The 50,685-nt window shown below is 48.1% G+C and overlaps 1 protein-coding gene and 1 pseudogene across 1 annotated transcript; one reads left to right on the forward strand and one right to left on the reverse strand.

Annotated features, from left to right (window-relative positions):
* Positions 1–8,100: 8,100 nt before the first annotated feature.
* On the reverse strand, positions 8,101–28,495 carry LOC139229705 (nuclear factor 7, ovary-like; annotated as a pseudogene).
* On the forward strand, positions 23,721–26,472 carry LOC139230571 (zinc finger protein 79-like). Its single transcript, XM_070862398.1, has 3 exons — positions 23,721–23,757; positions 24,453–25,086; positions 26,430–26,472. Exons 1-3 carry the CDS (start codon positions 23,721–23,723, stop codon positions 26,470–26,472), a joined length of 714 nt encoding a protein of 237 aa, XP_070718499.1.
* Positions 28,496–50,685: the final 22,190 nt, after the last annotated feature.

A 50,685-nucleotide genomic window follows, 5' to 3' on the forward strand; every position in this document is an offset into this window, starting at 1 on the left:
ATTCCCTACCACAGAGAGTTGTTGATGCCAGTTCATTGGATATATTCAAGCGGGAGTTAGATATGGCCCTTATGGCTAAAGGGATCAAGGGGTATGGAGAGAAAACAGGAAAGGGGTACTGAGGGAATGTTCAGCCATGATCTTATTGAATGGTGGTGCATTCGAAGGGCCGAATGGCCTACTCCTGCACCTACGTTCTATGTTTCTATGTTTAGCGAGCTGGCTATCCTAGACTGGGTGTTGTGTAATGAGAGAGGATTAATTGGCAAACTTGATGTGCGAGGCCCCTTGGGGAAGAGTGACCATAATAAGGTAAAACTCTTCATTAAGATGGAGAGTGACACAGTTAATTCAGAGACTAGGGTCCTGAACTTAAAGAAAGGTAACTTCGATGGTATGAGACGTTAATTCTCTAGGATAGACTGACGAATGATACATAAAGGGTTGACGGTGGATAGGCAATGGCAGACATTTAAAAATCACATGGTAAATTACAACAATTGTACATCCCTTCTGGCATAAAAATAAAAAAGGGAAGGTGGCTCAACCGTGGCTAACAAGAGAAATTAGGAATAGTGTTAAATCCAAGGAAGAGGCATATAAATTGGCCAGAAAAAGCAGCAAACCTGAGGACTGGGAGAAATTTAGAATTAGCAGAGGAGGACAAAGGCTTTAATTAGGAGGGGGAAAATAGAGTATGAGGTTAAGCTTGCAGGGAACATAAAAACTAACTGCAAAAGCTTCTATAGATATGTGAAGAGAAAAAGATTAGTGAAGACAAATGTAGGTCCCTTGCAGTCAGAATCAGGTGAATTTATAATGGGGAACAAAGAAATGGCAGACCAATTGAACAAATACTTTGGTTCTGTCTTCACTAAGGAAGACACAAATAACCTTCCGGAAATGCTAGGGGACCGAGGGTCTAGCGCGAAGGAGGAACTGATTAAATCCTTATTAGTCAGGAAATTGTGTTAGGGAAATTGATGGGATTGAAGGCCGATAAATCCCCAAGGCCTGATATTCTGCATCCCAGAGTACTTAAGGAAGTAGCCCTAGAAATAGTGGATGCATTGGTAATCATTTTCCAACATTCTATAGACTCTGGGTCAGTTCCTGTGGATTGGTGGGTAGCTAATGTAACCCCACTTTTACAAAAAGGAGGGAGAGAGAAAACAGAGAATTATAGACCAGTTAGCCTGACATCGGTAGTGGGGAAAATGCCAGAATCAATTAATATGTAATAGCAGCGAATTTGGAAAGCAGTTGCAGGATCGGTCCAAGTCAGCATGGATTTATGAAAGGGAAATCATGCTTGACAAATGTTCTGGAATTTTTTGAGGATGTAGCTAGTAGAGTGGACAAGGGAGAACCAGTGGATGTGGTGTATTTGGACTTTCAAAAGGCTTTTGACAAGGTCCTACACAAGAAATTGGTGTGCAAAGTTAAAGCACATGGTATTGGGGGTAATGTATTGACGTGGATAGAGAACTCGTTGGCAGACAGGAAGCAAAGAGTAAGAATAAACAGGTCCTTTTCAGAATGGCAGGCAGTGACTAGTGGGGTGCTGCAGGGTTCAGTGCTGGGACCCCAGCTATTTACAATATACATTAATGATTTAGACGAAGGAATTGAATGTAATATCTTCAAGTTTGCATTTGACACTAAGCTGGGTGGCAGTGTGAGCTGTGAGGAGGATGCTAAGAGGCTGCAGGATGACTTGGACTGGTTAGGTGAGTGGCAAATGCATGGCAGATGCACTATAATGTAGATAAATGTGAGGTTATCCACTTTGGTGGCAAAAACAGGAAGGCAGAATATTATCTGAATGGTGACAGATTAGTAAAAGGTGAGGTGCAATGAGACCTGGGTGTCATGGTACATCAGTCATTGAAAGTTGGCATGCAGGTACAGCAGGCAGTGAAGAAGGCAAATGGCATGTTGGCCTTCATAGCTAGAGGATTTGCGTATAGGAGCAGGGAGGTCTTACTGCAATTGTACAGAGCCTTGGTAAGGCCAGACCTGGAATATTGTGTTCAGTTTTGGTCTCCTAATCTGAGGAAGGACTTTCTTGCTATTGAGGGAGTACAGCGAAGGTTCACCAGATTGATTCCCGGGATGGCAGGACTGACATATGAGGAGCGACCGGATCAACCGGCTTGTATCCACTGAAGTTTAGAAGAATGAGAGGGGATCTCAGAAACATATAACATTCTGATGGGATTGGACAGGTTAGAGACAGGAAGAATGTTCCTGTTGCTGGGGAGTTCCAGAACCAGGGATCACAGTCAAAGAATAAGGGGTAAACCATTTAGGACCGAGATGAGGAGAAACTTCCTCACTCAGAGAGTGATTAACCTGTGGAATTCTCTACCGCAGAAAGTTGTTGAGGCTAGTTCATTAGATATATTCAAAAGGGAGTTAGATATGGCCCTTACGGCCAAAGGGATCAAGTGGTATGGAGAGAAAGCAGGAAAGGGGTATTGAGGTTGAATGACCAGCCATGATCTTATTGAATGGTGCTGCAGGCTCAAGGGGCTGAATGGCCTGCTCCTGCAACTAATTTATATTTTTCTATGTTTCTATACCCATCATTGGCAGTGCAGCAGTGAAGGTATTGTATGATGGTGCTGTGCATGATTTACCACTATGGATTGTATCAGGCGATGGCCCAACGCTGTTCGGCAGAAGCTGGCTAGGAAAGATCCGATGGAACTGGGACGACATCAAAGCACTGTCTTCGGTGGATGGCGCCTCGTGCGCTCAAGTGCTAAACAAATTTCTGTCGCTATTTGAACCAGGCATCGCAACTTCACAGGCGCCAAAGTGCAGATCCATCTCGTCCCTGATGTACGGCCCGTTCATCAAAAGGCCCGAGCGGTTCCATATATGATGTGGTAGAGAGTCAAGATCGAACTGGGCAGACTTCAACGAGAGGGAATAATTTCGCCAGTTGAATTCAACGAGTGGGTCAGTCCAATCGTTCTGGTGTTGAAAAGCGATGGCACGGTCAGAACCCACAAACGTGCTTCTTGTAATGGATGTTTTTGAGAGCGAGGGGTCACCTATCACGGCTTGCCAGATCAGGAGCTGAACTAGCCAGGACCCTGTGCTATCACTAGTAAAAAAAACTGCGTCCTTAATGGGAGCTGGTTGGCTGTTCCTGGGGAAATGCAAGACAACATTAAACCGTTTTACCAACGCAAGTATGAAATGTCCATCCAAACGGACTGTCTCCTATGGGGGAATTGTGTGGTTTTGCCAAAAAAAGGCAGGGAAACATTTATACATGATCTACACAGTACCCACCCAGGCATAGTCATGATGAAAGCTATTGCCAGGTTGCACGTTTGGTGGCCCGGCATTGACTCAGAATTGAAGTCATGCATGCACCAATGTAACCCTTGCTCACAGTTGAGCAATGCACCAAGGGAGGCCCCTCTGAATCTGTGGTCATGGCTCTCCAAACCGTGGTCCAGGGTTCACGTAGATTTTGCTGGCCCCTTTCTAGGAAAGATGTTCTTAGTAGCAGTGGAAGCTTACTCTAAATGGATTGAATGTGTAATAATGTCATCATGTACGTCGACTGCCACCATTGAAAGCCTCTGGGCCATGTTCGCCATCCATGGTTTGCCCGGCGTCCTTGTTAGTGACAATGGACCATGTTTCACCAGCTCAGAATTCAATGAGTTCATGACCCGCAATGGATTCAAGCATGTCAGGTCTGCCCCGTTTAAGCCCGCATCCAATGGTCAAGCAGAACGGGCAGTCCAAACTATCAAGCAGAGCTTGAAAGGCATGATGGACGGTTCCCTACAGACCCGTTTATCTCAGGTTCTGCTCAGCTACCGGACGTGACCCCATTTGCTTACCGGGGTTCTCCCGGCAGAATTGTTAATGAAGAGAGCACTCAAAACCAGGCTCTCCTTAGTCCACTCGGATCTCAATGATCATGTAGAAACCCGGTGTCACTGGCATAACATGTACCATGATCGCGCGGCTGTATTGTGTGACATTGAGGTTAATGACCCTGTGTTTGTTCTTAACTACGGTCATGGTCCGAAATGGGTTGCTGGCACTGTCTTAGCCAAGGAGCGGAATGGAGTGTTTGTTGTCAAACTTTTGAATGGACAAATGTGCAGAAAGCATTTGGATCAGATCAAACTGCGATTCACTGACAACCAAGAACAGTTTGAAGAGGACATTATCGTCATTGATCCACCAACACATATCCAACCAGCAATCGACCTTGCTGTTAATCACGAGGATGAGCCCATCATGCCTGACAGTCCGAACAGACCAGCCGCACTGCAGTGCAACAATGATCCGACTAACTCACCCATGCCAGGACTTCAACTCAGGCGATCGACCCGGGAGTGAAGGGCCCTGGATCGCCTCAACTTGTAAATAACTTGTATCAAAGACTTTGGGGAGGAATGATGTTATGTAGATAAACTTTATAATTGTGTAAGACTTGCCACCAGAGGGCACACCTGTCAGAGTCCCAAGGGTCACCTGCATACCTCGTGCAAGCGAGTATAAAAGGTTGTCTGCCATGCTGCTTTGGAACTCTGGAGTTTTATTAAAGAGACCAAGGTCACATCAGTTTGAACTTACAGTATACAGTCTTGTGGAGTTATTCTGAACATAACACTAACTTTTCATGTTTCATGCACAAGAACCCCAGATCCCTCTGTACTGCAGCAGTTTACAATTTTTCTCCATTTAAATTATAATTTGCGTGTCTATTTTTGCTGCCAAAGTGGATAATCTCACATTTTCCCACATTATTCTCCATTTGCCAAATTTTTGCTCACTTACTTAGCCTGTCTATATCCCTTTGCAGATTTCTTGTGCACTGTTCACAATTTGCTCTCCCACCCATCTTTGTATCATCAGCAAATTTGGCTACATTACATTCGATCCAAGTCATTAATATAGATTGTAAATAGTTGAGGCCCCAGCACCGATCCCTGTGGCACCCCACTAGTTACTGTTTGCCAACAGGAAAATTAGCCATTTATCCCGACTCTCTGTTTTCTGTTAGTTAGCCAATCCTCTATCCGTGCTAATATATTACCCCAACCCCGTGAACTTTTATCTTGTGTAGCAACCTTTTATGTGGCATCTTATTGACCTGGAATATTACGAACCTGGAATATGTATCTGCAAATCATGACCAGCTTGTAGCCATATCTCTGTAATTGACACCATTTCATATCCACTAATCTGTTTATGAGCCCGCAATTTACTCAATTTATTTCTTGTACTCTGTGCGTTAGTTTATTAAACTTTAAACTGGGCAAGAGACCCTAACCTGTCCTTCTGCCCCGACGCTGTCTATCTCACACCCTTCCCTTAACTAGGTTCCTATTGGTTACTCCTGCTGCAACTACTTTAGTTACGGAGTTGGAGCTGAGGGTGGATTCACTCTGGAGCATCCACGATGCTGAGAATGACGTGAGTATCACGTGTAGCGAGTTGGTCGTACCGCAGGGAAAGGGTCCACAGCCAGATAGGGAATGGAAGACCAACAGGAAGAGCAGTGCAAGGAAGGTAGTGCAGGAGTCCCATGTGGTCATCCCCCTGCAAAACAGATACACTGCTTTGGGTACTGTTGAGGGGGATGACTCATCAGGGGAGGGCAGCAGCAGCCAAGTTCATGGCACCATGGCTGGCTCTGCTGCACAGGAGGGCAGGAAAAAGAGTGAGAGAGCAATAGTGATTGGGGATTCAATGGTGAGGGGAATAAATAGGCGTTTCTGCGGCCGCAACCGAGACTCCAGGATGGTATGTTGCCTCCCTGGTGCAAGGGTCAAGGATGTCTCGGAGCGGGTGCAGGACATTCGAAAAAGGGAGGGAGAACAGCCAGTTGTCGTGGTGCACATTGGTACCAACGACATAGGTAAAAAAAGGGATGAGGTCCTACGAAACGAATTTAAGGAGCTAGGAGCTAAATTAAAAAGTAGGACCTCAAAAGTAGTAATCTCGGGATTGCTACCAGTGCCACGTGATAGTCAGAGTAGAAATCGCAGGATAGCGCAGATGAATACGTGGCTTGAGCAGTGGTGCAGCAGGGAGGGATTCAAATTCCTGGGGCATTGGAAACGGTTCTGCACCTGGGCAGGACCGGAACCAATGTCCTAGGGGGAGTGTTTGCTAGTGCTGTTGGGGAGGATTTAAACTAATATGGCAGGGGGATGGGAACCAATGCAGGGAGACAGAGGGAAACAAAAAGGAGGCAAAAGCAAAAGACAGAAAGGAGATGTGGAAAAGTGGAGGGCAGAGAAACCCAAGGCAAAGAACCTTGTAGATTCCAACAGCTTCTATAATGGGCATGAAGTGGTGCTCTCTTCAGTTTCTTGTCAGTTTCACAAAACAGCTTCAGTTCTTCCTGATGTTCCTCACAGTGATGTTTACTTTCCTTCTCCTTTGGATTCAGGTTTAATTTTCAAAGTTTTTCAGCCAGACTCGCCAAGGCCCGACTGGTTCTGAGGTTTATTTCCGGAAACTCCTGTCTACATTCTGTGAGGGTGTTTGTCTGCTTCCTTTCCCAAAACTGTGATACAGGAGCGGCAGAAGTCGTGCCCACACTCCAATGAAACCAGATCGGTGAAAAAAACCAAGACAAATGGGACAAATTGCCTCCTCTGTCCAAGTTTCGGCCTGTCTGGAAGCCGTGTTCACACTCAGCACTTCCCGATTCAAACCACTTTCAGGTTCAGTGTTTACTGCACTGCCGAATACCCTCAGTTCAACGATGTGCCGACTGAATTCATTGCATCACACAGTGAATTATTATTATGCAACAGTCTACGTCCAATCGACGATTATACTGGGAGACAAAACCTAGAGCAGTATAAAGGACAAACAGGGTTAGAGGACGGAGGGGCATAATTGAACCCAGGAGGGTGGAGGATTGACAGTGAGGGTGGGTGGAGAGGGAAAGGCGGAGATGGGTGGGGATCGAGAGTAATCCTGTGAGTGACAGGAACCTGATGCTCTCACGGTGGGGATCGAGAGTAATCCTGTGAGTGACAGGCATCCTGATGCTCTCACTGGAATTTAGAAGAATGAGAGGGGATCTCATAGAAGCATATAAATTCTGACGGAATTGGACAGGTTAGATGCAGGAAGAATGTTCCCGATGTTGGCGAAGTCCAGAACCAGGGGTCACAGTCTAAGGATAAGGGGTAAGTCATCTAGGACAGAGATGAGGAGAAACTTTTTCACCCAGAGAATTGTGAACCTATGGAATTCTCTACCACAGAAAGTTGTTGAGTCCAGTTCGTTGGATATATTCAAAAAGGAGTTACTTGTGGCCCTTACGGCTAAAGGGATCAGGGGGTATGGAGAGAAGGCAGGAGTGGGGTACTGAAGATGCATGATCAGCCACGATCATAATGAATGGTGGTACAGGCTCGAAGGGCCGAATGGCCTGCTCCTGCACCTATTTTCTATGTTTCTACATATACTTGCCTCAAAGCAGCTATGACCACCTCCTCAGGAATGGATGTTGAAGTTGTGCTTATCTTTGTGGAACACACGAGCTGAAACATGTTACACAGCCCTTCCTGACCTGCCACAGTAAAAATGTCCATTTAAATCCCCGATGCTGATCCTCTCAATGGCCTTTGGTGAAGGCATGTGCCTCTGTAGCACTCCCCCGACACCATTCATGTAACTTGTAGTGGGGCTATTATTCGGATTACCCACAAACTGTCCATTGACATAATTTGCTTCCTTTCAGAGTGCAGGGTGACTGTAGATTGACAACTTTCAATTCATTCCACATTGACATGCAGGAACCTTTGCATGTTGTCACACACAATCTGATCATTCAGCGAATGGAAACCCTTTCTGTTGAGGGGTAAAATGTAGGAGTTTACCCAGCAATATGGGCACCATCTGTGTACCTGGGAAAGCCAGTAACCTCAAAACAGGGTGGCTATCCAGCTTTTGCCTTGCTGTGAAGTTAACATGAATTCATCTGTCTTTTAAAATGATACAACTCTGATCTAATGGCTTCCTCGTTCCTTTTAAAATTCTTGTTACCTCAACCAACCATCAGACAACGCCAGAGGGAGATTACAACAAGCTCTTTATTGATGTACAGGGTGATTACAATTATCGAAGTCAGTTAATAATTTATATAATAATGTTTATAATTTACATCAATTATAAACCGCGACATTCAGTAAATGGGCGAAAACAAAGTGTGATCCGATAGTGGGAGCAGGGTTTGAAATGCTTACCATTTACCTGTCTAAAGAGAGCAAAGCAAATAAAAAATACCAGAGAGCTGGCCTGTATAATCACACAGTTTCCTGATAATATTTTCATTACTAACTCCTCGGTGAATCAGGAAATGTAGTTTCTAAAACTGCCAGAGAACAACACTTTGTAAAAATGAATAGTGACCCAGCAGAAATATTGCATGCACGGTGAGATCATTGCAGACACTTGCCCACAGGAGCTGGATGGGAGAAGCATCATGTGCATTTGGGCTGCTCGACTGTATTTAGTAACAGCCTGAGGCTAAGGACTGGAGCATGTCTCCCATCCACCATCTCAATCAGCGACTGGTGTTGATGCAATCGGAATCGAAGAATCAGAATCTATTGAGGGAGCGCAGCGAAGGTTCACCAGACTAATTCCAGGGATGGCTGAACTGTCATATGAGGAGAGACTGGATCAACTGGGCCTTTATTCACTGGAGTTTAGAAGGATGAGAGGGGATCTCATAGAAACGTATAAGATTCTGACAGATTAGATGCAGGAAGAATGTTCCCGATGTTGGGGAAGTCCAGAACCAGGGGTCATAGTCTTAGGATAAGGGGTAGGCCATTTAGGACTGAGATGAGGAGAAACTTCTTCACTCAGAGAGTTGTTAACTTGTGGAATTCCCTGCCGCTGAGAGTGGTCAATGCCAGTTCATTGGATATATTCAAGAGGGAGTTAGATATGGCCCTTACGGCTAAGGGGATCAAGGGGTATGGAGAGAAAGCAGGAAAGGGGTACTGAAGTGAATGATCAGCCATGATCTTATTGAATGGCGGTGCAGGCTCAAAGGGTCGAATGGCCCACTCCTGCACCTATTTTCTATGTTTCTATGGCTTGCTTCCACTCTTAAAATCAGTACTTAGGTGGCTGTACAGTCCAATACGAGAGCTGCAGTCTCTGTCACAGGTGGGACAGACAGTTGTTGTTGAAGGGAAGGGTGGGTGGGGAGTCTGGTTTGTTGCACGCTCCTTCCACTGCCTGCGCTTGACTTCTGCATGCTCTCGGCGATGAGACTTGAGGTGCTCAGCGCCCTCCCGGATGCACTTACTCCACTTAGCGTGGTCTTTGGCCAGGGACTCCCAGGTGTCAGTGGAGATGTCGCACTTTATCAGGGAGGCTTTGAGGGTGTCCTTGTAACGTTTCCTCTGCCCACCTTTGGCTCGTTTGTCGTGAATGAGTTCAGAGTAGAGCGCTTGCTTTGGGAGTCTCGTGCCCTGCATGTGAACAGTGTGGCCTGCCCAGCGGAGCTGATCGAATGTGGTCAGTGCTTCAATGCCGGGGATGTTGGCCTGGTTGAGGACACTAATGCTGGTGCATCTGTCCTCCCAGGGGATTTGTAGGGTCTTGCAGAGACATCGTTGGTGGTATTTCTCCAAAGTGTCTAATGTACATGGTCCATGTCTCTGAGCCATGCAGGAGGGCAGGTATTACGACAGCCCTGTTGACCATGAGCTTGGTGGCAGATTTGAGGGCTTTGTCTTCGAACACTCTTTTGCTCAGACGGCCGAAGGCTGCACTGGAGGTGGTGTTGAATCTTGTTGTCAATGTCTGCTCTTGTTGATAAGAGGCTCCCGAGGTATGGGAAATGGTCCACGTTGTCCAGGGCCGCGCCGTGGAGCTTGATGACTGGAGGGCAGTGCTGTGCGGCGAGGACAGGCTGGTGGAGGACCTTTGTCTTACAGATGATTAGCTAAGGCCATGCTTTCGTACGCCTCAGTAAATATGTCGACTATGTCCTGGAGTTCAGCCTCTGAATGTGCGCAGACGCAGGCGTTGTCCGCGTACTGTAGCTCAACGACAGAGGTTGGGGTGGTCTTGGACCTGGCCTGGAGACGACGAAGGTTGAACAGGTTCCCACTGGTTCTGTAGATTAGTTCGACTTCAGCGGGGAGCTTGTTGACTGTGAGGTGGAACATGGCACCGAGGAAGATTGAGAAGAGGGTTGGGGCGATGATGCAGCCCTGTTTGACCGCGGGCCAGACTTGGATTGGGTCTGTAATGGATCCGTTGGTAAGGATCACGGCCTGCAGGTCATCGTGGAGCAGGTGGAGGATGGTGACGAACTTTTGGGTGCATCCAAAATGACCCTCTGTCGATTAGTTCCTCGCGGTTGACAGCTGTATTTACAGTCTCGGTTGTATTTACAGTCTCATTGGGATTTTACAATACATCATTTGAAAATTACATTTTCTAACTCCCAACCCGACCTCTGCTCCTGACCCTATCCGCGCGGGGTCAAGTAATTGTGAGGTCATGGATGATGTGTGCCGGCCCGAGGTCCGCCCCTTTTATCGACCCAGATCGGAACCGGAACAGATTCTCAGATACTTGTTCCGATCCACAGTATAGAAGAAAGGATAAAGTTTCTCCGTGAATTTATTCCCAGTGAAGGTGTGGAGATGGGACTTGGTGTCTGCGCTGTAAAATGTAACTGTCCCGGACTCATAACTGAGATAAACTCCCACCTTCCCGGGGATCTGACCGGCAGGGAGAGGGGATGGAGGGGAGGAGTTTACCTTAAACTGATCATTGTACCGCTCGATGGTCCACAATCCATTCTCCGGGCTCAGACCAACCCAGCCCTTCCTCCCCACAGACTCTGCGGCTACTCCCAGACTCCAGTACTGATTCCCCACCACCTCCACCTCCCAGTAATGTCTCCCCGATGTGAATCCCTCCGATCCCAGCACACAGGCCCAGTCTGTAAACCTCTGCTCGGTGTCAGGGAGATTCCTCCAGGTCCTGGTCCATCTCACACTCTTCAGATCCTCAGACACCTCGAGCTCTGGATTCACTGTTTCCACATCCAGGGTCACAGAGCCTGGGAGAAAAAGCAGAGAGTTAGAGAGATTCCCCCGGGATTAGAGAGACTCGCCGGGGATCGGGGGGGAGACACTCGCCGGGGATCGGGGGGAGACACTCGCCGGGGATCGGGGGGGAGAGACTCGCCGGGGATCGGGGGGAGAGACTCGCCGGGGATCGGGGGGAGACACTCGCCGGGGATCGGGGGGGAGACACTCGCCGGGGATCGGGGGGAAGAGACTCGCCGGGGATCGGGGGGAGAGACTCGCCGGGGATCGGGGGGAGAGACTCGCCGGGGATCGGGGGGAGAGACTCGCCGGGGATCGGGGGAAGACACTCGCCGGGGATCGGGGGGAAGAGACTCGCCGGGGATCGGGGGAGAGACTCGCCGGGGATCGGGGGGAGACACTCGCCGGGGATCGGGGGGAGAGACTCGCCGGGGATCGGGGGGAGAGACTCGCCGGGGATCGGGGGGAAGAGACTCGCCGGGGATCGGGGGGAGAGACTCGCCGGGGATCGGGGGGAAGAGACTCGCCGGGGATCGGGGGGAGAGACTCGCCGGGGATCGGGGGGAAGAGACTCGCCGGGGATCGGGGGAGAGACTCGCCGGGGATCGGGGGGGAGAGACTCGCCGGGGATCGGGGGGAGACACTCGCCGGGGATCGGGGGGAGAGACTCGCCGGGGATCGGGGGGGAGAGACTCGCCGGGGATCGGGGGGAGACACTCGCCGGGGATCGGGGGGAGAGACTCGCCGGGGATCGGGGGGAAGAGACTCGCCGGGGATCGGGGGAGAGACTCGCCGGGGATCGGGGGGAGAGACTCGCCGGGGATCGGGGGGAAGAGACTCGCCGGGGATCGGGGGGAGAGACTCGCCGGGGATCGTGGGGAGAGACTCGCCGGGGATCGGGGGGAGAGACTCGCCGGGGATCGGGGGGAGAGACTCGCCGGGGATCGGGGGGAGACACTCGCCGGGGATCGGGGGGAGAGACTCGCCGGGGATCGGGGGAGAGACTCGCCGGGGATCGGGGGGAGACACTCGCCGGGGGATCGGGGGGGAGACACTCGCCGGGGGATCGGGGGGGAGACACTCGCCGGGGGATCGGGGGGAGACACTCGCCGGGGATCGGGGGGAGAGACTCGCCGGGGATCGGGGGGGGAAGACACTCACCGGGGATCGGGGGAGAGACTCGCCGGGGATCGGGGGGAGACACTCGCCGGGGATCGGGGGGAAACACTCGCCGGGGATCGGGGGGAGAGACTCGCCGGGGATCGGGGGGGGAAGACACTCACCGGGGATCGGGGGAGAGACTCGCCGGGGATCGGGGGGAGAGACTCGCCGGGGATCGGGGGGAGAGACTCGCCGGGGATCGGGGGGAGAGACTCGCCGGGGATCGGGTGAAGAGACTCGCCGGGGATCGGGGAGAGATGCTTTTCCCGAAATCCCACTTTCTGACTGATTTCCTGTTTCTCAACACAAAAAACGAGCCGCCCCGAGGGGAGGAAACGAGGGTCGAACAACAGCAGAAAACCCCGGGACTTCCAGGGAGGGAGGTCACAGCTTCTTAAAATATCAAACAAAACACCCACCCGCCTCAGCACTGTGCGATATAAATAATAAAATGGACAAAAGCTGGAACTGCAGCCTCAGTGTACAACTAAATACTGTTCCCAGTTTAATGCACCACAATTAGGGTTAAAACACCAGGGGGTTAAACATCTTCTATACTCCTTAACAGAATACTAACTGAGGAGATTCACACTTTCGGCCTGAGTGTCGATGGGTACATGTGTGTATGAGTGTGTATGTACATGGAGATAGATTCCTCAAAGTAGAAAGGTAACTTGGTCTGGATGGGATGCATCCTACGTTACTGGGGGAAGTCAGGGTGGACATTGCGATGATTCCGTCCACAATCTTCCAACGCTCCTTAGATCCGAGGTTGGTGCCAGAGGACAGAAGGATTGCAAATGTTCCAGCGCTGTTTTTAAAGGGGGAGAGGGATAAATACAGAACTGTCAGCCTGATGACGCTGGTGGGGAAACATTTAGAGACAATGATTTAGGACAAAATGAAGCGGACCTTGGAAAATATGGGCTTATAAATGAAAGTCAGCATGGATTTGTTAAAGGCAATTCGAGCCTAACTTGATGGAGTTTTTTGATGAAGTAACGGAAAGAGATGATGAAGCGAGTGTGGTCGATGTGTATATAGATTTTCCAAACAAGGCACCACATAAGAGACTTGTCGGCAAAATTAAACCCCATGGGATTAAAGGGACAGTGGCAGCATGGATGCAAAATTGACGAATGGACAGAAAGCAGAGTCATGGTGAACAGTTGGTTTTCAGACTGGAGGGAAGTATACAGTGGTGTTTAACAGGAGTTCCTATTAGGGCAACTGCTCTTTTTGATATATATTATTGACCTGGATTGGATATACGGGGCATATTTGCAAAGTTTGTAGATGATACAAAACTGAGAAATGTAGTAAACAATGAGGATAGTAACAGATCAGGGGGACATCGACTGGTGAAATGGGCAGGGTGATGGCAGATGAAATTTAATGCAGGGAAGTCTGAAGTGATACATAGAAACATAGAAACAAAGAAAATAGGTGCAGGAGTAGGCCATTCAATGAGTTCATGGCTGAACATGCAACTTCAGTACCCGATTCCTGCTTTCTCGCCATACCCCTTGATCCCCCTAGTAGTAAGGACTGCATCTAACTCCTTTTTGAATATATTTAGTGAATTGGCCTCAACCATTTCCTGTGGTAGAGAATTCCACAGGTTGACCAGAGGGGTGAAGAAGTTTCTCCTCATCTCGGTCCTAAATGGCTTACCCCTTATCCTCAGACTGTGACCCCTGGTTCTGGACTTCCCCAACATTGGGAACATTCTTCCTGCATCTAACCTGTCTAAACCCGTCAGAATTTTAAACGTTTCTATGAGATTCCCTCTCATTCTTCTGAACTCCAGTGAATACAAGCCCAGTTGATCCAGTCTTTCTTGGTATGTCAGTCCTGCCATCCCGGGAATCAGTCTGGTGAACCTTCGCTGCACTCCCTCAATAGCAAGATTGTCCTTTGTCAAGTTAGGAGACCAAAACTGTACACAATACTCCAGGTGTGGCCTCACCAAGGCCCTGTACAACTGTAGTAACACCTCCCTGCCCCTGTACTCAAATGCCCTCACTATGAAGGCCAACATGCCATTTTCTTTCTTAACCGCCTGCTGTATCTGCATGCCAACCTTCAATGACTGATGTACCATGACACCCAGGTCTCGTTGCACCTCCCCTTTTCCTAATCTGTCACCATTCAGATAATAGTCTGTCTCTGCTTTTTACCACCAAAGTGGATAACCTCACATTTATCCACATTATACTTCATCTGCCATGCATTTGCCCACTCACCTAACCTATCCAAGTCAATCTGCAGCCTCATAGCATCCTCCTCACAGCTCACACTGCCACCCAACTTAGTGTCATCCGCAAATTTGGAAATACTACATTTAATCCCCTTGTCTAAATCATTAATGTATAATGTAAACAGCTGGGGCCCCAGCACAGAACCTTGTGGTACCCCATTAGTCACTGCCTGCCATTCTGAAAAGTTCCCATTTACTCCTACTCTTTGCTTCCTGTCTGCCAACCAGTTCTCAATCCACGTCAGTACACTACCCCCAATCCCACGTACTTTAACTTTGCACATTAATCTCTTGTGTGGGACCTTGTCGAAAGCCTTCCGAATGTCCAAATACACCACATCAACTGGTTCTCCCTTGTCCACTCTACTGGAAACATCCTTAAAAAATTCCAGAAGATTTGTCAAGCATGATTTCCCTTTCACAAATCCATGCTGACTTGGACCTATCTTGTCACCTCTTTCCAAATGCGCTGCTATGGCATCCTTAATAATTGATTCCATCATTTTACCCACTACCGATGTCAGGTCTATAATTCCCTGTTTTCTCTCTCCCTCCTTTTTTAAAAAAGTGGGGTTACACTGGCTACCCTCCACTCCATAGGAACTGATCCAGAGTCTATGGAATGTTGGAAAATGACTGTCAATGCATCCGCTATTTCCAAGGCCACCTCCTTAAGTACTCTGGGATGCAGACCATCAGGTCCTGGGGATTTATCATCCTTCAATCCCATCAACTTCCCCAACACAATTTCCCGACTAATAAGGATTTCCCTCAGTTCCTCATTCTTACTAGACCCTCCGACCCCTTTTATATCCGGAAGGTTATACATTTCGGTAGAAAGAATAAGAGGAGGAAACATGAATTAATGGTACAATTTAAAAGGGGTGCAGGAACAAAGAGACCTGGGGGTGTGTACACAAACCTTTGAAGGTGACAGGATAAGTTGAGAAGGCTGTTAAAGGAAGCATATGGGAACCTGGGCTTTATTAATAGAGGAATTGAGTATAAAAGCAAGGGGGTTATGTTAAACCTTTATAAAACACTGGTTAGGCCTCAGCTGGATTTTGTGTTCAATTCTGGACACAGCACTTTAGGAAGGATGTCAAGGCCGTGAAGAAGGTGCAGAAGAAATTTACTAGAATGATACCAGGGATGAGGGACTTCAGTTATGTGGGGAGACTGGAGAAACTGGGATTGTTCTCCTTAGAACAGAGAAGGTGAAGAGAAGATTTGATAGAGGTGTACAAAAGCATGAATGGTTTTGATAGAGTAAATAAGGAGAAACTGACTTTAGTCGCAGAAGGGTCGGTAACCAGAGGACACAGATTTAAAGGTGATTGGCAAAAGAACCAGAGGTGACATGGGGAAACATTTTTTTACACAGCGAGTTGTTGTGATTGGGAACACACTGCCTGAAAAGGCGGTGGAAGCAGATTCAGTGGTAACATTCCAAAGATAATGTTTTACAGTGCTGGGGGAAAGAGCAGGGGACAGGGATTAATTGTAATGCTCTACCAAAGACCTGGCACAGACACGATGGGCCGAATGCCCTCCTTCTGTGCTGTATCATTCTATGATCACACAAAATCAGCATTTTATTAAGAGTGTTTAGTCCTTCACCTGTGAGTAATCTGATTTCAATTCACTGAAATTGACTTTAAAAATTGTTCTGAACAATTTACTGGTTTAATTGGCGTACACTAGTCAGTTTCTTAGTTAATTACATAATTTTTAATATTTAAAAACTATTAAAACCTGTGCCCCTAAAAAAATGGGATCAATTTGAAGAGCATCCTCAAACAGACACAAAAGGTAGAAACTGGCCATGCTGATTATCCTGATCTGGGGATGTGGCCAGGTTTATAGATGGGTCAATAAATGGTACAACACACAAAAGCTCAGAGGGACTTGAACTGCTAGCTTCAACCAGCGTCAGGAGAAGAGAACTATACACTTAAACTTTTCCTGATAAGTCCTCCCGTTAGTATCTGTCTGTACCAGTGTAAGGATCCTGAGAAATTCCCATTTCAGATTCCCACGAGCTAACATGGATGAAATTAAATAAGCATTATTAATTGTAGGTTTAAGTTTTTATTCTGTAACTGTTAGTCAACGCACAACAATTCTGGAATAATCATGCTAATAAACTAATGTAATGTGCCTTGGGTAGACCCGGTTAGATATTGAAATGGAAGAAAGGTGAAATACAGACTTTAACAAGCCTCATCAGCAAAGCGACAGTCAGTCTTTGAGAAAAGCTGAGAGAATTAATGGAATTCCAGAGACTGAGATAAGAGACAGGGACTGTAAGATTGTTATGAATTACATGTTGTTGTTTTATTGAATACTTGTATTGATATCGTATAACTATTAATATTTTATAATCATCAGTACTAGATCCATAATCGTGTGTAAGGATTAAATGTAGAAATTTGTAATCATCAACTGTATGCAATGAAATCCTGAATAATGTATGAAATGTAACCCTTTTTCTTATGCTTAAAAATGTGTGACTAAGCTGTAACCAAAGAACATAAGAACATAAGAAATAGGAGTAGGCCATATGGCCCCTTGAGCCTGCTCCACCATTTAATACGATCATGGCTGATCCGATCATGGACTCAGCTCCACTTCCCTTCCCGCTCCCCATAAACCCTTATTCTCTTATCGTTTAAGAAACTGTCTATTTCAGTCTTAAATTTATTCAATGTCCCAGCTTCCACAGCTCTCTGAGGCAGCAAATTCCACAGATTTACAACCCTCAGAGAAGAAATTTCTCCGCATCTCAGTTTTAAATGGGCAACCCCTTTTTCGAAGATTAAGCCCTCTAGTTCTAGTCTCCCCTATCAGTGGAAACATCCTCTCTGCATCCACCTTGTCAAGTCCCCTCATAATCTTATACGTTTTGATAAGATCACCTCTCATTCTTCTGAATTCCAATGAGTAGAGGCCTAACCTACTCAACCTTTCCTCATAAGTCAACCCCCTCATCTCCGGAATCAACCTTGTGAACCTTCTCTGAACTGCCTCCAAAGCAAGTGTATCCTTTCGTAAATATGGAAACCAAAACTGCACACAGTATTCCAGGTGTGGCCTCACCAATACCCTGTACAACTGCAGCAAGACTTCCCTGCTTTTATACTCCATCCTCTATGCAATAAAGGCCAAGATTCCATTAGCCTTCCTGATCACTTGCTGTACCTGCATACTAACCTTTTGTGTTTCATGCACAAGTACCCCCAGGTCCCGCTGTACTGCGGCACTTTGCAATCTTTCTCCATTTAAATCATAACTTGCTCTTTGATTTTTTTCTGCCAAAGTGCGTGACCTCACACTTTCCAACATTATACTCCAAATTTTTGCCCACTCACTTAGCCTGTCTATGTCCTTTTGCAGATTTTCTGTGTCGTTTTCACACATTGCTTTTCCTCCCATCTTTGTATCATCAGCAAACTTGGCTACGTTACACTCATCTGGGGTGAGAAAGAGATTGCCATGGTCGTCTAGACTGCAGTTAGCCTGGGAACCAAGGTTAGGTACAGTTAGCATTGTGCTGGAATGTTATAACATCCACAGTGAATTATAAACACAAAGGCCAACAGCAAGGGCATAGCTCAACCTATGGAGACATAGCCCTTTTGTATTGCATTAACTACCCCAGATATAAGCCTTGATGGTCAAAAACAGATGATGTAAGCGTGTCATCTGACTAAAACGCTGCGTAAGACAGGGTTCTACGAATGTGGCATCTTTCGGAGTGGATTTTAAGTCTGGGTGTCAGCGAGTGATTGATTCAGAGGACAGATTCAGAGGACTGCAAAGGTTTTGAATGACAGTAAGGGAATGAGAAGGGAGACACAACAGCCACAAATTGTACAGGATTTCAGGAGTAGAAGATTTCCATAGAAGAATAATTCGGGAAGTATCAAGGAGACACCCGGGAGACGAGGAGAGATGAGAGACAAGAGACACAGGGTGCACTTTACACATGGTTGTGGCTTCCATCCAGAGTATAAGTGGTAATATAAGTGTCAATTATATTCTGTAAACTGCTGCTCAAATACTGTAATGTATTAAGTCCTGCTTGTGCTGAATAAAGTTATATCACTGTCCCCAATACGGGCCCACCTCGAATCATTTGGGATCTTATAAATTGGCGAGTTTAGTCAGGGGGTTGATTGACAGCTGATTATTTGATGAACTATTCGGTGCAGGCAGGATCCTAGGACTGGGGTGGTTAGTGCGACCTAGTCAGTTAAGGAAGGAAAACCTTCGGGGAGTGTAGGACACTGCGACCTACCTGTAGTAATAGCAACAAGTTAGTAGAAATGGCGGGATTGACAGAAGTGGAGCATGCCATGGATAAAGAGTTGAGAAAATGATGTGGAACTGATTTAGTACCGTTTCTGCTGAGTCCAGAAGCAGACTCATATCAGAAGGCGATAGAGAGGGTCCAGAGCCAAGTGTCTCTGGGAAAGGTTGCATTAGACAAAGGGAAGCACTGGTCAGGCTATGCAGTCCAATTCTGTGCACAGTGTAGTGAAGTAAGGGAAGGGAAACATTTAGAACCACAGAGAATATGAGAAGGGGAACATTTGGAAGCGCATAAAATAATAGCGAGAGGAAAAGGTGGCCAAGGAGCTGGAAACCAGGAATCTGGGGACTCAGCAAAGGGAAAAATACAGGGAATTGGGGAGACGGGAAAAGCTGCTGAAAGGGCAATTTATAAGGTGAAGAAGGAAACTTAAAGTTATATAATCTCCATGTACTAGGAGTCTCAGTCACTGTATGATCTGTGTGTACCAGTAATCTCATGGTCACTGTATGATCTGTGTGTATATGTAATCTCAGTCTCTGTATGATCTGTGTGCACCAGTAATCTCACTCACTGTATGATCTGTGTGTATATGTAATCTCATGGTCACTGTATGATCTGTGTGTATATGTAATCTCAGTCTCTGTATGATCTGTGTACACCAATAATTTCAGTCACCGTATGATCTGTGTCATCATCATAGGCAGTCCCTCGAACGAGGATGACTTGCTTCTACACCAAAAGGGATGAGTTCGCAGATGTTTCACTGAAGGACCCAATGTTCCAGTCCTGAACTCCAGGGGTGGAAGATGCCTGTGCATGGATTTTTTTTAAAGAGTGGTGACCATTGCACATCAGCCACCACACGGGCTTGACAGAGCTAGGCCTTTATCCAGAGGCAAGCCTGTGTGTACCAGTAATCTCAGTCACTGTATGATCTGTGTGTACCAGTAATCTCACAGTCACTATGATCTGTGTGTATCAGTAATCTCACTCACTGTATGATCTGTGTGTACCAGTAATCTCACGGTCACTGTATGATCTGTGTGTACCAGTAATCTCACAGTCACTATGATCTGTGTGTATCAGTAATCTCACTCACTGCATGATCTGTGTGTACCAGTAATCTCACTCACTATATGATCTGTGTGTACCAGTAATCTCACGGTCACTGTACGATCTGTGTGTACCAGTAATCTCACAGTCACTATGATCTGTGTGTATCAGTAATCTCCTGCAGTGGGTGGTTTAAAATGATTAATAAGTATTAAACCGTTCTGTATTTTTCCTAGTTTTCAAGCTTGTTTGAAGGGGTCTGGATATGGATTATTCTGTAAAAAGCCAATTGTATACGGAGCAAAAACCAACAGGAAAATAACACATCACACAGAGGGAAGGAGGAAAATGTTACCACAGAGCACAAGGTAAGGAAGAGAAAAGAATAAAGAATTCAAGGGAATTAATATAGAAGCAAGGGGATAAAGAACCCGGGGCCCACAACTCAATCGGTCTGACATCTTGAACAGGAACACAAGCAAAACTGGAACTACCAGGCAGCCCCCAGATTCAGAGACACGCCCCTCCTCCCATCGAACAGGGAAATACATCCCCGACACAGCAAACTGACATCACCCTGACTACAGCATATCAACACAATTATATCCAGGAATCTCAACAGACTTCAGCACATCAGGCAAAACAAAACTGATCGACATAAAAGGACAGGTGGAAGCGGCAGTTCTACAGGAGACCCTCCTCACCGCCCTCAGAACACACCGTGTTTGTGAGTGAGTGGGTGGGACCAATGCTGGCCGCCTGCTACTGACCCAAGAGCAGAGGACAGTCACAATAACCAACAGGAACCTTCCCATTACTCTGGAGATACACATTCCTGGAGACGGAGGCTGCTCCATTCTAATGAAATTCGAATAACAGCAGAACCCAAATATATTCAAAAGGGAGTTAGATGAAGTCCTTACTACTCGGGGGATCAAGGGGTATGGCGGGAAAGCAGTAAGGGGGTACTGAAGTTGCATGTTCAGCCATGAACTCATTGAATGGCGGTGCAGGCTAGAAGGGCTGAATGGCCTACTCCTGCACCTATTTTCTATGTTTCTATGTTTCTATGATGCTTCAGTTCTGTGTCCTGAATGAGGAGTCCCCACATTCCCCACATCAGAATCAATTATTAAAGATGTAATAGCAGCGCATTTGGAAAGCAGTGACAGGATCGGTCCAAGTCAGCATGGATTTATGAAAGGGAAATCCTGCTTGAGAAATCTACAATTTTTTGAGGCTGTAACTAGTAGAGTGGACAAGGGCGAACCAGTGGATCTGGAGTATTTGGACTTGCAAAAGGCTTTTGACAAGGTCCCATACAAGAGATTAGTGTGCAAAATTAAAGCACATGGTATTGGGGGTAATGTATTGACGTGGATAGAGAACTGGTTGGCAGAAAGGAAGCAGAAAGTCGGGATAAACGGGTCCTTTTCAGAATAGCAGGCAGTGACTAGTGGGGTGCTGCAGGGCTCAGTGCTGGGACCTCAGCTCTTTACAATATACATCAATGATTTAGATGAAGGAATTGAGTGTAATATCTCTAAGTTTGCAGTTGACACTAAGTTGGGTAGCAGTGTGAGAAGGATGCTAAGAGGCTGCAGGATGACTTGGACAGGTTAGGTGAGTGGGCAAATGCATGACAGATGCAGTATAATGTGGATAAATGTGAGGCTATCCACTTTGGTGGCAAAAACAGATTATTATTTGAATAGTGACAGATTAGGAAAAGGGGAGGTGCAACGAGACCTGGGTGTCATGGTACATCAATCATTGAAGGTTGGCATGCAGGTACAGCAGGCGGTGAAGGCGGCAAATGGCATGTTTGCCTTCATAGCTAGAGGATTTGAGTATAGGAGCAGGGAGGTTTTACTGCAGTTGTACAGAGCCTTGTTGAGGCCACACCTGGAATATTGCATTCAGTTTTGGTCTCCTAATCTGAGGAATGACTTTCTTGCTATTGAGGGAGTACAGCGAAGGTCCACCAGACTGATTCCTGGGATGGCAGGACTGACATATGAGGAGAGACTGGATCAACTGGGCTTGTATCCACTGGAGTTTAGAAGAATGAGAGGGGATCTCATAGAAACATACAAAATTTTGACGGGATTGGACAGGTTAGAGGCAGGAAGAATGTTCCCGTTGCTGGGGAGTTCCAGAACCAGGGGTCACCGTCTAAGAATAAGGGGTAAGCCATTTAGGACCGAGATGAGGAGAAACTTCTTCACTCTGATAGTGGTTAACCTGTGGAATTCTTTACCGCAGAAAGTTGTTGAGGCCAGTTCGTTAGATATATTCAAAAGGGAGTTAGATATGGCCCTTACGGCCAAAGGGATCAAGTGGTATGGAGAGAAAGCAGGAATGGGGTACGGAGATTGAATGATCAGCCATGATCTTATTGAATGGCGCTGCAGGATTGAAGGGCCGAATGGCCTGCACCTATTTTCTATGTTTCTCACACTCGCCCCACGTATGGACAGCACAGTGACCATGGGTGGAGACCTAAACTCTGCTCTTCACTCCCAACGGGTTAAGCTCCCAGCGGACACAGGGCACTAGGACAAGCAGACGGAGCAATCTGGGAGAAAAGTAGTGACCTGGTCCCACAGCATACTGAGTTTTACAAGGCCCTCCTCACGGAGCTTACTCTGCTCCTACTGAAACCCCTACACCATGTGCTGGAGACAAGGAGACAGACACAATTAACTTACTCACAATCATGTTAATACACATGAACAGAAATTTCACCATCATTGCTAGTCGTAGGAAACTGAATCCCTCCTCAATGCTGACTAGAAAATATTGGCCAAGATCTTACCCTCCAGATATCTCCGGCCTGGTCCATGCAGACAGACAGGCTTTATACTGGGCCGCATGTGGAGGCTAAACACCAGCGGTTATTCAATGTGATGCACCACTGTCATAGCTCTAGCCTGATACTATCCCTGGATGTATAAAATACATATGTCTAGGGTGAGTGGAATGGTTCCTGAAGACAACTGAGAGAATAAGCCTTGGTGACACTTTCAGGAAGTGATTGCAATCCAGTGCTTGTCCCAACGCCCACAGTGAGCACCAGCTGACTCCACACCCCTCGCCACTCCTCGCTCAACAGGCAAAGCCTCGTTCCCAGGCTTCCTGTCCCCACCTTGGTCATGGACATGGGTCTGGCACACAAGGTGGAGCTGCATCAGGAGGGTGAGTATTGTAGAGGAGGAAAGGTTCAGCTGGGAAAGGCGGGGGTCCTGTCGCTGAAGTGTGCAAATTATCGCTGGGTTCTGGAGTCTGTGGTTGATCTGAGGGTCCCTGTGTTGGTCATGTTCAGGGAGCTGACATTTTCAGCTGACCAATTGAAGGCAATGCTTTTTAGAAGGTGGATTTGCTGAATGAGTAACTCATGAATTACAATTGGGCCGCTTTTAACCGTGTCCCTTTGAAACTACTTAGTACTAACAGATGCTCTCTATAGTATTTTCAAGTATAACAAATCAAATTATGAGTTATAAATCAGAACAAAGGAACTTGTATGAGTATTACCGGGGTTAATGGTGTCCATCATTTCTCTCCACACTGCGTATGGTAAAGGACTGTCGAATTTTTCCATCGACAGGGCGGCATCTGCTAATGTCAGTCCATAACCGTCATCACTGATCCTGCAAATATCAAGCAATTGGTTACAAATTAAACATAAACACGTTTGAGTTATTTTCCCAAACTGTGCATTAAAGAGCATGTCCTACCTCCTCTTCTGACGAGTTTCCTCCTGAAATAAATAAAACACAAATCTCAGTTGACTGAGACTGACCGTCTATTTTAAACAGCCGGGAATGGGGACACCATGCCCCGGGGCAAGGAATTGAGGAACTGGAACAAATGTGAAGTTTCCACCACCTGAGACATAAGGAACATTGCAACCAGCTCCTTCTCACACACAGTAGGGTTACTAGCCAGGTTTGCAAGGAGCACATCGTGATCTCACCAGTAACAGCACTTTCCCAACGGTTATCCATGAGGCTGCTTCTGACATTGCCTTCTGCGTAAATGTTAACCACCAGCATAATACTTCACCAAGCCAGAATAAATTTGATCTTTCCTCAACCCGGAGCACAAAGAACAGTGCAGGCAGCTGCTTCTCACACACAGGTATTAGGAGGGCAGGATTTGCAGATGGGAAACTCAAACCAAACATCACGTCAAGATCTGACGCGATCACTCGATTCCTCAGGATCTGAATATCATCGGCCTTTGAATGTGGAAGGAGACATGTTTGTCTGTTCTGTCTGCGGGAACAGATTTCAAACATCAGTGTGACTGGAAAAGCATCGAGACATACACACCCGAGTGAGAGTGTTCCAGTGCACTGACTGTGGAAAGAGCTTTAACTAGTTACACAGCCTGAAAAAACATCGCACCATTCACAGCGGGGAGAAACCACACACGTGTTCTGTGTGTGGACGAGGCTTCAACTGATCATCCAACCTGGAGAGACACAAGGACACCCGCACCACACAGAAACTGTGGGAATGTGGGGACTGTGGGAAGAGATTCAATTACCCTTCTGATCCAGAAGTTCATCGGCACAGTCACACTGGGGAGAGACCATTCACCTGCTCTGTGTGTGGGGAGGGATTCGCTACCTCATCCAACCTGCTGAGACACCAGCGAGTTCACACTGGGGAGAGACCATTCACCTGCTGTGTGTGTGAGGAGGGATTCGCTACCTCATCCAACCTGCTGAGACACCAGCGAGTTCACACTGGGGAGAGACCATTCACCTGCTGTGTGTGTGAGGAGGGATTCGCTACCTCATCCAACCTGCTGAGACACCAGCGAGTTCACACTGGGGAGAGACCATTCACTTGCTCTGTGTGTGAGGAGGGATTCACTACCTCATCCAACCTGCTGAGACACCAGCGAGTTCACACTGGGGAGAGACCGTTCACCTGCTGTGTGTGTGAGGAGGGATTCACTACCTCATCCAACCTGCTGTCACACCAGCGAGTTCACACTGGGGAGAGACCATTCACCTGCTGCGTGTGTGAGGAGGGATTCACTACCTCATCCAACCTGCTGAGACACCAGCGAGTTCACACTGGGGAGAGACCATTCACCTGCTGCGTGTGTGAGGAGGCATTCACTTGCTCATCCAACCTGCTGTCACACCAGCGAGTTCACACTGGGGAGAGGCCGTTCACCTGCTCAAAGTGTGGGGAGGGATTCACTTGTTCATCCAACCTGCTTAAAGACCAGCGAGTTCACACTAGCGAGAGGCCGTTCACCTGTTCTGAGTGTGGGAAGGGATTCACTCACTCTTCCAGCCTATTGAGACACCAGCGAGTTCACAAGTGACTGCAGTGTTTGGATTCTGCTGTTATTCACATCTGTTCATACTGAATCATGATCATTCTGTTAGTTGGCGTTTGTTTCTGCTGATGTTAATAACCCTTCAACTAGTTTAATATTTTGATATTTCAAATAACAGTGTTGATATTTGATGTCTCCAAGATAAGAAGAGGCTAATTGATGTCCTGTTTCTGACTGCTCCATTTTTGTTCGGAGCAGAGGAGCAGTGCGAGATCGGGGCCCAGGGGCATCGTGATTGGGGCCCAGGAGAGGCACGGGTTCGGGGCCCAGGAGAGGCAAGGGCCCAGTGGCAGCACGGGCCAGCCCACACTGCGATCTATGGATAGTAGGAGCATGCGTGCGCACTAGGTCCGTGCAGCAGAGCTTGGTCTCCATTCGTCTTGGTTAACCCTTGCCACTGGATCAAGACCTAGCTCTGTCAAGCCCGTATAGCGGCTGGTGTGCAACGGTCACCCCACGTTAAAAGAATCCATGCACAGACATCTTCCACCCTTTAGTATGTAGTTCAGGACCTAGGTTGTCAGGTCCCTCATTGAAACACCTGTGAACTCATCCCTTTTTGGTGTGGAAGCAAGTCAGCCTCGATACGAGGGATTGTCTAATACTATATCTGCACAGCAGAATTTAAACCAGATTGTTACAAGCTGCTGATAATTCAATTTTTTCAATACTGTAGACACACAGATAGAAACATGATATTACCAAAAGCATATAGACGCACAGGAGAAGGTATAAAAGAGATTTATGAGTGATACTACAACTGTGAGAATACAAATAACAGGAAAGACTGAACCTTCTTTATCTCATTGAAAAATAAGATTTTGAGGGGAATTGACAGGTTAGATGCTGAGAGGCTGTTACCCCTGACTGGAGAGTCTGGAACTAGGAGGCATAGACTCAGGATAACGGGTCAGCCTTTTAAAACTGAGATGAGGAGGAATTTCTTCACACAATGGGTTGTGAATCTTTGCCAATCTCTGCCTCAAAGAGCTGTGGATGTTGAGTCGTTGAGTATATTGAAGGCTGAGATAGAGCTTTGGACTCCAAAGGAAACAAGGGATATGGGGATCAGGCAGAAAAGTGGAGTTGAGGTTGAAGATCACACATGATCTTATTGATTGGCTGTGCAGGCTCGAGGGACCGTATGATCTACTCCCACTTCTAATTCTTCTATTCTGAACAGGCTGTGGTACTTTTCTCTAGAAAAAGAGAAACCTGAGAGATGAACTGATAGAGGAGTTTAAAATTATGAAAGGGCTCGATAGAGTAGATGTAGTGAAGGTGTTTCCGCTTGTGTTGTGGGGAAGTCCAAAGCTAGGGGCCATCAATATACGCTTGTCACTAATATATCCAATCGGGAATTCAGGAGAAATCTCTTTAGTTCAGAGAGCAGTAAGAATTTGGAACTCGCTACGACACGGAGTAGCTGAGGTGAATAGTATAGATGCATTTAATGGAGAGCTAGATGTGTGAGAAAGGGTCAGAAGGATATATTGATCGTGAGATGGAGTAAGGTGGGAGGAGGCTCGTGTGGAGCAGAAACACCGACATAGACCTGTTGGGCTAAATGGCCTGTCTGTGTGATGTAAAACGTTATGTAATTCTATGTAGAATATATTTGAAAAACAGGCAGGAGAAATTAGAGCAAAATTATTAAAAGCAGCTAATAGGAACAGGATATAGTTGATAAATCTAATTTGTGTCAGATACTGGAAACCACATCAGCCCCACTCACAGACACAGTGCCTCTCACACCCACCGTGCCACACACACCCACACACTCACAACATGGAACTGGAACTGGATTGCAATGGGACTTTCAGGAGAATATTAAAGTTGGGCCCCACAGAAATAATTAAAAGCTGAGTGTGAAGATCAGGGCAACTTATTCCCGGGGAGGTTGTGGGTATTCCCGGGATTCTGTAGATATTGTGGGAGGCCGATTAGTTCGGTGACAATCGCAGATCCGCCCCGAAATAGACAAACAATCGATCGATTTAAATCAACTCTGAATTATTGGGAAATGCTGCATTATTTAAAAATGATCATCCCTAATTTTCTGACTGTGAACTCTCACTGCACTAAACTGAAATATAATCTCACCTTCAGAAATATCAGTCCGTCTTTTTGCTCCATCTGTTTTTGCAGCTTTGAGAGTTTTTTCTGAATAGAATTTAAATTCTCTTGAATCTGTCGAAGATTTTCCTCCATTGTTTCAAGAATCCTGTCCTCTTGTTCCCTGAGATGTCGGATTAAACGCTGCTCTTTCTCAGCGAGAACCTGGTGCATTTTAGCGAACTCGGATGTGATGCGGGTCTGCTGACTGCTCGACTGTTCCTAACAAATAAAATGAGAAACATAATATTTTTTCCGCAATAAAAGCGAAGTAAAAAGCGGATTCAAATCTTGAAAATCAGCTCAGGAAGATTTACCCTAATTTCAGAAATCTTGTGTTTCTGCTGTCGCTCAGTTTCTAGAACCGCTGTGAGAGAATCTAAGAAAGATTTCAGCTGCTCCTGTAATTGGGAGAGAAAATCACAGAATAAAAGTGTTAGACCACGAAAATGTGATAAAATAATCGGATGATCAAATCTGTTCCCTTTTACCTTGTAGATATTAACAGCTTCTTTAATGGGCATGAAGCGGTGCCCTCTGTGTTCCCGCGCATCTCTGCAAATCAAACAGATCAGTTTCTTGTCAGTTTCACAAAACAGCTTCAGTTCTTCCTGATGTTCCTCACAGTGAAGTTTACTTTCCTTCTGTTTCGGATGCAAGTTTAATTTTCGCGATTTCTCGGCCAGACTCGCTAAGGCCCAACTGACTCTGAGATTTATTTCCGGAAACTCCTCTCTACACTCCGGGCAGGAGTTTATCTCCTTCTTTTCCCAACACTGTGCGATACAGGAGCGGCAGAAGTTGTGCCCACACTCCAGTATTACCGGATCGGTGAAGAAATCCAGACAAATGGAACAAATTGCCTCCTCGGCCAAACTCTGTGCCTGCTCACTGGCAGCCATGTTCACACTCAGCACTTCCTGATTCAAACCGCTCTCAGTCTCTGTGTTTACTGAGTTGCCCTCAGTTCAGCGATTTCCCGACTAAATTCACTGCAATACTCAGGGAATTATTACTATACACCAGTCTGTGTCCGGTCGACTTTACACGGGGAGACAAAACCTAGAGCAGTATAAAGGACAAATAGGGTTAGAGGACGGAGAGGAATAAATGATCCCAGGCGGGGAGGGTGAGGGTCCGTGGGGTGGGAGTGGTTTGAGAGAAGGAGGGAGGGACGAGGCGGAGATGGGCGGGGCTCGAGATTCTCGTGCACTTTGCTCCAGACTGAACTCACTGCCGATTACACACCCTCTGGTGAAACTCGGTGTGAGATAAACAAACTGCATCGTGTTAATGATCACAGCCGCTCACCCTAAAACACATCTGGAGGAAATACTGTTAAATTCACAAAGAGAAAACACTGTCTGTGACATTTGACTTTGCACCTTGGATTAGCCTGAGACAAATGGGCATTGTGCTGGGGGTGGGGGAAGGGCGGGGTGAAAGGAAGAGGGCAGAGGAGAGACCAATGCTGATTTCAAATAAATTAAGATGTTGCATAGATTTTGTATCAAATGCTATAATGCAAAATGTTCCAACGTTGGGTGGATTTTCGTCTATTCCATCCGACATTCCGGGTCACCTGAGCGGGGAGCAGACAGGAAAATCTGGTCAGCGGATCGCACCCCGGTAACAGAACCCACATTAATTTCTACTGAAATGAATGGAAGGAAATCGAGCGGTTTCTGTTATCAGCGTACGATCCTCGGTGCCACACGGTCCTTCATGCACTCCGACAAGCAACACATAACACACAGGCGAGAAAGATTACAATCTACTTCAATCTATGCTGGAACATACTTTCACCAATTGTATATAACTCTGGCGACTGTTGGAGTAAATCTGGGAAACATGTGGGTCTTGAAATTCATTGGCACCGTACCCACAGAGCGGGTGTCGGGAGAGCCGTATTGGGAAAGGCAGCAAAAGAGGTGTCCAGGTTCCAGACCTGAAACAAGTGTTCGGCCCTTTGCATCTGTAAACAGAGGGCCTAATGCCTGATTATCGACCCGTTTGTAAAATTGGGCCAAACTGAAAGCAGCCGGCGGTGGGCTCGCTTAGTTCAGGAAGGAGTCATCAGATAGGGCTTGAAAACATCAAACTAAACCTGCCGCCGGGTAATGGTTGGGCCAACCCAGATACAGGTAACCTGATCGCATCTCCTTTCCCCCATAACTGCCCTCTCCCACTCCCGATCACTGCCCCCTACCTCTCCCCATCACTGCTCCTCCCTCTCCCCATCACTGTCCCCTCCCTCCCCCCATCACTGTCCCCTCCCTCTCCCCATCACTGCCCCTCCCTCTCCCCATCACTGCCCCCTCCCTCTCCCCATCACTGCCCCCTCCCTCTTCCCATCACTGCACCCTCCCTCTCCCCATCACTGTCCCCTCCCTCTCCCCATCACTGCACCCTCCCTCTCCCAATCACTACCCCATCCCTCTCCCGCTAACTGCCCTCTCCCTCTCCCCATCACGGGTCCCTCCCTCTCCCCATCACTGTCCCCTCCCTCTCCCCATCACTGCCCCCTCCCTCTCCCCATCACTGCCCCTCCCTCTCCCCATCACTGCCCCCTCCCTCTCCCGATCACGGCCCCCTCCCTCTCCCCATCACTGCCCCCTCCCTCTCCCCATCACTGCCCCTCCCTCTCCCCATCACTGCCCCCTCCCTCTCCCGATCACGGTCCCCTCCCTCTCCCCATCATTGCCCCCTCCCTCTCCCCATCATTGCCCCCTCCCTCTCCCCATCATTGCCCCCTCCCTCTCCCCATCACTGCCCCCTCCCTCTCCCCATCACTGCCCCCTCCCTCTCCCAATCACTGCCCCTCCCTCTCCCGATCGATGCGCCCTCCCTCTCCCCATCACTGCCCCTCCCTCTCCCCATCACTGCCCCTCTCCCGATCACTGCCCCCTCCCTCTCCCCATCATTGCCCCCTCCCTCTTCCCATCATTGCCCCCTCCCTCTCCCCATCACTGCCCCCTCCCTCTCCCCATCACTGCCCCCTCCCTCTCCCCATCACTGCCCCCTCCCTCTCCCAATCACTGCCCCTCCCTCTCCCGATCGATGCCCCCTCCCTCTCCCCATCACTGCCCCCTCCCTGTCCCGATCACTGCCCCTCTCCCGATCACTGCCCCCTCCCTGTCCCGATCACTGCCCCCTCCCTCTCCTGGTTACTGCCCCTCCCTCCACATCCCATCCCCCGACCCAGGACATACCCGGGAAAGCACAGAACGTTTATGCTGCTCGGCAATCACATTTCAGTAAAAACCGAGTCCCAATATTTGAAAGATTATTGACTTGAAACATTAACTCTGTCTGTGTCTTTACAGCTGTCGCCTGACCTGCTGAGTGTTTCCAGCATTTTCTGATATTATTTCAGATTTCCAGCATCCATGGCGTTTTGTTTTTGTATTCGAAACTGGAGTAATTCTGACCATTGAATATCATTTCAATAGGCCTGCCCGTGTGTGTCAGGAAATCCAATGGGCGGTGAAATAGATGGACTGTGCCCAGACCCAAATTCCCCCCACTCCCCCCAGCCCTACCCATTAATTACCAGAGGGAGGGTGGGAGGTCCCAGCCCAGGGATTTGAGGCTAAACTCCACTGGTTTATATACTGCATCTCCAGATAATCTTACCAGAGTCAACTGAGCCGCTGGTAACTTTATCGTGGCAACTGTTTTTATGTGAATCAAGCACTTCCCAATGATTCCCGATGGCATCAAACAGGAAATTACGAATGCGCGCAATAAAGGTACAGCAGTTATCATGGGTGACTTTAATCTACATATAGATTGGGCTAACCAAACTGCTATCAACACTGTGGAGGAGGATTTCCTAGAGTTTATAAGGGATGGTTTTCTAGACCAATATGTCGATGAACCAACTCGAGAGCAGGTTATCCTAGACTGGGTCTTGTGTAATGAGAGAGGATTAATTAGCAATCTTGTTGTGCGAGGCCACTTGGGGAAGAGTGACCATAATATGGTAGAATTCTTCATTAAGGTGGAGAGTGACACATTTAATTCAGAGACTAGGGTCCTGAACTTAAGGAAAGGTAACTTTGATGGTATGAGATGTGAATTGGCTAGGATAGACTGGCAAATGATATTTAAAGGGTTGACGGTGGATAGGCAATGGCAAACATTTAAAGATCATATGGATGAATTGTAATCCCTGTCTGGAGTAAAATGAAACAGGGAAGGTGGCTCAACCGTGGTTAACAGGGAAAATTAGGGATAGTGTTAAACCCAAGGAAGAGGCATATAAATTGGCCAGAAAAAGCAGAAAACCTAAGGATGGAGTAATTTAGAATTCAGCAGAGGAGGACTAAGGGTTTAATTAGGAGAGGGAAAATAGAGTATGAGAGTAAGCTTGCAGGGAACATAAAAACTGACTGCAAAACCTTCTATAGATATGTGAAGAGAAAAAGATTAGTGAAGACTAATGTAGGTCCCTTGCAGTCAGAATCAGGTGAATTCATAATGGGAAACAAGGAAATGGCAGACCAATTGAACAAATACTTTGGTTCTGTCTTCACGAAGGAAGACACAAATAACCTCCCGAAAATACTAGGGAATCGATGGTCTAGCGAGAAGGAGAACTGAGGGAACTGAGGGAAATCCTTATTAGTCAAGAAATGGTGTTAGGGAAATTGATGGGATTGAAGGCTGATAAATCCCCAGGGCCTGATAGTCTGCATCCCAGAGTACTTAAGGAAATAGCCCTAGAAATATTAGATGCATTGGTGGTCATTTTCCAATATTCCATGGACTCTGGATCAGTTCCTATGGATTGGAGGGTAGCTAATGTACCCTACTTTTTAAAAAAGGAGTGAGAGAGAAAACTGGGAATTATAGACCGGTTAGCCTGACATCGGTAGTGGGGAAAATGCTGGAATCAATTATTAAAGATGTAATAGCAGCACATTTGGAAAGCAGTGACAGGATCGGTCCAAGTCAGCATGGATTTATGAAAGGGAAATCATGCTTGATAAATCTTCTAGAATTTTTTGAGGATGTAACTAGTGGAGTGGATAAGAGAGAACCAGTGGATGTGGTGTATTTGAACTTTCAAAAGGCTTTTGACAAGGTCCCACACAAGAGATTAGTGTGCAAAATTAAGGCACATGGTATTGTATTTCTAACACAGATGAGGCTGCACACAGGGAGGTTAAAGTAACAGTGACCTCAGTCTTTAATAAGGCACTCCAGAGTGAGGAACAGGCCTTAGGGGCCGGCTTATATACAGTGCTCCCAAGGGATGCTGGGATCCCTTGGGACTTCAGGGGATGAGCTCCCTGCTGGCGGAACATGGGAGTGCATGCTTTACAGGTACAAAACATCACTTCCCCACCAAAGTCAAAGTGAAAACTATTTACAAGGTGAGGCGGTCGGGAACCTTTCTTTCCCTGGTGGACTGCCTCGGTACAAATGTCTGTTCTGGTGTGTTGGCTGTGCCCTCGCTGGGCTGGCGTGTTGTTGGCCCTGCAGGGTTGCTGGGTGAGCTTGGCCTTGTTGGGCTGTTGGGCATGATGAATTTGATTTCCTGGTCCGGCGTGGTGTCATTGATCCTTTGGGTGTGTGTTGTGGCTCGTAAAAGGTGGAGTCTGCTGTGGGTTGTTCAGGGCAGTCTGTGAACCGCAGCCTTGTTAGGTCCAGGTGCTTTCTGTAAATTTGTCCATTGTCTAGTTTGACTACAAACATCCTGTTCCCTTCTTTAGCTATCACGATCCACTTGGGATTAAGTCCATAGTTTAGCACATACACAGGGTCATTCAGATCAATTTCCCATGACACAGTGGCGCGACCATTGTTTACATTTTGTTGCTGCCGCCTGCTCTCTACCTGATCATGCAGGTCGGGGTGAACCAGCGAGAGTCTGGTTTTAAGTGTCCTTTTCATGAGTGGCTCAGCCGGGGGCACCCCTGTGAGCGAGTGGGGTCTCATGCGGTAGCTGAGCAGTACTCGGGACAGGCGGGTTTGGAGTGAGCCTTCTGTGACTCGTTTAAGGCTCTGTTTGATTGTTTGTACTACCCGCTCTGCCTGCCCATTGGAGGCTGGTTTAAATAGGGCCGAGGTGACATGTTCGATCCCATTGCGGGTCATGAATTCTTTAAATTCAGCACTGGTGAAACATGGCCCGTTGTCACTGACCAGTATGTCAGGCAGACCGTGGGTGGCAAACATGGCTCTCAGGCTTTCAATGGTGGCGGTGGCGGTGCTTCCCGAAATTATTTCATATTCAATCCATTTTGAAAAAGCATCCACCACCACCAGGAACATTTTACCGAGAAACAGGCCCGCATAGTCGACATGGATCCTCGACCATGGTCTGGAGGGCCAGGACCACAAACTTAGTGGTGCCTCTCTGGGCGCGTTGTTCAACTGAGCACATATGCTGCATTGCCGTACATAGGATGCTAAGTCAGAATCGATACCGGGCCACCACATGTGGGATCTGGCTGTCACTTTCATCATTACTATACCCGGGTGTGTGCTGTGGAGATCCAAGATGAACGTGTCCCTGCCCTTTTTTGGTAGCACTACGCGGTTACCCCACAACAGGCAGTCTGCCTGAATGGACAGCTTGTCCTTTCGCTGCTGGAACGGCTTGATTATCTCTTGCATTTCAACAGGGTTACTGGTCCAGCTCCCATGCAGTACACAGTTTTTTACTAGGGACAGCAGAGGATCTTGGCTGGTCCAAGTCCTAATCTGGCAGGCCGTGACAGGTGATTTATCATTTTCAAACACTTCCATGACCATCAACAAGTCTGCGGGCTGCGCCACCATCAAATAGTTTGCAGGCTGCGCCATTTCCACCCCCATGGTGGGCAATGGTAGCCCACTGAGAGCATCCGCACAGTTCTCAGTGCCTGGCCTGTGGCGAATGGTATAGGTATATGCTGATAGTGCCCACCTTTGTATGCGGGCTGAGGCATTAGTATTTATCCCCTTGTTTTCAGCGAACAGGGATGTGAGGGGCTTGTGATCGGTTTCCAGCTCAAATTTGAGGCCAAACAGGTACTGATGCATTTTCTTTACCCCGAACACACACACGCTAATGCCTCTTTCTCAATCATGCTGTAGGCCCTCTCGGTCTTAGACAAGCTCCTGGAAGCATAGGCGACAGGTTGCAACTTCTCTGCAACGTTAACTTGTTGTAATACACACCCAACTCCGTATGACAATGCGTCACATGCTAGCACAAGTCTTTTACATGGGTTATACAATACAAGCAGCTTGTTGGAGCATAAAATGTTTCTGGCTTTCTCAAAAGCAATTACTTGTTTTTTTCCCCCATACCCAGTTCTCACCTTTGCGCAATAACACATGTAGGGGCTCTAAAAAGGTGCTTAACCCCGGTAGGAAGTTACCAAAATAGTTGAGGAGTCCCAGGAATGACCGCAGCTCCATGACGTTCTGTGGCCTGGGCGCGTTCCTGATCGCCTCTGTCTTGGCGTCTGTGGGCCGAATGCCATCCGCCACGATCTTTCTCCCCAAAAACTTTTCACTCCAGCTTCGAGGGCAGCACAGCTCAGACTGGGAGATCCCCATGTGCAGCGTGCATCATGGCACAGTAAGCAGAGCACCAGCACATCCGTTGCCTGTTTATAAAGTGGCTTCCTTTGTAGAAGTCCCTCACCCTCACTTTCCTCGCTTTGCCTCCTGAAGGCACTAACTGGAGGCTTGGGAACAGCAGGGCTGGGCTCAGTTGTGTCCTCACCTGATGGCCACGTCCTAGTAATGTTTCTATTACTACTAGGGGGATCAAGGGGTATGGCGAGAAAGCAGGAATGGGGTACTGAGGTTGCATGTTCAGCCATGAACTCATTGAATGGCGGTGCAGGCTCGAAGGGGCGAATGGCCTACTCCTGCACCTATTTTCTATGTTTCTATGTTTATATGTTTCTAGGAGGAGTCACTGGATAGTCCCCGGGCTGGGGCCCTTTTCTCCAGAAAGTAGGAGGCTGAGGGAGGGGTGACCTGATAGAGGTCTTTAAAATGAGGAAAGGTTAGGGTGGACTTATAGGAGATATTTACACTTTTGGGAGAGACCAGAATTAGAGGGTATAAATATAAGATAGTTACCAATAAATCCAATAGGAAATTCAGGGGAAACTTCTTTACCCAGAGTGGTGAGAATGTGGAACTCACTTCCCTCTGACAACCGTAGTACCCCACCACTGTTCTGTGTGAGACCAGTTGACTTAGTACAGGCTGGGGCTCTCCCAGCTCTGCATGGCTCAGTTCCACACCGAGCTGTGCATTTATGATCAGCCATGATCTTATTGAATGGTGGTGCAGGCTCAAAAGGCCGAATGGCCTACTCCTGCACCTATTTTCTATGTTTCTATGTTTACCCACTGAGCCATCAGGGCCACACATGGGGATTTCTGAACCCTAAACTGTAATCAAATAGTAGGAAGTGATCCAATCTGCTCAGAAAGACATCCTTGTCCTACGGGCGACAAATTGATCCTCCTGGGTGATTTTAATGCCAGAGTCAGCAAAGACACAGCCCTCTGGGGAGGCATGATTGGCAGAGGGGGTAGGGAAAGCCAACTCCAGCGGTACTCTACCCCTGACAAAATGTCTAGAACATGAACTCCTCATCACCAACACACTGTTCAGCCAGAGGGACAAATACAAGGCATCGTAGCAACACCCTCGCTCCAAACACTGTCACCTGCTCGACTATGTCATCGTCCGAGCCAGGGATCGCAAGGATGTGCGCATCACCTGCGCCATGACAGGAGCTGACGACTGCTGGACGGACCACCGCCTAATCCGATCCATCATCAACATTAACATTGCCCCAAAGCAGAGGGGAAAGCAAAAGCAGTTCTGCAAAAAAGTTAATGCCGGGGCACTTAGAGACACAGCTAAGAGAGCCCTATACAGCCAGTGCCTCACAGCCAATCTAGCGTGCCTTGAAGACCCTGAGATGCTGAATCGCCATAGCGCTTGGTCTGCCCGCCAGGCCTTTATAACCAGTGCCTGTGAAGAGACACTTGGTCACTCAACCAGAAAACATCAGGACTGGTTTGATGAAAATGATCAGGAGAGTATTTCTGAGCCTCAAGCAACAACCCAACTCGGGAGCTGTAAAACAACATTACAGACGGCTCAAGGCTCAGGTCCAATAAAAAACCCAGGACCTAAAGAACAGGTGGTGGATGGAGAAAGCACAGGAGCTGCAACATCTGGCTGACAGCCACGATATGCGAGGATTCTTCTCTGCAGTCAAGGCAACCTACGGCCCAAACTCCCAAGGCCCCACCCCACTCCTTGCCAAGAATGGGTAAACACTCATCAAGGACACCGAGGCTGTCAGGGCCCGATGGAAGGAGCACTTTGAAGATCTCCTCAATCGAGACTCTGCCTTTGACTCGAGTGTTCTCGACTCTATCCCGCAGCATGCGACCCGCCCCCAACTCAGTGAAACTCCAACGTTGCACGAGGTAGGCAAAGCTATAAAACAGCTCAAGAATAACAAGGCTACGGGTGCAGATGGAATCCCTGCTGAGGCGCTAAAATATGGCGGAGAGGCGCTGTTGGCGCGGATACATGATCTCCTCTCTCTCATCTGGAGGGAGGAGAGCATGTCGGGAGATCTCAGAGATGCAGTGATTGTGACCATCTTTAAAAAGGGAACAAGTCCGACTGCGGCAACTACAGGGAAATCTCCCTGTTATCAGCCACTGGGAAAGTTGTCGCTCGAGTTCTCCTCAATCGTCTTCTCTCTGTGGCCAAGGAGCTCCTCCCGGAATCACAATGCGGATTTCGTCCCCTATGGGGCACAACAGATATGATCTTTGCAGCGCGACAGCTGCAGGAAAAATGCAGGGAGCAGCGCCAGCCCTTATACATGGCCTTTTTTGATCTTACAAAGGCCTTTAACACTGTCAACCGTGAGGGTCAATGGAACGTCCTCATCTGTTTTGGATGCCCCCAAAAGTTTGTCAACATCCTTCACCTGCTTCACGATGACATGTAGGCTGTGATCCTTACCAACGGATCCATTACAGACCCATCCACGTCCGGACCGGGGTCAAACAGGGCTGCGTTATTGTTCCAACCCTCTTCTCAATCTTCCTCGCCGCCATGCTCCACCTCACAACCAACAAGCTCCCCGCTGGAGTGGAACTAAACTACAGAACCAGTGGGAAGCTGTTTAACCTACGCCGCCTCCAGGCCAGGTCCAAGATCACCCCGACCTCTGTCGTTGAGCTGCAGTACGTGGACGATGCCTGTGTCTGTGCACATCCAGAGGCTGAACTTCAGGATATAGTCAATGTATTCACTGAGGCATATGAAAGCATGGGCCTTACGCTTAACATCCGTAAGACAAAGGTCCTCCACCAGCCTGTCACCGCCGCACAGCACTGCCCTCCAATAATCAAGATGCACGGTGCGACCCTGGACAACGTGGACCATTTCCCACATCTCGGGAGCCTCTTATCAACAAAGACAGACATCGATGGGGAGATTCAGCATCGCCTCCAGTGCACCAGTGCAGCCTTCGGCCGTCTGAGGAAAAGAGTGTTTGAAGACCAGGCCCTCAAATCTACCACCAAACTCATGGTCTACAAGGCTGTAGTAACACCCACCCTCCTGTATGGATCTGAGGCATGGACGATGTATAGAAGGCACCTCAAGTCGCTGGAGATATATCACCAATGATGTCTCTGCAATATCCTGCAAATCCCCTGGGAGGACAGGTGCACCAACATCAGTGACCTCGACCAGGCTAACATCCCCAGTATTGAAGCACTGACCACACTCGATTAGCTTTGCTGGGCAGGCCACATAGTACGCAGGCCAGACACGAGACTCCCTTAGCAAATACTTTATGCGGAGCTCCTTCATGGTAAACGAGCCAAAGGAGGACAGCGGAAAGGTTATAAGAACACCCTCAAAGCCTCGCTGGTAAAGTGCGACATCACCACTGACACTGACACCGAGGTGGAGAAAGTCCATCCGGGAGGCCGTTGAGCTCTTCGAGTCTCAACGCAAAGAGCGTGAAGAGGCCAGGCGCAGACAGCGGAAGGAGCGCGCGGCAAACCATCCCCACCTACCCCTTCCCTCGACAAATGTCTGTCCCACCTGTAATAGGGTCTGTGGCTCTCGTATCGGACTGTTCAGTCATCAAAGAACTCACTTTGGGAGTGGAAGCAAGTCCTCCTCGATTCCGAGGGACTGCCTATGAATGAATGAATCGTCTCCTTCTCTCTCGAAATAAACTAGAATGGAACCTCGACCATCTGTTATGATGGAGGGGACCCCCAATAGATAGTGGAAATGGGTGGATAACCCAGGCCCCCGTACTTATACTGATTGAGCTTTTTACCCTTTTGGTTTATTTTGATTCCATAATCAAGTGTCAGCGTATGTACACAAGGGGGCCGAAATTGCTCGTCCGCCCATTTGTCAGCCGTATGCCGGTGGTATGACATTTCATACTGCGGGGTACCGCTGGGGCAGAGTGCTTGTAACATTGGTCCGGGTGGTCCTGAGTGGTGCGTCAGCTGAGTGCGATGGACAGTCTGCTCCGGTGCAGGGTAAGTTGTCTAGGACTCGGGACTCTTCGGGTCCCGAGTTCTGCGCACTCACGCTCTTCCATCGACTTCCATCCCCCCCGAGAAGAGCAGTCCGGAGGGCAGAGACTGCTGTCGGGTCGCAGGTAAGTGCCTCGAGGTACATTTAGATTTTTACCTGTTTTGTGCAGTGTTTTTGATTTATTTATAAATACTTATATTGTTATCTATTTATTATTTTCGTGTTTTTCTGGGGGGTGGGGGGGGGAATAGATCTCTGGGGGGGAATTAGATCTCTGTGAGGGGGATTAGATCTCTGGGGGGGATTAGATCTCTCTGGGAGGATTAGATCTCTGTGGGGGGAGGACGAGATTGCTGGGGGTTAGATCTCAGAGGGAGATTAGATCTCTCTGGGGGGATTAGATCTCTCTGTGGGGGGAGGACGAGATCGCTAAGTGGGGGGGGGGGAGGTGGGATTAGATCTCTGGGGGGGGGACTAGACTGCTGGGGGATTAGATCTCTGGGAGGGGATTAAATCTCCGGGGGGGGCGGGGGGATTAGATCTCTGTGGCATTAGATCTCTCTGGCAGATTAGATCTCTGGGGGGGGAGGACTAGGTCTCTGTGGGGGGAGGACTAGATCGCTGGTGGGGGGGGCGTGGGGGAGTGGAAGAGAAATAGATCACCAGGGGAGGACTAGATCTCTGGGGGGGAGGAATAGATCGCTGGGGGGGGGGGGGGGGTGGTGAAACATTGTAGTTTAAATACCACCGACATACCATCGGCATAAAATCACCTTTTTTCAGACGGTGTTATGATGGCGGTATGCTAGCACTGTTGGACTTTTGGGCGGTCTGTAGGGTGCTCTGTGCGGGCGGACGGTATGCATACCTTCATACCAGTATGTCGCTGATGAATTTCCCGCTGGGCGTATGTGGGCCTATGATGGTATTTTTTGATCAATTTCACGATCTTGGGCGATATGTCGGCGGTCCTCGGGCGGTATCTCCACCAATTTCTGGCCCAAGATGTTTCCATTTTAAACGCTTTTTCTTGAAGTAGTGTTGGCAACCTGACACTGCCGGTCTCAGACATGAAACTCATTCCCCTGGTGTCCTGAATTGACCTCAATACAGGAACAGTAAATTCCATCCGGTACTGGCCATCCAGATAACAACTACTTAACCTATTTATTCACTTTATGCAAACGCAGCCTGGCTCCCACTACCGTTCTTGTAGATAACCGAGATCCCGCTGTAAATTTTTAGACCATTCACCGAAAAACCCACTAACGTACCATGTCAGTTTTGTAAATAATTGCATTGCCCAACTCCTCCAGATCCATCAACTGATTGCAGAATGAATTTTGGCCGGGACATGGGTAAGCTGCCTGCCCTTATTTGAATAGTGTCCCGTGATCTTTAACATCCAGTTGAACAGGCAGACAGGGTCTCCAACAACTCAACCTAAAGGTGGTGCCTCTAAATAACAGTGACTGCACTTCACTGCGCTGTGACGTGTTTTGGGATGTCTTGAGATCCTGAAGGACCGATATGAATGCAAGCTCCTTCCTTCTGATTGTTTCAGTATTGCACTGGAGGGTCAGCTCAGGTTATGTACTCAAAAACCACAGCATTCCAGGCCCTTGTTTATTTTCCGTCCTTCTTTCTGGTCCAATTATCTTTCAGCTCTGAAGAAAGATCTTGCCTGAATTGTCAAATCAGCCGAGTGTTTCTGCACTTTTTTGGTATTTCCGCAGGACCGCTTTGCACCAGCAGATGGTGATATTGCACTATAAAACTTTACAGATCCTTGTACTGCTTGCTATCACCATCTCCTGACTGAAAATGGCACTATAATTAACTGCAATGGAAAGTTCAAGGGCTCAATTGTCCCCGGTCATTTGCGCCGTTTTTTTTGGCACATGCCGCTTTCTCTGGCGTATTTATTTTTTCCAAGTTTCCCCATGCGATCTGCACCGGCGTAACTGAGTTAGTTACGATTTTTGTAGTCCAGTTTTTTTTGATGTCATGGGGGCGTTCCCTCATATCTGCGCCGTTTTTTTCAATTGTTCGCAGTTTGGCCAACATTTTTTTCTCCTAGGTTGGCGTAACTGACCACTCCCGAAAAACCTTCTCGTGAGTTAAGAAAACCAGCGTACATTCACAAATTTGCGCTGAAGGACGCCATTGTTTTTAAATCAAAGATTTTGGAGGGAGTCAAGAACACTGTCAAAATCAATAATAAAGTTCAACTTTTTTTTTTTAACCTGTCATCGTAGAAGTGTAAATTTGTTGGATTTCAGAAGTTTTCTCATTTTTTAACTCACTCACACTCCACCAGCGAATGTCTTGAAGGAGGGCTGGAGGGTCGGTTTGGCCGGCAGAATCGGCATCGCGCCCGGACACAGCGGCTCGGGGTTCGGCTACAAAACAAGCCGTGGGGGAGGGGTGGAGAGAGAGAGCGAGGTGCCCATCAGAAGGCTTGGAGCCCGGGGAGGGAGACGTCACAAGACTCAAGTGGCGGGGGCGGGGGGGGGGGGAAAGAGAGAAGTCACAAGATCTTTCGGTGTGGTCCATCCATACAGACCTGGAGAGATACAACTGCGAACCTGTGCTGCCTGATTTCCTGCTGTTTTGAGCTTCTATCAAAGTTTAAATTTAAGTATGGGGGCAATACTGACCATGCCATACCTTGTGCGAGCCTTCTGCATCATGGTGCTACGTAGGAGACAATTGATTCAACTTCATCACATCAGGAACATCAGAGCCCGTAGGGTGCTGGGCAGGAGGCCTTACCCACATCGGGTATATCGAGTCAGGCGTTCGTACCACCACCTGAGTGATGCAGACTGTGTCAGAAGGCTGCGTTTCCGCAAAGAAGTTGTAAGTGAGATCTGTGAGTTGGTCAAAGCAGCCGTGCAACCTAGAAGCATCAGGAGGCCTGTTTTGTCAGTTGAAGTGAAGGTTACAGCTGTACTTTCATTCTATTCCTCCGGATCATTTCAAGCGACAACTGGGAATGCGTGCGCCATCTCTCAACATGCAACACATCTCTCCTTTCGCCAGGTCACGGCTGCACCGTACGTGCGTAGGAATGACTTCATAAAGTTCCCCATGACCGCCCAAGCAATCCATGACAGGGTTGTGGGCTTCTCCAGGATTTCTGGCTTCCCAAAGGTACATGGCTGCATTGATTGTACCCACATTGCCTTGCGAGCACCTTTGAAGGATTCCAAGATGTGCAGGAACAGAAAAGGCTTCCACTCCATTAATGTGCAGCTCGTGTGTGACGATATGCAACAGATCATGTCAGTCAATGGATACCCTGGCAGCACCTATGATGCTTTCATCCTACGCGACAGCCATGTTTCAGCAGCAGCCAGAAGGGCAGAGCTGGCTACTGGGAGACAAAGGGTATGGCCTCGCCACCTGCCTCATGACGCCCCTACGTGTAACGCGGACAGAAGCTGACCGTCAATACAACATGTCGCACTGCAGCATCATTCAGAGGCCCATTGGCATATTGAAACAGCAGTTCCCATGCCTGGACCGTTCCGGAGGCTACTTGCTGTACTCCCCTGAGATTGTCGATCATTTCACTGTTGTGTGCTGCATAACTTAGCCATCATGAGGCAGCAGCACCTGGTAATGGAAGACCCACCTGCAGTGAGATGATAATGTGGAAGATGCAGGTGACGAGCAGGAGGAGGAGGATGAGGAAGCCATGCAAGTGCCTGAGGCCGGAGCATGGTGGCAGAGGAGGGCGGACCATTGTGCACCTTTAACGATTGCTCGAGCCTTGCGCCAGCAGCTCATCCGAGAACACTTTACTGATGCCTGAGGGCTCAGCGGAAACTATTCCACGTGGACATGTTTACTGTTTGGAGCTATTCTTTAATGCTGTGTTGTGTTAATGGAACATGAACATGGGTGAGAGGGCAGATGAACAGGACCCCAAGAAAGAATGCAAAAGGCAGGAGGCAACAGAGCAGAGTAGCACTGGGGTAAGTGTAAACCACAAGGTGATAGGAAGGGACAATATGTATGAATATAAAGGGGCTGCAGCAGGGGTCAAAACTAAAAATCATGGTTTAAAAACTAGTATTAAAACACTAGTACCTAAACGCACGCAGCATTCGAAACAAACTAAATGAGTTGACGGCACAAATCATTACAAATGGGTATGATTTGGTGGCCATTACAGAAACGTGGTTGCAGGGTGGCCAAGACAGGGAATTAAACATACAGGGGTATCTGACAATTCGGAAGGATAGACAAGAAGGGAAAGGAGGTGGGGTAGCTCTGTTAATAAAGGATGATATCAGGGCAGTTGTGAGAGATGATATTGGCTCTAATGAACAAAATGTTGAATCATTGTGGGTGGAGATTAGAGATAGTAAGGGGAAAAAGTCACTGGTGGGCGTAGTTTATAGGCCCCCAAATAATAACTTCACGGTGGGGCGGACAATAATTAAGGGAATAATGGAGGCATGTGAAAAAGGAACGGCAGTAATCATGGGGGATTATAACCTACATGTCGATTGGTCAAATCAAATCGCACGGGGTAGCCTTGAGGAGGAATTCATAGAATGCATACGGGATTGTTTCTTAGAACAGTATGTTACAGAACCTACAAGGGAGCAAGCTATCTTAGATCTGCTCCTGTGTAATGAGACAGGAATAATAAACAATCTCCTAGTAAAGGATCCTCTCGGAATGAGTGATCACAGTATGGTTGAATTTGTAATACAGATTGAGGATGAGGAAGTAGTGTCTCAAACGAGCGTACTATGTTTAAACAAAGGGGACTACAGTGGGATGAGGGCAGAGTTGGCTAAACTAGACTGGGAACACAGACTAAATGGTGGCACAATTGAGGAACAGTGGAGGACTTTTAAGGAGCTCTTTCATAGTGCTCAACAAAAATATATTCCAGTGAAAAAGAAGGGCGGTAAGAGAAGGGATAACCAGCCGTGGATAACCAAGGAAATAAAGGAGAGTATCAAATTAAAAACCAATGCGTATAAGGTGGCCAAGGTTAGTGGGAAACTAGAAGATTGGGAAAATTTTAAACGACAGCAAAGAATGACGAAGAAAGCAATAAAGAAAGGAAAGATAGATTACGAAACTAAACTTGCACAAAACATAAAAACAGATAGCAAAAGCATTTACAGACATATAAAACGGAAGAGAGTGACTAAAGTAAATGTTGGTCCCTTAGAAGATGAGAAGGGGGATTTAATAATGGGAAATGTGGAAATGGCTGAGACCTTCAACAATTATTTTGCTTCGGTCTTCACAGTGGAAGACACAAACACCATGCCAAAAATTGCTGGTCACAGGAATGTGGGAAGGGAGGACCATGAGACAATCACTATCACTGGGGAGGTAGTGCTGGACAGGCTAATGGGACTCAAGGTAGACAAGTCCTCTGGTCCTGATGAAATGCATCCCAGGGTATTAAAAGAGATGGCGGAAGTTATAGCAGATGCATTCATTATAATCTACCTAAATTCTCTGGACTCTGGGGAAGTACCAGCGGATTGAAAAGCAGCTAATATAAAGCCTCTGTTTAAAAAAGGGAGCAGACAAAAGGCAGGTAACTATAGGCTGGTTAGTTTAACATCTGTAGTGAGGAAAATGCTTGAAACTATCATTAAGGAAGAAATAGCGGGACATCTAGATACGAATAGTGCAATCAAGCAGACGCAACATAGATTCATGAAGGGGAAATCATGTTTAACTAATTTACTGGAATACTTTGAGGATATAACGAGCATGGTGGATAGAGGTGTACCGATGGATGTGGTGTATTTAGATTTCCAAAAGGCATTCGATAAGGTGTCACACAAAAGGTTACTGCAGAAGATAAAGGTACGCGGAGTCAGAGGAAATGTATTAGCATGGATCGAGAATTGGCTGGCTGGAAAGCAGAGAGTCGGGATAAATGGGTCCTTTTCGGGTTGGAAATCGGTGGTTAGTGGTGTGCCACAGGGATCGGTGCTGGGACCACAACTGTTTACAATATGCATAGATGACCTGGAAGGGGGAACAGAGTGTAGTGTAACAAAATTTGCAGATGACACAAAGATTAGTGGGAAAGCGGGTTGTGTAGAGGACACAGAGAGGCTGCAAAGAGATTTAGATAGGTTAAACGAATGGGCTAAGGTTTGGCAGATGGAATACAATGTCGGAAAATGTTAGGTCATCCACCTTGGGGAAAAAAAACAGTAAAAGAGAATATTATTTGAATGGGGAGAAATTACAACATTCTGCGGTGCAGAGGGCCCTGGGGATCCTTGTGCATGAATCCCAAAAAGTTAGTTTGCAGGTGCAGCAGGTAATCAGGAAGGCGAATGGAATGTTGGCCTTCATTCCGAGAGGGATGGAGTACAAAAGCAGGGAGGTCCTGCTGCAACTGTATAGGGTATTGGTGAGGCCGCACCTGGAGTACTGCTTGCAGTTTTGGTCACCTTATTTAAGGAAGGATATACTAGCCTTGGAGCGGGGTACAGAGACGATTCACTAGGCTGATTCCGGAGATGAGGGGGTTACCTTATGATGATAGATTGAGTAGACTGGGTCTTTACTCGTTGGAATTCAGAAGGATGAGGGGTGGTCTTATAGAAACATTTAAAATAATGAAAGGGATAGACAAGATAGAGGCAGAGAGGTTGTTTCCACTGGTCGGAGAGACTAGAACTAGGGAGCACAGCCTCAAAATACGGGGGAGCCAATTTCAAACCGAGTTGAGAAGGAATTTCTTCTCCCAGAGGGTTGTGAATCTGTGGAATTCTCTGCCCAAGGAAGCAGTTGAGGCTAGCTCATTGAATGTATTCAAATCACAGATAGATAGATTTTTAACCAATAAGGGAATTAAGGGTTATGGGGAGCGGGCGGGTAAGTGGAGCTGAGTCCACGGCCAGATCAGCCATGATCTTTTTGAATGGTGGAGCAGGCTCGAGGGGCTAGATGGCCTACTCCTGTTCCTAATTCTTATGTTCTTATGATTCAGTTTTAATGTAAAATATATTTTATTCAAAAGTTTACAATGTACTTAACTTAACTTTAATAAAATTATTCTTGTATCAAACTTTACTTTAATATTACTCTTTAAGATCACAAAAACTTGTACATTTACATAACTTACAAAAAACTTAATTTGGGAACAGTTATACAGTAACAATAATAACATCAGCAAAGAAAGGCTGCACCCATCTCTCATCCCCCTTATTCGAAGACCACCCGCTGCGCTTAGTCTTGGACACACCACCACCCATGCCCGCAGACAGTGGCACAGTGTTTCTGGGCTTGATACCAAGCTTATTCTTTCTAACATCTCGGGTACTGCACACCTCTTGAGGCTGGGCCGGGGGCGGTGGGGTGGGGTGGGGTGGGGTGTTGGTGTCAGGCGACAAGTTGGAGGGCCCAGGCGGCAAGTTGGAGGGCCCAGCTTTGTGGCACAAGAAATGGGAGCAATAGCCAAGGCCATCAGTGAGGAAATAGTGACCATGAGGGAGGTAATGTCAGAGGTAGTGCAAACCACGTCACTGACCATGAGGGAGGGAATGTTGCAGGGAGTTCAGACAGTTTTGCTCAACATGAGGGAGGGATTGGAGTGGGAGTGACAGTTGATTCTGTCAATGGACACGGGGTCTGGGCATGTTCCCTTATTGCAGCAGCTAACTCCAACATGCCGTCCCTCATGCAGCTTGACAGTGTCTCAATGACCTGCAGCACTCCCTCCCTCATGTTGAGCAAAACTGTCTGAACTCCCTCCCTCATGGTCAGTGACGTGGTTTGCACTTCCTCTGACATTACCTCCCTCATAGTCACTATTTCCTCACTGATGGCCTTGGCTATTGCTCCCATTTCTTGTGTCATTGCTGTTACTTCTCCCGACAGTCCTGCTACCCTCATCACTCATCCCACTGATGGCGTCCAGGAGTGATCGGGTAAGGCCAATGCTCTCCGCACTCAATGACATCATCAGAACCACACCTGTTTGCTCCTGCACTCAGGACAGCGTGGTCGAGCTTTCCTTACCCTCCTCCCCATGAGTGTGGCTCGCACCTCAACACTGGGACCCGCAGCCTGGGACGGTGGGGCCCTGGGTGTGCCTCGCTGCACCCCACCACTGGGACCCGCAACGTCGGAAGGTGTGAAACCATGGAATGTCCCACCAGCACTCAAACCACTAGTCACGGCAGGAGCTGTCACCTCCATGAGCGGCACCTCCTCCAAAGTCAGTACAACAGTGAGAGCTTCATCCAGCTCCATCCCCTCCCCCATGTTCTTGGTCTGGACGGTTGCATTGAAAGATGTTCTCCTCTTCAGGCTCATCCTGGTCTGAATCTTCTGCATTGTCAGGGTTGGCCTCAAGTTCTGCAAAAGATAACAGTCAAATGGTTATAACAGCAGAGGAGGGGGCAGGGTGGGTGGCATGAGTAGGCTCACACATCGCAGACCAGGCAGCAGGCTGATTTGAAGGACCATGATGAATTTGCAGGACTTACCCTCTCCCTCGAGTGTGGGCCCAGCTTGTGCAGTACTAATTGCTTTTTTCCAGGCAGGACCCATCAAAGCAGCGACCCTTTCTTCCAAGGGTGTCAGTGGGTGCAGATTTGCCAGGTCTCCTCCTGTTCGAGTTCTTTCCCTGTTATTATGTCTCACCTTCCTCTGCAAAGATGAAAATGCAACTTTTTAAAAGAGAGGGTGTCTTTCTGCTGGGTGGGACATATACAGCTGGTCACATTTACAATTGCATTGAATGAATGAAAATATTACTTACATTAACTACTTGACCAAGGTCCTGCTATTTCTTTTTACACTGGCCTCCAGATCTCATGGTGTTCACCACTGCGCAGTAATCTTCTGCAACTTGGTTCCAGCGTTTCTTCATTTCTTTTGGTGGAACTTTTATGTGACCTCTGCTGGTGTCCAGCTCCTGCCATTTGTTCTCAATCACAGTAAGTAGTGCCTCCACTTCTTCCTGTAAGGGATTCTTGGTCCTTGCACTGCGTTGCATCTTGCATCGCTGCAGCTGCGATTTTTCCAATGCTCTCAAAGCACTCCTTCTCTCACACACAACTGGCTCTTTAAAAATGGCTGATTGCCAAATCCGAGCTGTACTGAGCATGCGTGTCGATTGGAACGACGTCAAAAACGTAACTTGTTCCCCCCCCCCCCCCCGCGCATGCGCAGAACGTGCGGCTTTGTTTTTTGGCGCAGACAGCAGGATCTACCCCCCCCCCCCCCCCCCCGAGGCGACTGGACACGCTGCACGCCGCTAAATTTGAATTATACATCGGGGAAACTTTGACAAAATATTTCTGCCGCAGATCTGGCCTAGAAAAACGGGTGTAACTTTGGCCAGACGCCATAAAACGGGCTTGGGGAAAATTGAGCCGAAACTCTGGGGTGAATTTTTATTTTTACCACCGGGAACAACGCAGACGTTTGTGGATCGGCTCCCGTTTCACATCCCACACAGCAATAAAAGTGAACATTCAGCCCTTTAATCCGAAGACTTCCAGATGTGTTTCTCATCGCCAATGGCGCGTGGTGCTGAATACCTGAGGAATGTGCTCATTTTCAGAGCACAACTTATACCTGCAATATTTTGCGGAGGCATTTATTTGTACTGCCAAAATGACCACCATGCTCCACCCTTTGTTTCCCTTGGAGGATAAACCAAGTTTTCACAGGAATGTGTCACTGGAACCGCCCATCCCAAGGTCTCACTGACTTTGCAATTTGTAACTCGATCCACTTTGACTTCCTGAAGCGACAGAGGACAGAGCTCCCCAGAAGACAGCAAGAACCAGCCAAAGTCCCGTACCCCAGTCTAAGTACATCCCTCCCCCAGCCAAAGTCCCGTACCCCAGTCCATGTACATCCTTTCCCCAGCCGAAGTGCCTTACCCCAGTACATGTACGTGCCTCCCCCCAGCCAAAGTGCCTTACCCAAGCGCAAGTGCATCCTTCCACGGCTGCCCCCCACCATAGATGGGGCATTGTGTACGGATTGTTCACAGGTTTATTGGGAATGAAGTGAATAGTGACAGTGCTGTGACTTTTGGATATCATCCACTCCAATGATGTCCCTTGTAGGGGGTTGGAAGAACGTGATCCATCTTCCCTGAGTTCCCTCTCTCCCCTCCAACAACCGCCCTCCACCTCCGACCCCCATCCACAGTGTCTCCCTCTCCCCCCGCAGGCTTTCTCTCCCCAGCTTCTCTCTCTTCTCCCCAGCCTCTCTCTCCCCCAGCCTCTTTCTTTCTCTCCCCAGCCTCTCTCTCTCTCTCTCTCTCTCTCCCCCAGTCTCTCTCTCTCTCTCTCTCTCTCCCCAGCCTCTCTCTCTCTCTCTCTCCCCCAGCCCCCAGCCTCTCTCTTCCACCCCCCCCAGCCTCTCTCTCTCTTCCACTCCCCCAGCCTATCTCTTTCTCTCCCCAGCCTCTCTCTCTCTCGCGCTCCCCAGCCTCTCTCTCTCTCTTCCAACCCCCAGCCTCTCTCTCTCTTCCACCCCCCAGCCTCTCTTTCTCTCCCCAGTCTCTCTCTCTCTCTCTCTCTCCCCCAGCCTCTCTCTCTCTCTCCCCAGCCTCTCTCTCTCTCTCTCCCCAGCCTCTCTCTCTCTCTTTCTCTCAGCCTCTCTCTCTCTCTCTCCCCCAGCCTCTCTCTCTCTCTCTCTCTCTCTCTCTCTCCCCCAGCCTCTCTCTCTCCCCCCCAGCCTCTCTCTCTCTCTCTCTCTCTCTCTCTCTCTCTCTCCCCCCAGCCTCTCTCTCTCTCTCTCTCTCTCTCTCCCCAGCCTCTCTCTCTCTCTCCCTAGCCTCTCTCTCTCTTCCACCCCCCAGCTGCTCTCTCTCTCCCCCAGCCCTCTCTCTCTCTCCCCCAGCCTCTTTCTCTCTCTCTCCCCAGCCTCTCTCTCTCTCTCTCTCTCTCCCCAGCCCCTCTCTCTCTCCCCAGCCCCAGCCTCTCTCTCTTTCTCCCCCCAGCCTCGCTCTCTCTCTCTCTCCCCAGGCTCTCTCTCTCTCTTCCACCCCCCCCAACTGCTCTCTCTCTCCCCCAGCCTCTCTCTCTCTCCCCCCCCCAACTGCTCTCTCTCTCCCCCAGCCTCACTCTCTCTCCCCCAGCCTCTCTCTCTCTCTCTCCCCCAGCCTCTCTCTCTCTCTTCCTCTCTCCCCCAGACTCTCTCTCTCTCTCTCCCCCAGACTCTCTCTCTCTCTCTCTCTCTCTCCCCCAGACTCTCTCTTTCTCTCTCCCCCAGACTCTCTCTCTCTCTCTCTCTCTCTCTCTCTTCCCCAGACTCTCTCTCTCTCTCTCTCTCTCTCCTCTCTCCCCCCAGACTCTCTCTCTCTCTTCTCTCCCAGACTCTCTCTCTCTCTCCCCCAGACTGTCTCTCTTCCAACCCCCAGACTCTCTCTCTCTCTCTCCCAGACTCTCTCTCTTATCTTCCCCAGACTCTCTCTCTCTCTCTCTCCCCCAGACTCTCTCTCTCTCTCTCTCCCCAGACTCTCTCTCTCTCCCCCAGACTCTCTCTCTCTCTCTCTCCCAGACTCTCTCTCTCTCTCTCCCCCAGACTGTCTCTCTTCCAACCCCCAGACTCTCTCTCTCTCTCTCCCAGACTCTCTCTCTTATCTTCCCCAGACTCTCTCTCTCTCTCTCTCCCCCAGACTCTCCTCTCTCTCCCCAGACTCTCTCTCTCTCTCTCTCCCCAGACTCTCTCTCTCTCCCCAGTCTCTCTCTCTTCCACCCCCAGCCTCTCTCTCTCTCTCTCTCTCCCCA

The sequence above is a fragment of the Pristiophorus japonicus genome, chromosome 19 (genome assembly GCF_044704955.1).
Source record: "Pristiophorus japonicus isolate sPriJap1 chromosome 19, sPriJap1.hap1, whole genome shotgun sequence".
NCBI classification, from domain to species: Eukaryota; Metazoa; Chordata; class Chondrichthyes; family Pristiophoridae; genus Pristiophorus; species Pristiophorus japonicus.

Excerpts from the sequence above, each read along its gene's own strand:
- LOC139230571 (XM_070862398.1), top strand. The coding sequence starts at position 23,721 with ATGCCCCGGGGCAAGGAATTGAGGAACTGGAACAAAT. Across the intron at positions 23,758-24,452 it reads ATTGAGGAACTGGAACAAAT|TTCATCGGCACAGTCACACT; the intron begins GTGAAGTTTCCA and ends CTGATCCAGAAG. Across the intron at positions 25,087-26,429 it reads AGGCCGTTCACCTGCTCAAA|GCTGTGGTACTTTTCTCTAG; the intron begins GTGTGGGGAGGG and ends TATTCTGAACAG.